Source organism: Desmodus rotundus, chromosome 13 (assembly GCF_022682495.2).
Source record: "Desmodus rotundus isolate HL8 chromosome 13, HLdesRot8A.1, whole genome shotgun sequence".
Classification (NCBI taxonomy): domain Eukaryota; kingdom Metazoa; phylum Chordata; class Mammalia; order Chiroptera; family Phyllostomidae; genus Desmodus; species Desmodus rotundus.
This window is the reverse complement of record NC_071399.1, coordinates 19154684-19226772: the sequence shown is the minus strand read 5'-3', so window position 1 is coordinate 19226772 and position 72089 is coordinate 19154684. Positions and strand designations below refer to the sequence as shown.

Below are 72089 nucleotides of genomic sequence, written 5' to 3'. Positions count from 1 at the left end.
TTTTCCTTTGCGTCTTTCTCTAAATGCCAACTTCCCAATGAGACCTTCCTCAAACATTGTATTTACTCTTGTAATACCTGCTTGGCACCCTCCATTTCCTCTGTGCCATTTCACTCCAGAGCACCTATCAGCTACTTCAAAACATACCCAATTTACGGCCCACCTCCTCCCGCCGAGAGAATGTGCATTCCGGGAGGGCAGGGATTTTGTTTTATTCGTGTGCACCCAGCATCCAAAACCGCGGACTCCTAATGCGCACTTCATAAATGATTTTTAAATTGGACTCAGAAACTATATTAAGGGCATTACTCTTCTTTGCAATATTTTGTAAGGATTTCCAGTCTTCTGAAGAAGTGGATCTCCAAATTAAGGTTACAATGGGTTTTCAGAGAAAACAATCACTAGGTCACCATAGTCTGGAAGTCCTACCTCCCTTCCAGACAAAGTGGAGGGAAACTACATCTACAGCAGCCAGCCACCACGTCTTTCAATCCACTCTAGTGTTTGTACCAGGCCATACTCCCCCTGGCTTGCTCCTTGCCAACCAATGAGCATAATAGTGGATGATAGGTGGGCAATTCCTGCCCAGTGTGAGACTCCTCTGATGGGCAAATTTGGTTCAATGACTCCCCATCCATCTGGGTGAGAACATCACAGTGCAGGGCTTTCTACCCATTCTTTTCCCTCCTGTTTTCCCAGGTGTCCTACCTGAATGGTAATCTGAGGACTCTCGACTCCTCCTGCTCACCCATCCTTAATCCTTCACAGACATTTCCCAGAAGAAAGCTCCTGTGCCTTTAAACGTTTCCACATCTGCTTCTTGGAAGCCGTGAACTAACCCACAAAGGTACCGTAACACTATCCATGGTGGGAGAGCATCACTTCCTTCACATGGCTATTCTCGATGGAAGGCTCATGACATGATTTTAGATGCCAACACTGTTAAAGTCAGGGGCAGAGTTGCTCGGATTAGAGAGTTAGCAACTAATTAGAGCTCAAGCCTTCATTTATCAGAAAGACTAGTTCCTAATGGGGTGTTCTTGCTTTCTGAGTTTAGAACACAAAGTGGTTTTCATTCCCTCTGTCGCGTGTGATATTATTTTTGTTCCCATAGGGCAAGGCCTCCGTTTTGCTTTCTCAGAAATCATAGACAAAAAGATCGTTGGCCTGGGAATCTGCATTCTGGTCCCAACTTGCTGTTTACTCAATAATGCAGTCTAGTCCACTTGACCACAGATGTCATCCAATCAAAATCCTTACTGTTAGGGGTGAGGTATCAAAGGACCTTTCCACTTTCTGATTTTGCAACCTATTGGGCCATAGTAAGTTAATCACCTGATACTATGAAGACCTTGTCATTTTGTACAGCATCCCAAAGCAGTTAAAATAGAAAAATGTCTTAAAACCAATGGTTGCAGTTGTAATTTCTATATTTTATTGTTCTGAAACGTGTGCATGTGTGTGAGGGGGAGGCAAGCATTTCTCAATGAGGATTCCTCTCTAATTCCTAGTGATGCTCATGTATGCAGGCAACCAAAGAAGAAGCCCCTGAATTCAGCCCTCAAATATTATGACCCCACCCCAGCAAAGGCATCGTTCCACTGGCCCATCGTTCCCCTTGAATTGCATTTTTCTCTTGAACACACCAGCAGAACTCAGCATGAGGCCTTCAGAACCATTGTATTCGTGCCTTTGTTTGAACAGGGTTGTCTTTTTTCCTCCTTCCGTCTGCAGTACACTGTCGGAGTGAATCCTGCTGTTAGCTAGACAGGGGTCCCGAGAGAGGACATGCTGGGTTCTGTATGTTTAACTTTTTATCCTTTGTGTCAACCAGTTATGTTTCTAAAACATTTCCAATCCCCTAGCTTCACAGAAAACAAATAACTCTGCACAGCACCCCCACCTTCCTTCATCCCTCATAAATAATCGCCAAGAAGGAGGACAGCCGCGGAGACAGAGCCTGAATGCTGAAGAGACTGGTGCAGCCGACTGCGGCTCCACCTGAGAGAATCATTTTGCAACTGGGCCACAAAGGCTAGAAATGAATTCCGCCCTGTTCCAGGGTGGTAGGAACTGAGCACTGCCTGCCAGGCACGGCAGTGATCTCTCTTCGAGTCAAAATCCTGACTAGGTCGCGGGAAGAGCTCAGGGCTTAAAGCCCTAGTCCAAACTTGCTAAAGGACTTCATGTATGATTTAGACAAGCTAAGATGATTGCCCCTCTAGGCCTCAGAAGCTTGGTCTGTTATGAATCACAGTTGTGTAGTGGTTAAATATGTGGCTTTGCAAGCCCGGGTGTTTAGTTTTGAATCTGAGCTTTGCCTCTTTGTAACCATGTAACCTTGGGCAGCTTAGACTTGCTTAAGCTGTACAACAAATGACACCCACCCCCCTCCCCACAAAAAAAACCTCAGTGTCTTACTACAATAAAGACTTTTTCCTCACTTATGTTGCATTAGGGCTTCGAATCAACTGTAGCCCTGAGGGTCTGTGGCTTCACTGCATGTTTTCCTCTTACTCAGTGAGGGATATAGTCTGGGACTGAGGCTACTCTTGGACTCATAGCTGATTGTAAAAAAAGCAATGGCCAGTCATGCGATGACTCTCAAAGTAAATGATTGAAACGGGCTCTGTGTCTCTTCCACTCACATATCATTGGTCTGAGTGATGATATGTGCAAAGAAGTATATTCCTACCATAGGAAGGATACGCAAGTCAAATAGCAAAGGGCAGGGGTCCACACTCCTCTTCCATGGAAGGGGTTAAATAATCGTTTACAAAATATAATTTGCCTTCTGCATCTCCCTTTCTTCATCTGTAAAATAACACTGACCATAATAGTGTTGACTTGGTGAGGATGTTAGAAGGATTAAATGAATTTTCATGTGAAAAACATCTAAAACAGTATATAAAAATAAGACCTCATTAAATGCTAGTTATTATTATGTCTCTTCAATAGAAATAATATAACTTTTTCCTACCTCACAGAGATATTTGAGGATCCTATTATTGATATATTTGTTATAGATAGTATGTGGGATGGAAAAAATCATATTAAATACCACACAATAGAAATTTTATTACACCAATTGTAAGCAATAATGTAGGCATTTGCTTTCCACTCATCTCCATGGAGATGTTCACTGAGAAGGTTTCAAAGAGGATTATGAACAGTGAAATGTCCTTGGAGATACATTGTCATCATCAATAGCAAAATATACTATTTAGGGAGCCCCTATTATCTAGGAAGCATCATACTCAGCGCAGGAGAGGTGATGATGAGTAAGATCTCGCCCTCCACGGGCTCACAGCCCTGCTGAAGAGATCTTCTTCATTAGTGAGACTAAGTGCACTAGATGAGGGCGGCCTAGATGGCCACGCAGGTCAGAGATACTACAGGAGGTCTGAGAGGAAATGACCCTGAGGGCTAAAGGTAGGGATGGATACTCGTACCAGCCCTTTAAGAAAAGTGGGATTTGGGTAACCAGACCACTCAAGGAAAGGAAAAGGAGAAAAAGAAAACAAAAGGTAGAGACAGTTTTCCCATTTTCAGGAAAATTTGAAATCCTGAAAATGTGCAGAAGAGGTTGACAGTTGAAATAGTGTGAAAAAAGAAAAATGAAGCAAATCAGGGCTCTGGCTTCTGGCCCGGGATGGGTTTCATGCCTCAACCTATGATTTCTTTAGGAATGTTTCATCTGCTGCAGGTTTACTTTATCTCTTTCTCTCAAGACCTCATCTTTCTCCCTATACCTGTCCCTTTATAAGATTACAGAGCATACAAAATACATTTTAATTTAGTTTTTTTAAGTATTTATGATTTATTCACCCTGGCTGGTGTGGCTCAGTGGATTGAGTGCCAGCCTGTAATCCAAAGGGTCGCCAGTTTGATTCCCAGTCACTGCACATGCCTGAGTTGCAAGCCAGGTCCCCAGTAGGGGGCATGCAAGAGGCAACCACACATTGATGTTTTTCTCCCTCTCTTTTTCCCTCCTCTGCCCTCTAAAAATAAATAAATAAAATATTTTTAAAGAATAAAGTCGTAAAAATATTTATCAGCTATTAACATCTATTATGTATTATTCATAAACACATAATAATCCTGCTGGCATGGGCAGTACCACAGGCAAAATGCCTTCAAATGATCACGTGTTTCTTCCCACTTGGTAAATGCCAGTGCTTCTGACCCCAGTTCTTAATACTGCTGATTCTGAAAAATACAGGGACGCATAAGAGTAATTTCCTTGTTAGTTTATTTCAAAGCATCTGATGATTGTGCATCATGCTTACATTTGGAGGATAATGAGCCTAAGCGATCTAGGAAAGACTGGATTGCAGGGAGCCTGCTTGGAAGGCAGGGAGAACTGGTAAGACTCAGGTGTCTCATCAGAGATAAGTGAATACTCCAATCCTATGTGTGTCAGTGGTTCAATCTCTCTAGTGAGAGCAATTTAGCAACAGCCAAGTGATTCTTAACATTACACAGCTGCCCTGTGATCATACCTGGCCCTTTTGTATAAACCCAAGATCAGACGGGAGAAGACCTGAAAGTCATATTTAATCTACTCTTTTATTCCTTATCACCCTCACCAAATTCTCAGCACATGCGGGCAAGTGCACAAACACACATGCGTGTACAAATGCAGCGTTCCATACATTTCTTCACTGCACCAGGGCCTCACAAGGACATTAAGGTCATGACTTCTATTCCCCAGGTCTTGTCACATAGTACCTGACTTCCAGTTGGGATCTCCTGGGGATCTGTAGAGGGCAAAAAGCAAAGAAAAAATTACAGAATTTGAGACAAAAACTTTAGAATCCTGAGCAAAACCCCAATCCCCAACAGGTGTCGTGGCAGCTCCTGTCCTGTGGGAGAGGTTTGGTTGAAATCTGGAGCAGTGGCTGAGGTCAAAGTGGCGGTGGTCACCAACCTCCCCAGTTCTGCTCCTTCTGGGTGCACACCAGGGTTCGGCTTCCACACTAGACTTGCAGTCACGCTGGCCAGCAGCCTAGATTTCGTCAATGAAGCAATGTGAACAGAAGAGACATGTGTGGCTTCCAGGGAGAAGCCCACAAATGCCAGTGCCTCATTCAGCCTATTTCTTCCCTTTGCAATGGTGACTGGTAAAGTTCCAGATGGCACAGCCCTCTGTGATAGTCACGTCTGGATGAGAAAGATATGGAGCAGAGCTCCCAGAAACCTGAAATGGGTTCTAATGAGACCCCAAAACACACATTTATTAAACTTCTAACATTTATGAGTTGTTTGTTAGTTGAATATAACCTAGTCCATCCTGAGAAATGAGAAAGTCAGAATATAGGCCCATCCCATCCAGAAAAGGGAAGGACAGTGAGTTAGGGGAAGCTCTGTGCCTCAGAATTAATTCCTGGGGACACCTGAAGGCTCATTTTCTTGGCAGCAACAAATCATAACCAGGTCACTGGGCCCAGGCCTTCTTCTATGGTCCTGTGCATGTACTGAGCAGGGAAACATGGGACTGGTGGCCCAGCCTAGCGCCACCCTCCCTGTCTCTGGCTAACTGGGGTATGAAACCAGGGCAGAGGTTTAATCCAGAGATATGGACAAATCACAGACTCACCTGCAAGGACCTGGGGAGAGCAGTGAGACAATCAGAGTGTGGCTTATATATTTTCTTCACTGAACTCAGTCACCTGCCTGTTCTTAAGGTTTGTTCTGACTCAGAAGTTTGCCTTCTTCACCTTTGGTTCCTATTTTCTATCTGCCCCTGCGGCTTTGTTGCCCATCTGTTGTCTTTCTTAGGACAATATCTTCCGAAGACTAGAAGGAACCACCTCCCCGCCCCGTGCATTTTTTTGCCTGCCAGCTGAATTCCCATTCCCTGCGTGAGAATGGCGTTCATAGAACAGAGATGACTGATAATCAATGATGGTATTGAAGAATCAAAGGTTTCACCTAGCTCTGTTTACCATCCACTTCTCAAGCTCTTTGTGAAAACTCACTACTCACAGACATCTCTCTCCTTCCTTCTTACTGCCATTTCCCTTCTGCATCATATTACCTCATTTGTATAATATTGGAATTACCTATACAAAAATAACGGCCATTCCCAGCAAATGGAATGAAAGGGTGTTCTCTTCCAGGCCCAAGAAAAGGAGTGAAGGATGGCGCACCAAAGTATCTTTTCTTCAATTGGCCCTTCCAAGAATCCTTTTGGTTTCTCTGTTGTACCATGAATGAGTTCTTCAAAATAACAGTCTCAGTCCAGGAATCACAACCATAATAAGTTTATCTTATTACTCAGTCTTTCTAGACTTCCCAGCTCTGAGAACTTCCATCTTCACTTAAATCACAGACCTCGTGGCTTTGACTGCTAGATCATCTGACCTTTTCCAGTGCCTAGCCCTCAGCCCGTCAGAGTAACTGCCTTTTGATAGCAGGAAGGATCACTTCTGGAGGTTCTCTCAAGCATAACTTCGAAAGTTCACTTTTCTTGTAGTTTCTGCAGTCATTATACAAAACAAAGCTGCTCTTTAGATTTCACTCTCCACGCCAGGAAAGCCAAAGACTTCCCAACTTTGAGGTGTGTCAGTCAGGGGTCACTTAGAAATCCAACTTAACAAGATTGCTTCCCTCACTCTGTGTGCTATTTCATTCTGGTTTGGGCCCTGTTCTGCGGCTGATTGATCGGCAGACACAATTGTTTCAAGATTACTACCAAAGTGCTGGATGTACCCACGTGAGACATGTTTGCTGGAAATCACATGTGGCCAGAATATGGCTTAGGTCTTCATATTTACTCAAGCAAATATGAAAAGTACACATTCATATTTGAAGGTCTTTTCATTTTAATTTGGTATCAAATGTTTTATATGTTCCATATTGCTATTAGTTATTTACCTCTGACTTTTTCTGGTTCTTGTTCTCTAGGTGTACCTTATGTTTTTATTGTTGTTCATGCACAGTTGTTCCCATTTTCCCACCACTACTTCCCCCCTTCCCACCCTCACCTCCTACTGCTAATCCTTCCCCCCTTTGGCTTTGTCCATGGGTCCTTTATACATGTTCCTCATGTGTTGGAGCTTTCCAAAGTTATATTCCTGTTCGAATTCCTTTCTCCCTTGACATACTCTGTGTAAGTTTCCATATACCCCCATTTCTTTGAGGATCACAATATCTGATGACTGAAAATAATGATCTCCTACTAGGTCTTTCTCCTGAGCTATATAGTAGTACCTCCCTTCGTACCTGGATGCCGTATTTTCTTATCTCCCAACTAAACCCCTAGCTCCCCAAGTGCAGTACACTTACCTCTTTTGCATGCTGCCCCACCACTGTGCACACCACCCTGTAACACCTCACCCATCACTGCTGTCGCCACTGCATCTACCTGCTTCTCCCGTTCCTCCTTTGGTGGTAGACATCACTCATGGTCACCAGTATCTAGTTGTTTTGTAGCTCTCTATATATGAAAGGTCACACTTGCCTACCCATTAAGAATACATATGGTTGTGTTACTAGTCTGCTCATCAGTGACTTAGGAGCAGATTAATATGTGTCTCTCACTGCCATGCAAACACTTTTAGGAACTGGTGCATAATTCCCCATGTTTTGTCCCTCTGAGGGAAATGTTGAAATAGTGGCATCATAGTAACTTCACTCAGTCTGAGTGACTATGGGGCACAAATCCCCCAGTCAAACTCACCGAACAAGAAACAGACATTTGCTGTTTTAAGCTTCTGTGATTTGAGGTTTGTCTGTTAGCACATCATGACCTAGCCTTCTCTGATTGGTACACCTGTGCTGGTAAATGGGACCCACTCAGCTAAGTAATCAAGCATCACTAATGCTTTCCTTTCCTTGATTTTCTATACCCAGATGGTCAATAGCCCCGATAGTTCTCCCTTTAAATATCTCTTAAATCAGTTATTTTTCCTTTCCATCCAAGCTGCCACTATTCCTTTTGTAATTACATTTTTACAAACTTCCTAAATGGGTTTCCTGTGTCACCCCGCTTCGCCTATACACAAATATTTTTTTAATCTTCCGGAAAATTTCAAAATAAAAATCTGATTTTTAAAAATTTTTTGTGAATTCCTAGAAAATCTTTACTTAGGGTTCTTTTGAATATAGTCAACTTATTTTAAGGAGTAAGATTTTGGAATATCAGCATTATTTTGTGAACAGGACATGAATTTAGAAATCAAACATCTAAAAGTAGATCTAAAAGACAAGAAACTTCAATTGAGAAGGAAAGTAACTCTTCCCCCTAACACTACTTTGTGAGGTCGAACCATCCAACCCTAGTATCAACTCTGTCAAGAGAGAGGTGGGTGTGGAAGGAGAAGCAAAAAGGAAAGCAGGACCAGCAAACAATGGAACAGAAAGCTACATGACTTCCCAACTCCTTCAGTGTCTACAATTCATGACAATTCTATTTTCCAGTGTAAGTCTAACAACTAATCCCTAGACCCAACTACATGTTCACTCACTCTATTTTTCTCATCACTCTTCCACCCCTGTAGTTAACCACTCACTTGGAAAACAGCAAGCCAATGCTATTATCCCTGATTTTTAGGGGGAGAAAAGAAAAGGGTTTTTAAAAATGAGACAGAGAATGACCATTTAACCAGACCAATTCTGCACTTCTGTAGCCCAGCAAGGTTGCTTCCCAGGGATTCTGGTTAGCAGCTAATTTCTCCTCACACAGGGACTGACTCCTGCGGCTTGTCATTCGTTTGTGGTATGGACCTGTGAGTTTAGAGAAAAGTACTGCGAGCAATAATATCACTAAGCATTATTTTTATTAGTTCTCCTTTTATTTCCATAAGGGTTTATCTATGGAGGCCCATGTTTATATTTGGAAGACAGTAATGTGGAATATGCAAAAAAGCAATGTGAGTGGTGGCTGTACATTCTCTTAGCTGCAAAGCCTCCAGGGTCTCACCTGAAGCTGTATTTAAACTCATATATTTAAACCTAGAAGATAATTTCTAATGTTCAGTGCCCTACGGGACCTACAACTATTATTTCTACCTTAGATATAAATAACCAAGTGACAGGCAAAAGAAGGAAAATTAGTGATGATACAGCCTCTATGAAAACTAAAAATTACTTTCTAGAAAAATATAATCTTCCAAGACTGAATGAAGAAGAAGCAGAAAGCCTGAACAGACTGATAACAGCTGGTGAAGTTGAAGCAGTAATCAAAAAACTCTTGGCACACAAAAGCCCTGGACTGGATGGTTTCACAGAAGAATTTTACAAAACATTTAAGGTAGAGCTAACCCCTATCCTTCTCAGACTATTCCAAAAAATCAAAGAAGAGGGAAGACTCCCAAACTCTTTTTTGAGGCCAGCATCATCCTAATCCCAAAACCAGATAAAGATACAACAAAGAAAGAAAACTACAGGCCAATACCACTGATGACCATAGATGCTAAAATCCTCAACAAAATATTGGCAAACCACATCCAGCAACACATTAAAAAGATCATACACCACGATCAAGTGGGATTTATTCCAGCGATGCAAGGATGGTACAATATTCACAAAACAATAAACATAATACATCCCATAAGCAAAGCAAAGACAAAAATCACATGATTATATCAATAGATAAAGAAAAAGCATTTGATAAGGTACAGCACCCATTTATCATAAAAACACTCAGCAAAGTGGGAATAGAGGGAACATTCCTCAACATAATAAAGGCCATATAAAAGAAACCTACAGCCAACATCATCCTCAACAGGCAAAAACTAAATCTTTCCCACTAAGATCAGGAACAAGACAGGATGTCTGCTCTCATCACTCCTATTCTGCATAGTATTGGAAGTCCTAGCCACAGTGATCAGACAAGAAAAAGAAACAAATGGCATCAAAGTTGGAAAGGAGGAAGTAAAACTGTATTGTTTTCAGATGACATTATAGTGTACATAGAAAACCCTATAGACTCCACCAAAAAACTACTCCACCTATTAAGTGAATTTGGCAAAGCAGCAGTATAAAAGGCAATATTCAAATATCAAAGACATTTATGTACATGAATAAAAAAATATCAAAAACATAAATCAGGAAAAAAAATCCCATTTGCTATAACAACAAGAAAAATAAAGTACCTAGGAATGAACCTAACCAAGGAGGTAAAAGACCTGTACTCAGAATAACTCCACAACATGGAAGAAAGAAATTAAGGAAGACACAAGTAAGTGGAAGCATATACCGTGTTCATGGATTGGCAGAATTAACATCATCAAAATGGCCATACTACCCAAAGCAATTTATACATTCAATGCAATCTCTATTAAAATATCGATGACAAACATCTGTTCTATTTCACAGATATAGAACAAACATTTCAAAAGTTTATATGGAAACACAAATGACCCCCAAACAGCCACAGCAATTTTGAGAAAGAAGAACAAAGTAGGGGAGATCATAATACCTGATATCAAACTATATTACAAGGTCACTGTAATCAAAACAGTCTGATACTGGCATAAGAATAGACACGTAGATCAATGGAATAGAATAGAGAGCCCAGAAATAAACCCATGTCTCTACAGTCAATTAATATTCTACAAAGGAGGCAAAAGCATAAAATGGAGTAAAAATAGCCTCTTCAGCAAATGGTGTTGGGAGATCTAGACAGCTACACTTAAAAAAATGAAACTTGACCACCAATGTACACCATACACAAAAATAAACCCAAGATAGATAAAATACTTAAATATAAGTTGTGATACCATTAAAATAATAGAGGAGAACATAGGCAGGAAAATTTCAGATATTCTATGCAGCAATATTTTCACTGATATGTCCCCTAGAACAAGGGACATAAAAGAAAGAATAAACAAATATGACCTCATCAAAATAAAAATCTTCACAGCAAAAGAAAACATACACAAAATGAAAATGGAACCAACCATATGGAAAAATATACTTGTCAATGATACCTCGGACAAGGGTTTGATCTCCAAAATATATAAAGAACTCACACAACTCCACTCCAAGAAGATAAATAATCCAATTAAAAATGAGCAAAGGACCTGAACAGACACTTCTCCAAGGGAGGACATACAGAAGGCCCAGAGACATATGAAAGGATGATCAGCATCATTAGCCATCAGGGAGACACGAAATAAAACCACAATGAGATACCACTTCACACCAGTCAGAATGGCCATCATAAACAAATCAAGAAATTACAAATGCTGGAGAAGCTGTGCAGAAAAAGGAACCCTAGTACACTGTTGATGGGAATGCAGACTTGTGAAGCCACTATGGAAAACAGTATGGAATTTCCTTAAAAATCTAAAAATGGAACTGCTTTTTGACCAGGCAATTCCACTGCTGAGATTATACCCTAAGAATCCTGAAACACTAATTCAAAAGAACCTACGCACTCCAATGTTCATAGCAGCACAATTTATAATAGCCAAGTACTGGAAGCAACCTAAGTGCCATCAGTAAATGAGTAGATCAAAAAAATGTGATACATTTACACAATGGAATACTATACAGCAGAAAGAAAGAATAAGTTCCTGCCCTTTGCTACAGCATGGATGGATCTGGAGAGCATTATGCTAAGCGAAATAAGCTAGGTGGTGAAAGACAAATACCATATGATCTCACCTATAAGTGAAAACTAATCAACAAAACAAGCAAGCAAAAATATAACCAGAGACACCGAAATAAAGAACAAACTGACAATAACCAGAGAGGAGGGTGGAGGGGGATAATGGGAGAAAGAAGGGGAAGGGATCAAGGTACATGTATAAAGGACCCATGGATAAAGCCAAAGGGGGGTAGGATTGATAGGGGGAGGTGGGGGGGATAGGGCAGGAGAGAGTGGAGGACGGAAAATGGAAACAACTGTACTTGAACAACAATGAAAAAAATAGGCTCATTATAAACAATCTTTTAAATTCAAACCTAAAATTGAAAATGGTTTATTTTTCTGCCTCTTACAAAATTAAAAACTGTACTTTTTATATTAATTGTTATTTATTCAACAAGAGAAAAACCTAAGAATTACTGAGTGTTCACATTATAGTTTCCAAAGGGGAAAAAATAAGGTAATCATAAAACAAGTTAATAGTCAATTATTGTTTTTAAAAAAATTCTCCAAAGATTTAAATACACTCAGATGCTTTAGGATAGCTTTTTCATGCATACATACATCCCATAATCTAATATCTGAATACTTATTTAACTATTAAAAATTTGCAAAACTGGTAGCAATGGGAATTATATCGATAAATTTTTTTCAGAGTGAATATTGTCAAAGGCATAGATTTGAAACATGGGAGTCCTCTCTTCCCATACACAGCTCCTGTCTGAACACACAAGTGCCATATCATGGGCAGCATTGGCTCCAGTCACTCCTTCGGTGTTGTTTTTTTGATCATGATGTTTCAGCCTAAGTTGTCTTCTCATGTATATCTTGGGATGAAACACCAAGAAGAAATAAGTGGGAACTAGCAGAGGACAGAAAATAGAGCTGTTTGGAAAATCTGGGCATGAGGCAGTTAGAAGTAATCAGGAATAGAATGGAGCAGAGGTAAGAGACACCATGGAGAGAAAAGTTACTGACCACCAAGGAGCTTGCGAATCCTACAAGAGATAAAACCCAAGTGCTGAGCGTGCTCCTGCTGCAACCCAAGCAGCCCAGCCGCCCATTTCCCAATTCTCCAGTTAAGCCAACCCTCCTATTTACTGGACTGGGGCCATGTTGGATTTCTCTTGGTTTTACAAGACATGGCAACTTTGTTTCCCTTCAATGTCTTCGTACATGGTGTTCTCTGTGCTTCACATGCTCTTGTCCCCACACTTACCTCATTTCCTCCTATCTGTCAAGTCTCAAATTAAAAGCCACTTCACCTGAGAGGCCCTCCCCAATCTCCAATCTGCACTAGATCCCCTATCAGATCCTCTCGTGGGCCCTGCACATTCAAACTAGTAAAGCAAAAAAGGAAATTATTCTGGAGAGAAAAAGTGAGTAGGCAAAGACTATTTTAGGTGATAATTATAATAATAATCTTAGTTGTGTGTTTATTCTTTTATACTTATCAACAAATTTAACCTCCTTTTTTTCATGAGGTCCCCCTGTAACTGGAGAAGCAGAATGGATGAATGCATGAGAGGCAATTGGCTGTACCTTGACCCAAGTTTAGAGATGCTTGTTGTATTTGTGGTAAGAAGTTATTTTTAGCAACAAATCCTTGCATTTTGGTCCCATCTCAGGCTTTCCTACTTGCTTCTCTATGACCTTTCCCGGCAGGCTCACACCAGAGACAGGTCCTGGTTTGGTTGCAGCTGGATTTTCAATGTTTTAGCAATAATTTTTGCAGACTCTTCCTTCCAAGGTTAAAATCCACTAGGCCCCAAACTCTTGCCTCCATGTTAGTTGGATCACTCAAATTTAGGTATTTCTGTTCCATGGATACTTAAAAATTTAAACTTTGAAATGATGAAAACAAACACTTTACTAAAAAGAAGTAAAAATAGACATGCGCATGCCTTACCACACTAACAAAACACAGATTTGATTCTGCTGTAGTTCCCAATCCCATCTCACTAGCGCACTGGTGAATCTTAGTCTTGGTCACAGTCCCATATGGCATCTATCTAGGCGAACATTTTACAAATACTTACACCTAATTTTCTTTTTTTATTCAACTCCAATACTTCTAGAACGCTATCTAAGAGGTGTCTGCAGACTACCCCTGCATTTAAGTCCACTTTACAATGTTTCAGACTGTCTGATCTGCTGCTGCTCTTGCTGTTACTACTACTCTTTTCACTTTCATCCATCTCTGTCTTTTTGCTGTTGCACACCCATGCATTGTGTGACATTGTTGCAGAGAAGTGTGTCCAGTCTGGAAAACCACCACACTAATTTTTATCTGATGGGCTGTGTGTACTTGGCACCCAGCATTATCCTGTGCTGGGCTCAGTTTTCTGGCACTGCAGTAACTGCAGAGCCATACCAACCTGTGCTTCCTTCAAAGTGCTCATTACAGACTTGAGAAGCAAAGGATTCTCTGCAGTCATATTGGCCAACATGGCTGATGGGCCAGGAGGCAGAGTGGTACTGCTGTCCTGGCTTCACATTGTTGTGGTCTATGGATAGTCTTAGGTTTCAATGATCACTCTGTTCTGGATGATTCTTGGTTTGCTCTACAGTAGGAAGGACTATTCATGGGAAAGGCACATTGGCAGGCTACTGTATTCTCAATGGAAAAAATGTCTCTTTCATGTGTATGGTTTACATACCTTCTGTCAATATGACAAAACTCTGAATTGTGTTCAAATTGCTGCTTTCAGAGAAGAAAAGTCTTTAAAATTATTTTTCTTTTCACTTTTATACTTTTCTGAAACGATATTTACATTTTCAACCATATTAATGTTTTTTGGTATTTATTCCCATCCTATGTATTAAGCAGGGCAAGTGCTATTCTTTTCTTTGGGGGTAAAGAGAAGGATATCAAACTCAGGATATCTAAAATCCTCATGGTCACTCAGTCGGTAGAACTGAGAAAATGCAACTCCTGTTTTCTTATTCTGAGCTCAGTGTCTTTCTGACAACATTGTATTCTGTAGTCAGTGGTGGTGAAAACAAAATGATTTCATTATCAATGCTCTTCTATGTATTTCTTCACGTACCCATGCATTTCTTAAGCTTTGGGGATATGGTTGGATACGTGTGGGTGGGAAATAATTGTCAAGGGCAAATAGTGAAGTATCAATAAAAAGATAAGAGAAGCAAATGGAAGGATAATGGTCCAAAAACTTTAGCAAGGACTTAGAATCAGAGAAGTGGTTTTAAAGCTTCAAAAGGGAAAAGAATAAGATTACGATTTGCTCTCAAATACATAGAGTATACACACTTATTCCAATGGCATTTGCGTTTCACAGGGAAAAACTTCTTGCCATCTCAAGAACTGATGAAGCTTAAATGTACTAATGAGCAAAAGAATAGTGCCCAGCATTCCTGGACTCCAATCCTTACTCTGTCACTAGATACATCTTCCCATTGTAAGGTTTTCTATTTATAACAAAAGAAAGGAAAAGTATTTTTTTTTTCCTCTTCAGGAAATTTAGACATTAACAAAGTGTTTTGAGCAGGGATAGCATGACTTACACATCACCGTTATATCAATGACTTACAACTAATCCCAACAGCCATGAAATCCTAAAATTATTCAACCTGTCATGTGTTCATCTCAAGAGAGCTTAGCATGTGCAAAGCGTATGCTCTTAAAGACCTCTTCCGTTCCAGTGGGTTGTACCGATTTTCTACTTTCCTCTTTCAAGGCAACTTCTTACTCAGAGAAAAAGAATGGCAGTGGGGAAAGGTTTTATTTGTTGTCGTTGGTGTTGTTTAAATGAGAGCTATCATTGAAAAGCTCTGAAAGGTATATATAGATTAGGGGGGAATTAAAACAAATGAAAAACTAACATAAGCCTGTTTGAAACTTCAGTCATCTTCATTAAAATGCTTCTCATGAGCACTCCAGAGGACGACTGATCAAGTATTAGCAAAAATCAACGATAGCCATCATCTTTCCCCTCAGGGAACACTTTAAAAATAATCCTTGCAGCATGTCACAAAAGTCAGTGAACAGGAATTTGAAGATACAAACGACACCATCAGTATTTCTGACTCTTCAGATCGCGGGTGAGGTGCAGGCCAACAGGTGGTCAGAGCCGCACAGGACGAAACCACCCTGGACATGTAGTTTTCGGATGACTTTTGCTTGAGAACTTCTATTGTTCTGATTTCTGTATTATCCATGGGTTAGGTGGTGCTATTGTCAATATGGTGTGTGAGTCTAAACACAGTAAGAACCACTTGGGACTTATTAATGCTGATTTAATGTTGGGCGAGACAGAGCCAAGAGGAGGTGTCAGTTCAGGTTTGTGTCTGTTCCATGACTGGATAAATATATGTTGCTTTCTATTTACAGAAAATGGCACTTGTCCTGCTCTTGTGGTGCTAAAATGGATAAGGATGAATAGTGCAGACAGTTCTGTCAACTGTACTTTAGGCTGTCTAAATGGTTTCTACAAATTCCCACCTACAATGGACAAGGTCAAAAGCACTGAGGAGGTGTCACCTCACTGAGACGGAAATACACCTGGCTTCAAGCCCCACACAACTATCCCTGATGCTAAAATTAGTTCTAAAGATGCCTGAGTACTTTATCTTTCCATCTCACATTTGCTTTTATTAAGCACAGAGGACAGTTCATAAAGGAAGAAAAATTAGTCTAACCAGATTAATTGAGCTCTAGTAGAAGGGAGGGTGAACATTGCCATTCTGTCTACTTCTGAAAGAACAACGAGGCTTTTATTATTGCCCATAACGCCGAGTGCCTTTATTTGTATTTCATTCTTTCCTAGGCTTCAGGTGCACTATCACACCAGGGGAGGGAGTTCAGAAGTGTGTCTCTGCTTCATGTCCTTCAGGAGAAAAGAGACCTATATACCCAAACAAAATGAAACACACACACACACACACACATACACACACACACAAATCGATCACATGAATAGAACCGAGATAACTAATGTTCAGGAAATGATATTAGTGGACCTTGCGTGGCAGCTTTCTCTGTGTTTTCCATAACCTTAGTTTCCATCCTTCAGTAGCCATAAGAAACATCTAAGATCTTTAATATAAATTCCACATTTAAAAAAAAGATTCTAATGGCAATGAAAAGAGACTTGACTTTGGGTGGTGAACACACAATACAATGTACAGATGGTATGCTATAGAATTGTACACAAGAAACCTATATAATTTTATTAACCAATGTCACCCCAATAAATGTATTAAAATATTTTACAATATGCTAGAGGCTTATCCCCAGATATTCTGCTGTAGCAAACAGTGTCAAAAATGGGACATCTTAAAAATCTATTTTTAACAAGCCCACAGATAATACTAATGCGATTGGACCACGGAGCCCACTTTGAGAAACACTGCTTTACATGACATTGATTACAGTAGTGATGGATGTGCTGAAAGTTCTATTTTTATTGTATGAAGGGCAATTAAATAACTTCTCCCTGCTTTCACCTCACTACCTAAATAGAAATAATTTTTATCTTCTCAATGAAAAGTATAATTAGATTTCAAAGGACTTCCGGTTCTACCTCATCCACTTTCTTCTAGATTCTATGCCATTTAGTCCAGCCTAATTTTTATCAAGATCATCTCCTGGAGCTAAAAGATCTAGGAGTGATCAAAATATAATTGCACCTGAAGCTACAATTGTACATTATCACTCTCTGTTTCACTTTGAGTTAATTCAACTTTGCATACAAACAGTAAGTTCATGGCTCTTTGGCAGATTCATTGAGGGTCATTTAGGGACATAAAAAGTAGTCACACGTGTAAGTTTGGAAGACACCTGTGTCTCATAACACTTAACACAAAACTTTGTGGTGGAGCAGCAACAACAGTACAAATATGTGGAAATTCGGGGCAAAAAGAATACTTCCGCCTCAGGAAACATTGCAAAGCATGTAACAGACACAGCATCTGAGCTGAAAACAAGTCCAGAAAGGCAAAGGGCAAATGTACATGTTTATTGAATGTGTACAATGCACCACGTGTTTTATTTATGCGGTATAGAAAGAAAAAGATGGCAGCCCCATTCCCCTGGGAAGAAAAAATAGATTTTTATTTAGCAACACTGTGTAACTGATAGACAATGTAGACACAATGGAAATAGTCCATTTGTGTAGGATCAACACAAACTAAAACTGAGCTGTCAGGAAAAACTATAAAAGACTTTGAAATGGAAAAAAAAAAAAAAAAAGCCCTGGCTGGGAACTCAGTTGATTAGAGCATTGTCCTGTTAAGTCAAGGTTGTGGGTTCAAACCCAGTTTAGGACACATACAAGAATCAACCAATGAATGTATAATTAAATGGAACAAAATATAGATGTTTCTTTCCCTCTCTCATTCTCTCCCTCTCTCTCTAAAATCAATAAATAAAAATTAAATTTAAAAAAAGAAAAGAAAAAATCAAGGAGTCCTATCTAGCTTACCCTTCCAGGTGATCCCCTGCTTTTATTGTCTCTGAGTTCTTGTAACACTCGGTACACTACAGAATATTGGTAGTAATACAAATGATTCACGTCCATAAATGTGTGAATTGTGTCCAGAGGAGATACAGTATATTATCGTCCTGTAAATATCAACCAATTTAGCCACAACACATGTATGTTACCCTTTGAATTTTCTTTGGAACCATTGGTAACATCTTACTAGTCCTTCCATTAAATAATGGGTTAAATAAAATATTTGTCACGTGTTAATATTTATTTATTTGTAGTCATGAGTTTATTTTTAACAAATCTTTAACAAAACCAAAGAAAGAAAATTGATCTGCATAAGAAAGTAAGATTTTTTTTAGTGTCTGCAGGTACATGAAAATAATAATGATAATGATAATAATAATAATAATAAAAGGAGAACAGGGTGGTAGGTTCGAGTCAGTAAGTCATGACAAAAGCATAGAGCTCATGAGGAGGAAGGACCAGCGAACTGAGCCAGTGGCAGGGGTAACCTATGAACTTTTAGAGTGGGAGAGCTAACATTTTCTGTTGGCTATGCTTCCCCCCCACGCTACACACTCATTCCTCCCATGCCTTAACACGTGCTCCTACTCTCACAGCGTGTGCACTGGTCAGTGCACGATCATCGGGAATGGAGCAGGCAGGCACGGAGGTTGGCAATGCAGAGGTTAAAGCCAGAAGAGCCAGACAAGTGAATGTTCTGAATCCCGCCAGATATCTGGAGGGATGAGGGACTACATAATGAATGGGTGATCCAACTAATATTTATTAAATGCTTTAATTAATAAAATTTATTTTTTAGAGAAGTCTTTGGCTCACAGAAAAATTGAGCAGAGAGTACACTGAGTTCCCATATACCCCTTGTGCCCCTCACAACCTCCCCCACCATGGACATCTTGCAGCAGAGAAGTACAATTGTCACAATTGGTGGTCTAAATTGACACATCACTATCACCCAAAGCTTTAGGGTACGTTAGGGTTCCTTCTTGATGTTGACGTTCTATAGGTTTTGAAAATGTAGAATAACATGTACCCACCATTGTAGTATTAGATGTGAAATTTTAAAGGATGAGTTAATACCAACTGAATGACTTAGCCATATCCCAGGGCCTGACACCCAGGTGCCACATCCCACATCTTCTTTCAAGCAGCCAGACAAGGTAAGTTTTATTAAGTCTATTTTGTTCAAGAAGAAATGGATATTCGGGGAGGTAAATTGACCTCTTCAAGGTTGAACTTCTAGTAAGTGATGGAGTTGTATAAATTGATCTGCCTCCAACATCCCCACTCTCACCATTATTTCATGCCACCTTCTAAACCATTTGTACTTGTGGAAATAGCACCAGATGAAATATTTTGTTTGCTTTATTGATGTACTAAGTAAGTGATGCTCCACCCAAAACATTAGCGACATCAAGAGGACCAGAGAGAAAACATACCAAAAACAGCTTCAACTTTAGTCAGCAGAGTCGAGCCTACAGTGACAGTGAGGGCAAGTACACTTGAAACATTTGAAACAATTTTTGGAGCCTCTCCACAAAAACAAATGGGTTTATAATCACAGTGTTCAGGCACTAAGCTCCTTAAATGCAAAGGATCAAGTCCTCACACCTTTCAGGATGAATGATAATTTCCCAGTAAAGAGAGACATATTAGACCTGTCATAGGCAGATTTTGTAATAATCAGGGCTACATCTGCAAAAGAATCAAGGTTCCACATTGTCAGTTTCAGCTTTTCTAGTTAAATTAATTTCTTCCTGATAATACAACCTTCTGGGAGGAAATGAACGAAGGGTTGGGGAAAGGATATATTCAGGTAAAAAAATATCCTACTAAATTTATATGGCTTTGTTTGTTATGAGGTAAGGAAAAAAAAACCTGAGATAAAAATGCAGGAGCACATATCTGAGAATCCAAGCTCCTCGCTGTATTTCCTGTATTCGTTGTTGCAACAACATGGCCCTGTAACGTCACTCTCTTCTCTTCCTAAAGCAGGTTACTCAGTCCCTTCTGCCCCTTCTGCCCCTTCTTCCTTTTCTTCCCAGAGTATCTGCTCCAATGGTCATTGCCACATCCTCCAAGAAATCTTCCCTAATTATCCTAGCTTAACCTTGACCCTCACTTTGTTCCCTCAGCCACTTCCAGCCAGTTGTTCTCTGACTCCATCTTTACCCTTCTTTATTTCTCTGCAAAGTACTTATGCTAACTAAAATTCATCACGTCTTCTTATGTCTGTTTGCTGCCTATCCCCTGCCCACCCAGCCACAAAGATGGCCGTGGACACAAGGACATTTTCCCAATCATTCATTGATGTCTTCCTGGCATCTGTAATAGTTTCTGGGACACAGATTATGCTCCATAAATATTTGTTGAACCAATACGTGAATAAAATATATAAGGCGGTGGCTACAGAGGAAAGGAGCCACATGTAGAGCTTTCTCCAGGCCTTTCCAGTTTCCCTAAATTGGTAATCTCCCTGGACTATAAGACGCCCATCACAGGCCTGCCATCATTGCACCAGTCCCTGGAGCACAAGAAGAAAACAAACACAAGGCCCTCCACCTTGTTCTATCCGGCCCAGCACCTTGTTTCTACCTGGCCGCAGCACCGAGGTCTCACTTAACTCTTAAGGAGTAGTTACATTTATACAGTCCTAAAATTACGATCAGCCCTTTGAAGGTAACCGCGAGGCTGATGTGCCCCTGGTGAGAAAGAGTTTGACACCCCTGCCCTAGAGGGACAGTGCAGTTGCGTGTCTGTGATGTCCTGTTATGCTGATTGAGGCTTGGCAAGACTATTTCTTTAACCGTTGACAAATCCACAAGTTGTTTGTGCATCTCATTGCACAATTTTGCTTAGAAACCTGGCTAATAAAGAAAACAGAATTGTACCCCAAAAGGTAGGAGAAATGGATGGATTTACAAACAAGGGAGTATGTTTTCAGTTACAAATTTTATGAAATATAATTCATAATTAAAAAATTGAAAAGATCATTCAGAATTGGTCTGCCCACAGTCTGCCTTATCTCAGGTATATCTGTGTTTCCAACCCTTCGGAAATGAGAGAACTTTCCCTCCCTCCCCAAACCTGTGTCTAGCCTTCAGTCTGCATGTGGTGTCCGGATTAGTCCTGCGCCAGGCCTGGGCAATGTTTGTTGCACTTTTGAGGGTTATCGTTTCGGCCTCTACAGACTGGGAGGAGGCCTATCTGCAGATACTGGAGAAGCCATCTTGGCTCTTTTCATAGGCCTCTCTTGGCCAAGCCATCCATCATACGATCTTTCCTGATCCATTTCTTTCAGTCTTGTGTCCAAAGCACGCAAGCAGGTAAAGGAGACTGTATCACAGGGCGGAAAGGTTGTGGACTTTACAATTATAGTCTACAGATTAAATCATGACTTTGGAACTTTCTAGATAAAGTAAATTTTGCAAGCTTTAAGAAAGTAATCTCCGGTGTTGAAGTAATGACAATTGTATTCCAAGATTATGAAAATGCAATGATATATAAAATATAACAAACTATACGTAATAGTAACTGAACAAAAACATTTTTAAAACTCCTTTCCTTAGGTGGTTGAAGCTGTATGTGCCCATTTATGAAACCCCATCCACTACCCCCAATATTGGTTTTAAGTAAGTATCTTGGCTTCCTCTTTCCATAGTGTTCTTTCTATTGTAGGTACCATTTTTCCTAAAGTTGGTGGATGCAAATGGAGTTTCCCTGCCCCAGCCCCCAATCTGACTCACACCCAATCCCACTTTACTACCGGAGTATGCCCAAACACTGGATCATGCATGAGTACCTCTGCCTCTCAACTACTTTCCTAATCCCTAAAATTTCCTGTGGCAAATGAATGGTCCAGACACATAAATCACAGATATGTGTTCCTAAACTTCAGAAACTAGAATCTGGAGGCATCTGAACACCTTGTAAGAACTATGGGTTTCACTATAAAATAACATACATCAATTTAAACTCTATAGAAAAAGATTTTAAATAATTATAATAATTATACTCATAGCATTATAGCATACTAGCTAATATATTACTCCCACTGTTTCTAAAATAATGTAATAATATGCCATACATGTGACATAAAACATAATTGGTTTTCAAAATGAGAGCTGCAAAAATCTCCTTTGAATATTGGAGAGAAAAGACGTATTGCTCAATTGCGATACATGCTGTTTCTACTTGGTATTGACTAAAATTAGAGCCACGCAGGCCCATGGGACTCTCACATTCCCATTCTGCTTGATGTCCCACGTTTGCTAGGGCACCTCAGGAGTTAACAATCTTTATTTCATGAGACATCCATAGGAATTTGCAGAATACTTACAAAACTTGAACTATTGACTTTCTCCTCCTTGGACTGAAGGTTTGTAGTGGTCTCAGACTAAGCCTTTTCCTAATTAAATGTTGGTGGAAATTAATTGTTTTAACTTAGATGCTATATAATCATAGGGAAGTGAATGTTCCCATTTTGTCCTCCAGTTTCCTATAGATGAAATGGAGATAATCTTAAAATGTCACCCAATAAGCTTAAACACTCCCATCCATATCACAAGCCTTAATCTCTCATGAGCTCCAAGACAAGCTTTTCAGTCACTTCTAAAACTCTGTTTTAGTAAACCTCAAGTTTTCATTATCCCTTTCCTGCAATGGGCTTCTCTGCAGAGCTTCTCTGGCTTTGCTGATAATACCATTATATCCTAATCACATCTGCAAATTTTGGAGTTCACTTGATGAAGAGAACCATCTCCATCTCTTCATCTTTCTCTTCCTCATTTTATGCATATGGGTACTCAACAGATCCTGATAATTCTATTCTCTGCAACACTTATGGTCTTGATGGTATTTTGTTTGTTTGTTTTTCTTTCAGCCTAGACTAATTCAATAGCTTCCCAATTAGCCTCGCAAATTCTAAGCATTTGCCTCTCTGTGCCTCACATTCCCATCCTTTATCAGGCGAACATATAAATCAGGTTAGTTCATTTTCCTCCTAAAAACTGCATGGCTTCCTCATTGCCTCCCAAATGAAACCTCAAATTCTTATGGATTTTTAACTATCTAGTTGCAAATTATCATTCTAGTCATGCCTCTCTGCATAATGCTGGCTGTCTGACGTCCTAATCAATTTCAAAGTGCACCCTGAACTGTATGTCTTGATGTTTTGGCTCCTGCTGCTCCCTCAATTCTCAAGTCTTTATTGAAATCCTTCTCATCTTTCAAGACCCGATTCAGTTGCCACTATTTCTTTGGATTATCTAACCCCATGTTAGAAAAAATGCTTCTTCTCTTGGATGCCTATAGTTCATTTGTACATTCACTTGGTACTTATTACATTCTCCTCCCCTGCTGTCTTAAGAGGCAACATAAGGGATTTTGGGAGCATGTTAATGACATCAGGAAGACCTGGTTTACAATGGCGACTTTACGCCTTACTGGCTGGGTGACCTTGGGCAACATACTTAGTTTAAATTATCTCACCTCTTTTTATCATCTCAAAAATGTGGATAATAATAGCTACTTCATGTAATTATTGTGAGGACTAGAGAAATCGATATACTTATAAATATCTGCTATAATTTAAATAATAGGAGTCAGAAAGAAATATTTTCTCTAGATGGCTTTCACTAAATAAACTCCTGTGATGTATTCTCTCCAGAGAGATAGAAAACAGCACTTAGAAAATCTGAGATAACAACAACACAATTGTCTGAATTTTGTAGATGAATTGTATAAGTCCCGCAGATTGTTTTATGTTTCATATACCCAGGAGGACACAGGAAATACCCTCAGGATACAGAAGAGGATATGCAGTGTATCTTCTAGCTGAGACTGTTGCAATGATCACACTAGCTGTTGATCTGTCCTGCCCTCTAGGTGGTAAGCTCCTTGAGGATGTGAATCTTCTCATACCCATTCCTGGATAACCTTAGTGCCTCAGTGGAGTGTATTGGGGTTAATAATGTTGAATTGAATTGAATTAAACTTAACTACATTGACGCTAATCAAATCTACGCTAACTAAATGTGTGCGTCAGAAAGAGGTATGCTATTTGATATTCATTTTCCTGCTGCTCTGTTCTACCTCCTTGACCCGCTGTTCTTTGTTTAGATTAGCATGAGAAGTATCTCACAGCCTCCCTTTTCTTCCATTAGCTTCCATCTGTTGCTTCTGCTGTATTACATTCTTCCTGGGAAGAGTTGCTTTCTCTAATTATTTCACTTTGGTTTAATCTCCCCTTTCATGATGGACATGTTATTTGTACAGTCTGTAAAGTGTTTCATTAGCAGAGATGTGTACACTAGGAAGAGGGCGTGTTTATTATTCATATTTGTCATTATTCTGGAGCTGTAATCGCTTTTCTCATTTTGGCTTTTCTGAGCCTCCTCAATTTGTCTTCCTTTCGCTCGTCTTCCTTCAAAAGCAGCCTGACTCCAGTGATAATTGCTTGAATCTGTAACATATTAGTTGGGCCTTCTGATGTCTTTCTGTGTGACTTCATGAGGAAGGGCAAAGATGCACCGAGGCCTCTCAGCCAGTGGACTCTGAGTTGTTTTCCTCTGCTCTCATCACCAGACGACACCAGGCATTTCCCAAAATGAGTCCACAGCATGTTTGCTGACCTATTACCCATCCTCTGAAAGCAATCATTGAACTCATCCATCTGCTCTGGCAGCACACATCCCTCTCTTCCCCCCAGTGAAATTAAGATTGAAGCCAAGGGTAATTGTAATTTTGCTATCAATAACAGCTCTTTCATAACATATTAGAGTCAAAGTATTATTTCTATCAGCTTGAAAGTTGGTGGTTAATAGCACCATTTTTGCCTAAGCCCTTCTCTTGAATCAGTGTCTAAGAACTACTTACAAAGCCTACTAAGCACACACAGTTCTGATCTCAGCTCCCCCAAATTCGGATTCAGTGGGTCTGAAATGGAGCCAGGAATATGCATTGTTAACAAATTCCCCAAATGATCCTAAGGCAGGTAGTCCAAATTCAATATGTTGAGTATATTTAAAAATGTGATACACTTCCACCAGATGTCTAAACAACCGTAAAATTTAGAGGGGAAAAAAGAAGTTCATTCAAATGGTCATTATGGGATAAGAAAGTGGGTAAAATTGTTAAATTGTGAAGACTAGAGTCAGAATAAATTCAAGACGGGTGAATGTCTGAGACGAACCTTTGTGTCTGCATTTTGATACTTCAGCCACAACCACTAATAAACAATGGTTCCAATATGAGTAACAATTGCTGAGTAACCAATTAACCCAAAATTTTGTGCATTAAAATAACAGTTATTATTTCATAATTTGTATGGATCAGGAATTCAAGAAAAATTAGAATGACAAACTATTCTGGTTTGCCTGGGACTCAGGGTATTCCTGAGACATGGGACTTTTAGTGCTTAAACCAAGATAGTTCTGGAAAACCAGACGACTTGATTACCTTGGACTTAGCTGGGTGGTTCTGGCATAAGGTATCTCAGGTGGTTGGATATCAGTATAGTCTACTATCACCTGATAGCTTGACTGGCTGAAGGATCTGCTTCCAAGATGACATACTTACTATGGCTATTGGACAGACGCCTTCATGTCTTGCTGGCTATCAGCAGGAGACTTCAGTTCCTCCCGGCACAGTTCTCTCCATGAGTGGACACCAGCGTATCCACACTATACAGGAGCTAGCTTCATCCAGACTGAACAATACAAAAGAGGAATCAGGGAGGAAGATGCAGTGCTTTTTCTAACCCAGCCTCCAAAGTCACACGTCACTATTTCTGCTTCCTTTTATTTATTTGAAAATAGTTACTCGTTGCAGCCCACAAGGTAGTACAATTAGGCTCCCCCTCTTGAAGGAAAAAATGCCAAAGAATTTGTGGATATATTTTAAAGTACCACAGCTTCCAATGTTTTCTTCAAATTCAAAACCTTCCTAGAAGATGACTTGGTAGCTATTCATGCCCTCTAACTAACATGGAAAGAATTTCAAGTTAGAATAAAATAATCTCTTCCTGACATTTCTTTTGGTAGCTGAACTATAGGTGACCTCTCTGACCTTCAGGAATTATGTTCTTGTTGCTTTGATAAGAAAAAATAAACATTAATGCTATTTTACTCAAAGACAGCTCACATTTCTAAGGTAAATGCCAGTAGGTTTCTTTCATGGCTGTAGGTAAGGTGGAAACGTGGCAAGTTCGTAATTAACCAGATCAGTATGTTCATCAAAAATTTCAGAAAATTGCTGCCAAATTTTTTTTCATTTTATTTTCTATAGAATTACTAGCTAAGCAGAGCATGGAAGCCAGACTTTAACAAATTTTCTATGAGACCATAGGCCAGTGCTTTTCTTGACTATTTTATATACATGTAAAATGAAGAAATTTGTCTAAAAGTTCTTTAGGATATTTTCTCAAGATTGTCTGAATCGCTAGGAAATTTGCTAAATCTTAAGAGAGAATGGACCAGGCGTATTTCCTTGAGTCTTGTTGAATCTGGAAGAGTGGAGCATAGATTGGTGGACCGGTCCATCCCACTGATGAGTTGGCAGGATACTCCAGCCACTCCTTAAGGGTAACTCAGTATCTGAGAGATAATATAATACAATATCTGATGACCAGGATGAGTAAGATGTCATCAGAACACGTGGCTTTACAAACACATCACTTGAAAAAAAAAGCAGACCCCCTCTGAAAACAAAAGGTTCCTGAGGAACGTGACGCTTTCACATGCGCTGGAAACACCCTGGCCCTCTACATCCGGGAGGCTACGGGAAAGCATGCGACGTGCAGTGCCCTGTGTTCACTACCCGTTTTCCATGCCTCGGGTTACAACCTGATACGTCATTGTCATACGCATCAACTCAATTCCTTGATCAAATTCCCCCCACATCATTCAACAGAGTCATCATCTTCACTTATCAGTAAGCACTCACAGCCGTAAAGATTAATTAAATGTCTTCCTCCCTATTTATTTGTCTTCTCCTCTGTGTTTAAAAACTTAATTTAATATAGCCTAATACAGTTAGTTGGGTCTCTTTTTTCCTTTCAGATGTTTTCCTTAGAAATGCAATGACTTGTTTGCTTTAACATTTAACATATATTTAAAAACTTTGCATACATACAGATATCAATAAATACTATCTCATACACAAACACCAAAAAAGAGAGAAGTATCATTCTCTCACAATAAACAAAGAACAAACAGCTTTGAGAGAACTGTTCCTAGGCAGAGTAACATGACTCTACTGTTAATGACCGAAAATGGCATATTCTTTTACCTAATACACACAAAAAAGATGCTCAGAGGATTCTAACATAAGAGCTGCCCAAGCTGTGAAATGTTCCTGGGTTCAAATCCCTCCCCATTGTGTGGCATCCTTGGCAGCACCCAGTGCCTTCATCACAGACCAACTCAAGAAACTGGTATCCGTTATCTTCAGCATATGGCATGCACACAGGTGCCATATGGCATAGGTACAATGCAATGACATTCAACTTCCACCAATTCAAATATGCAAGGTCATATACAAATAATACTTTTAAAAATAAGCAGGTTTCGACCACATGGTTCTAAACACAAGCCAGATACTTCATCTGGTGCAAAATCCAACAAAACAGAAACTTCTTTCAACACCACGGGGAAAAACTAGCTGTGCAGCATGACCATATTCTTCATGGGAAATTTAAAGGATTCTTCTTGAGTAATTTATGACTACATGCAAGTTTTGTCATAAATCATGACTTTGGAGCCTTACTACAAAGGACAAGAATAGGTGGAGAGTAACCTGGCCTCTTAAACAGCATAAAGGGAACCCAGGTACCCCAGAGAGGTCATGGTGTCCATCGTCCCAGATGAAAGACCTGGCCCTCACTAATCAACACAGTCTCCCATGGCTGTGTCTTCTGACACTGAAGCTGATGCAACATCATAGTCAGCTGGCTTCCTGTTTATTGGCTAGAGTATGGGAAAGGAACATATTGAACTACACAGGAGGGTTCCAAAAACACTGCAAAGATCAAGGAGTGATGTTTTCAAAGAGTCTCCAATAAGATATCTTGCCATTGCTTCTCTTGTCTGCACCCCCACCTCTATCCTATTCCCTTCTGCTTGCTTGAAAAGACAATCATTGCCTTAAGTGATTAAGTGCTTCCTTTCTTCTGACTCATAGTTCATAAGACTAGAGCAAGAATTTCAATTAGCTTTCTTCCTCTGTGAAGGGAAAAACAGAAAAGAAAAAAGAAAAAGAAAAGAAAAACCAGGCCTTGGAGAGCAGGGTTGTCAGGAAGCATTTTCAATGCCTACATGCTGCCTTCTTTTTCACTAGGGCAAAACTACAATAAGACAGCAAATAGGCCCAAGATTCAAATGTTCCTTAAATGAGCAGTTGCTATATTAATTCCCTGTTTGACATCTTCCGCCAAACCACATAAATGCGCTACACAGAAAGACTATTTGTAGTTACTCAGAAGGGCTCCAGGAACACTTAGAATTAGAACACAGCCTAGTCTCTAGTTAGAAACCTTAGTTCCAAGTTCCAGGTGGGTGGCTACTTACTAGATGTGAAACATTGGGTACACTGCAAAATTTTCTAAAACCCCGTTTCCTCGCCTATAAAATGGAAAAATATTAATACTTGCATTGCAAGCTGGTTATGAGGATTAAATGAAGTCGTATGTATGAAACTGCTTTATTAACTATAAAACACTATGATGGAAAATAAGGGCCCAGTGACAAAGACTAGGGAATCCAGAGCCGGGCCGCCCGGTGAGACACGTGCCTCCACTACTGCCTAGCTGTGTGATTTAGGAATTCTTGACCTCTTGAAGTCTCTGTTTCCCTTCTGTAATATGCAGATGTCATGATGCTAGGATGATCCACCAAGCATCGAGACTAGGGCCTGGCATACTGCAAGCAAAACTTAACTGGCAGCTACTATTACTATGTAACTGTTATTGACATTTTTGTTGAGTGATAGTAAGAAAAGCAATGTGAATAAAGGAAGAAGAGATACACAATAGAAAGAAAATGATGGCACTACCTGAAATAAAGTTTATCTTAAGAAAGGAAATAAAATAGTGTGTGTTAACCATCCAGTATACTCAAAATTCAAAAGTCAGGCCCAGTTATATAAAAGAACTGCTTTTTAAGAAGGAAAGAAGGAATGTTCCCCAGTTAGAGCACAGCCTAGTTCCTTAACACAGCAAGGCTTCAGCATCTTGTTCTCATGAGTGCATCTCAGTACTGACTTTAAGAATTGTCTTTTGTCACCAGGGGAGGAAGGACCATATGACACTCACGTTGGGTTGATGAATCTATTTAACAGTCAGGTAAAGGTGAGTAATAACACTCAGCAAGAGATGGAAGGACTGATGCTTCATTCAAGAATTAGCACTGACAAAGAAGCAAAACACTATTCAAAAGGGTGAAGACAACAGATATGCAAATGGTCCCATAGTATTTCTTCAGTACACTTCAAACCTATAAATGGGTCACAGTCTTTTGTCTTAGAGAATGAAGAGTCTAACCTTCTCCCATAGTGAAAATAGTGCCAAGGGTATAATTTCCCCAGCAACTCCTCTTCTGTCTTTTGTAACCTTCCATTTAAAAGTAGTCATAACCCCAAAGGAAGAGAACAGCTGGTGGGGGATCAGGACAACAGCAAAAACAACAGTAGTTGCAATATTTTCATTTATCTTGCTCCTACCATGTGCCCGCACCCTGATTAAGTGTTTTCTATGTGCATAATCTCATTTAATCCTCCTAAATATCCTGTGGAAGGAGGATTACAGAAGGAAACTAAGGCTTGTAGAAATAAACAACTTGTCCAAGTTCATACAGATAGAAAATATTAAATCTGGCATGTAAGTCCAGTTCTACCTGACTCCAGAAAAAGCACCTTACATCCCTATCCATATATGTGTGTTTGTGTATCCCTATCCATATGTGTGTGTCCCTATCCATGTGTGTGTGTATCCCTATCCATATGTGTGTGTGTGTACCATATACCTACCTGTTACGTCACTGTTAGGTGAGTACTTATTTCTCACACAAAAGAGACTAATGGGGGGAGTGTTCTGGGCAGGAATCAGTAACATCTGTCTCACGCCCACTGTCCACACCCAAATATATTGAATAGTGAGTACACATGGGAATCTGCTTTTCTTGTTGCTGGTGTTATTTTTAATGGATAACATGAAGATAACAATCATAAATAGGAAAAACAAGCCCCTTTGCTGAAAGAGCTTAAAATCCAAAGATACCAAACAAATATTCGAGGAAGAGAAGTCACGTGCAAAGAAAAGCTAAGGCCCTGCTTGCTGCAGGCAGGAATGATCTGAAATCAATAGGCTGATCCCCAGCAGCACCAGAGGAAGACACATGGGTCCCTTCCTAGTGGCCAAGGCACAAAGTATGTGGAGAGGCTGCCGCTATTGTTTCCCCTGCAATCGACCAGAATGCAGGGAGAGCATGTCATTAATAATCATTAGCTCGAGGCTTACAGGTGCTACAGCAGATGTTGCCTGGCAGGAAAATTGGCAGCATCTGAGATCACGAACCAGGAGGTAATTTTCCTCATGGGATGATTCTCAGAAGATGGCCAGCCTAATTCAAACCGTGTTCACTCTCCCAGCCTTCACAGGGGATGGGATCTTCACCTCATCTGACTCCCGCAGGAGTCGGATTCCCTACCTACGTGCTGTGTGCTCCCAATACAGCACGACTTACCCCCATCAACACCTCTGCCCCACTGTATTGTGTTTGTCTGTTTGTTTACATGCATTCCTCTAACTGGATCGTCAGTTCTTTAAGGAAAGGAGGTATGTTTTATTTATCTTTGTATCTCTAGCACTCAGCACATGGGAGTTCCTCAGTTATTATTGAAAAAATGAGTGAATAAATGGATGAACCAATAGATGGATGGACAGATGCATGAGTGGGTGGAAAGGGTAGGCTATAAGAATAATTTTTCAGTCAACTTTTACCCTCAGACCCAACACCCTCAAAAGTGACCTTGGGAGTCATCTATTTACACCAGAATACCACTTTACCTTTGGAAAACATTTTGTTATTTTACAATGTGTCTGCATATGTACAACTCAGCATAATCTTCAAAACAGTCTTTTATGATATATAGAGAAAAACATGATTGACCCATTTTAAAAGTGAGGAAAACAGCCCTCAAAGGATAAGTGACTTTTCTAGTGTCAGACAGTAAGTATGTAGTGTGGACAATAACATGCCTTTTGGAAAAACACCTCTTGACATGCTCCTGGGCCCTGACAGAGACGGACTACTTAACCATGAAACACCAAGGGAAATGAACACCCAACACTGCCCATCTGTGGATCTCTGACACACTAAGTAACGAAGTCAAGCTGGCCCACAGGCCAAAGAAACTGAGCGCTAGGAAGAACAGAAAGCACAGAGAAGCCATAGGTTAGCTGGTCATCCCTCACTGATGCCCCATCACATCTCTCTCAGCTCTCATGACGGCCATGTGGGAAGTCCTGTAAGATGACCGAAGAAGGAAGAAAAACCCCAAGACTGGTTTATACAGGGCTAGGCTTGGTAGGAAGGTGAAGGTCAGCGATGGAGGACGTGGATGAAAGCTGCATTACAGTCTCACTAGAGGGCAGCCTTGAAAGACAGCGAAGAGGAAATATCCTCCCAGGGGTGGCTTGGCCAGTGTTTTGATCATCTACCTCACATGGGAAAAAAAAAAACAGGACAGAGGTTAATAGATATGTGAACTCACTAGCAATGGCAAATGTCTTAGAGGTTGGTCAGGACCTAAAAGTAGAAGAATAGTGAGACAAGCCCTGGCTGGGTGGCTCAGTTGGTTGGAGCATCATCCTGTAAACCAAAAGATTGCAGGTTCAATCCCTGGTCAGGGCACATGTCTAGACTATGGGTTCAATCCCTTGTTAAAGCACATACAACCAATCTCTCTCTCTCTCTCCCTCTCCCCTCCCCATCCCTCCCTCTCTCTCTAAAAGCAATAAACATATTTTCAGGTGAGGATTAAAAAAAAGGAGTAATGAGATAAGACAAGACAAGGAACTCTGGGATAGAAGCATGTAGATGGAATATAGGCATAAGTGTAAACTGTAATAATATTTGCATTACCCTTTAACACCCATCAGAAAGCACGCACCACAGAAGAGACAGTAAATTATGCATTAGATAAATTGAATCAGTCAGTTGATGCTAGCCAGCCTGTGTCAACTGCCATCCCAAGTGCCAAAAGAAAAGAAAAACCACAGACACGTGAACAAAGTGGCAGGGATAGAGCTATGCATGGGACCAACAGCAGAGACTCCCACTGTTGACCAAGTCACTGTCACCTCTGAATGTCTAACCTGAAAGCAATGGAGACTAAAGTTGGGATCCCTTGAGGAGACCAACTGGCCACACCGTGGCAAATCGGCTACAAGGGGCCTCCTTAAGTCCATGATACATTCTCACTGAAACAGATACTTATTCTGATAAGCATTTGCCTTTCCTGACGGCAGAGTGTCAGCTGGCACCGCCATCCAGGGGCGATGGAGTACCTGACTCACAGTCATAGAGTTGCACACAATGCAGCATTGAACTAAAGGACCCATTTGTCTATGACGGGGGTGCTGGGGCGTGCCCATGGCCATGGGATCCCCTGGCTGTGTCGTACATGGAACCATCCGCGAGCAGCTGGCTAGGCATAGCTCTGTAATGATTGTCCCCCCCACACAATTGCCTCTCTCCCTGGTTACAAGCCTGGTATACAATGATAGCAAGGAAAGCTTTGAGTGAGATATGAGAGAAAAGTTTAAAAAGAGTCATCTTTTTAATAACTAAAAGTTTTGGGGAAATTATGGACTCTGACCAAAACGAATTAAGAGATCTGTTCCCAGGACTAGAGTTAGGAGTTGGAAGATTTGGCATAGCATGGTAGGGGACAGTAACTGAAAAATAAAGTCATTTCATGTTTGTACTCTTCTTCATTGAAAGTGCTTAATAAACTGGTTACATGCGTTGCTTTCTATCCACGATCAGCAAGGCCCACTCTGGGCGGGCACAGATGTCGCACCCATACCGTACAATTTGGGGTTCACAGACTGACTTCTTCAAAGGCTTCCTTTTCTCTAATGGATGCTAAATTATTCACATCCCTAAGTGCTTTCTGAGCATGGACTGCAATTATTAAGAGTCCTTTCTGCAACACCCATTCTCTCTCCCTCCATAAAAGAACCTTCTTCCCTATTGTCTTCCTCATTTGCAATTCATTCTCCTAATCATAGCAGCTTTGTCTGGACTACAGAATACCCTGAACACTTTCTATACAATTCTCTCTCACTTCAATCATGGGAGAAAGAAGCGGCAGCTGACTCACTTCAAGATTCACTCTTAAAAAAAAAAGTCATTGTTTCCTGATTGGAAAACACTTTAAATAAAGTATCCTAAATATATTTAACTGCTCTTTCATTTTAATTTAATACTGGGAGGTACAGGACAAAAAGAACTAATTGAGCTTTAACAATATGCCTTTGAAAGGTTGGAATTTTTTAAGTGGCTTTTTATTGCTGAAGGGTTAGAAAATCTCACTAAATGAAGACTCATTTTTTTGTTATTGTTTTTCGCCTCATACAGAATACCACCACATGTGTATATGTATATGTATGCATAAATGTATATAATATATACCTCCCAAATGAACAGTTTTTGCATTGTATTTTATAAACATTGACGTGTATTTGTAATGTACATACACACACCTCACAGGAAAAATTACACATATAATTCCTCGAAATTTTGAGTAATATGTATATTTATATTATTCAAAATAAACAATCTTTGAGCAATCTTTGATCAAAGGAGCCTAGAAGGATCAGCACGTACATACTCTGACTTCCCTTCTGTTACTATGATTCACGTGCTCCTGCTTCTACCTAGAGCTGGCCCCTCCACGTTTGCACAAGATCTCATTGCCCTGCTCCTACAACCTGTCTCTCTCTTACACCATTCATTTTCTTCTCTACTGTGTTTTTCCCATCAGCCTCAATGCTGCCTGGCTCTAGCCACACAAGAAGCCATAAAAGTAGTCACAGTCTGGTATGACTTGAAAGGGAGCACCAGGACTCACGCCTTACACAAGGCCTGTCCACAGTTATCCAGCCATGTAATATGAAAAATAGAGACATTATTGAAGAAGATACAAGACAAGAAACATTGCATGTAGGACAATGATGCTTCAGTCTCCTTCAAAGTAGGCACCTTGAGACCTCACACAGTTCTCCCAGTCACCATCAGCTGCCCTGTCGTATTTTCCTGAATCACAGAGACAGTCTGAAATCTCTTTCCTTTCAAAGGTGATTTTAGTTTGGGGAAAATCCAGAAGTCACAGGGCACCAAATCTGGGCTGTAAGGGGGCTGAGTCACCTGGGTGATTTAACGTTTTGCCAAAAAGCTCTGCATGAGACATGATGCATGAACATGTGTCTTGTTGTGATGAAGCTGCCAATCACTAGTTGCCCATAGCTGCAGCTTTCTGAATTATCCAAATAGTTTCCATGGAGGAATGGTCAAGTTTAACACAAAATTTGAGGCAGATTTGTTGCTCTCCTTGCTCAGTCATTTTGAATGCAATGGCCCCACAGTACCCATGCTGACTCAATGGCATATACTGCCCCCATTTACTAGTACAGTGAAGTTCTCATTGTTTTGTGCACACACATTCCGGTCCACTCTCCTTGGCTGCCTGGTTACATCATTGTCACGCAAACCATTCTTGCTTTATTAACAATGGCTTGAACTTTTCCAGATAGACTTCATATACTGTGCCTTCTTCCAATTATGCTTTTTAAACACACCTTCATTTGTTTTTTCATTTTACCCTTAGAAACACAGAAGCATGAGTAGGCATATTCACTGAAGCCAAACGAACTCCCTGGCTTTGCTGGATAAATGAAAAAAGAACCTTTCCAGAGAGACTCTCCAACCCAGACTGAAATACAAACAGGACTTGGGGAAGGAGAGTGTTGTACTTTCCAAGTTGCTGCTTCTTACAGCACTGAGGAGAGAGTATCAAAAGAGCCTGGTTGGTTAAAACCAGCTAGGGATGTATTTCTTCCTGACACCTAGTATTATTCAAATGACAGCAGATATGACTGAAAGCATTTATCACACTCCCTGGCTCATTTTAATTTCCCACAAAGGGAAGCTCTGCTCAGCACTGGGTGGGGGGGAGGGAAGGGGGGGGATAATAAGGCAGCGGCCAGGCTGCCAGAGTCGAGCATTGATTTTAGGTGCCAAAAATAGAACCTGCTATAGTGTCCAGTCAGGTGCCCCATGTCTAGAAGTGGATTATCAGCTGCACTGCACGAGAAGGGGAGATGTTTCCAGGCAATCAAATTGGCTTATACATGGGGCGTTAATTCTCCAGAAATATGCCATGTTAACCAATCAAAATGGCTTCATCTTTAAATAAAGCTGGCAGTCTCCAAGGCAGCATTCACAGTTCCAAATAGCAATAATGACCCCTGCTTGCAGGGCATGTTCCAGGAATTAGCACCTAGCCCGGGTTAATGGTACGAAGCACAGCTTCTCCTAACTGGTCATTAATCCCAAGTAAATACCCAGCAACTCAATTTCTGTGGCTTCAGGATAAACCTGAAATCAAATGGCCTAGTCAGACCAAGCAGATTTAAGGCCGGAAAAGCTAATGACCACAACAGCCTCCCCTTCTGGGTACAGTGGAGGAGAAGCTAGTCTAAAAAGCATTTTTTTCTTTCATGATGGTGAAAATGCTGATTTCTAAGTAAGAGCTCACCTCCCTGACTAAATGGAGAAACATCATGAACCCACAGTCAGTGAGGAATGAGCTGGGAGCTGTTTTTCCAGTTAATGATGATGGATTTTAAACGGATCCATTCACATCTGACCTCCCTTCACTCCCCCTCCCCGATGAGAAGGCTAGTTCTGCTTAGGCTGCTGACTAAGCTGTCAGACAGGTTAACCAGGGATGGGAGGCCTGGCTGGGCTCTGCCCTGTGATAATGAGGCCAGCACAGCCTCCCGACTGAAGCTCAAACAGATATGCTTGATGGTTACAAAATGCGGGTCCTTTAGCTCTGTAATTCTCGGCAATCAACATGCCCGATAATTGTCACACTGTATCCTGTGACGTTGAGGGTTTCAGAGAGGTGCATCATGGACTTTGGAGGGGTGTGGAGACAGACTGGGGAGGACTGTTCAGTGATCTGACTCTGGATTTATGCTTCAGTGAATCCATGCTTTTTCCTGTTTTAAAGATTGAAAGTCACTGTAGAATTTCATTAATAAAAATAGTTCTGCTATTAAACTACAGTTCAAAATATCTGATTGAAGAGGAAATGGCTTTCCCACACTGCCTAGTTCGGGCAGCCCTCCAAGCATGTGGAGTTCAGTCATGCTCCTTTCCCTCCTTCCCCCAACTTTTATTACTTCTTCCACTCTTGGAAATTTACAGCGCTGCCTTATTTTGCCAAACACCGTTTTCTCCAAAAAGCTGTATCCTCCTCAAGGGCAGGATAATAACCAACATTTCTTATCCTTTTTAGTGCCTGGCACAATATTTATACAGACTAAACACTTTCTTGGGAAAATGATCAATGGCAATTGCACAGAAGGCTTCAAAGAAATGTTAGATCTAGCTAACCGTAGCTTAAACAATGTGATTTTTGGTTTTTGTTGGTTTGGGCATTTGTTTTTGGTTATTTGTTTTTATTTGTTCTTAATATTATCAAGAAGTATTCAGATGATAAATTGCTGACATTTGTTAAATGAGCTCAGAATTCATCTTTACCTAATGATCTCAAAGTAGCTATCACTGCTCCAGACTTCACATCTAGGCTTATAATGGAGTGTAGGCAGATAAAAGTGAGACATTGTGCTAAAAACTGATCTTCTAAAAAAAATTATTTTTTTCCAGAAGCTTCCTAGAATAACTACTTGGTGATTTCTGTGAAGAACTGTGAGTAATCTGAGAATGTACCCTACTTGCAAACTAACACATTAGCCCTTCACAAGTTTATGGATGTTGGCAGAAAACATGAGACTCCGGTTCAGAGATAAAGGACTTTACTACCCAGAACAAAACAAGCAGCACGAGCATCAGCATATTTGTGTCAGACCCTCCTGCTCCCAAGTCCTACAAGGGTGACGTAAATGGGCCCAGAGAGATGCTGACCCAAGGAGTGGGTTGGATTATAAGGGAGGAACTCTGAGCTCAGGAAACCCTGGTCTTGTATAATGGGCAGTAGGCACGCCTGCTATTTGCTCCAGGCAACAACTGTCTATCTTCCTGGCTGGTCACTATCCATTCTTGAAAAAATAATCCAGAATAGGGCAGTTGGTACCTCTCTTCCTAAGACATGCAGAGCCATGAGAAACCCATGAAGAATTCTCTCTCAACAAAATCTCGTGAACCAAGATTTGGACCCATAACTGTACCTGTCTGTATTTCAATTTGATGATAGAATAATTATCTTTTGATAAGAGGAGGGCAATGACATAAATCCAAAGAGATAAATACTATCTTAGCTCACTAGATGACTCTACAGTAAATAATATTTGCAGAGTTATAATAGAGTAAATTCTGGCTTATTTGTTTTCAACTTTTGTCATTAACTCATAACAAACTCATGGAAGACTTCATTGTGACTACTGAAAATACAATAAATGTCATCAACCAAGATACTTCTAGAATGAAGTATTAAGATTACACACACACACACACACACACACCCCATCACTTCAAACAAATGGAGAAAGTTGAATAAAATATAACAGTTTAGAATTTTGGAAACATAACCAGACTTGGCACCAAGAAAGGAAAATCTCCAGGTTCTAGAAACCAAAGGAGCTGAAAGTCACAACAGTGAGTATGAATTGAAACCAAAACACCTCACAGTATTGTGGAAACTAAAATGTGCCTTAAAATCTAGGGAGTGGGCTAGTATCTATCGCCTGCAAAGAGGAGAGTCTTGGCCATAGGGACCCAGAGCTGAGCTGCTCGCATAAAGCTAAGAGTCAGAGAGACTTAGTCTATCTGTGAAACAGAAACTAGGAGAACCCCGCTGGATACTGAAGGAGGCAACATGGAAGACTTCCATCCATTCAGGACCGTGTTCACAGAAAGAGTCTGAATTCAGACAAATGCCATTTGTAGGAGTGGGATCTGAATTCATAGACTCAAAGGATATGTATATTCCAAGCCAAGGCAAAGAATTCGCACTAAAGACTGATCCAGACTGTATCAGAGACAAGAACACAACCGTATTGTAAGGATGTTTTTATGGTCAAGATTTCTAGCTACACTTCTATGGAAAATGGTCATCACTGAATCTGGGTTCATAACCGAGTGTTATAAATAGATGAGGAGAGGAAGTACAATTAGAAACCATTAGGAAGCGCAAGTAGATAGAAGTAAGGGCAGCTGAAAAATTAAAAACAGTAAGTCAATATGAAAGAAGCTTTGAAAGCATTAAGTTTAAAATGATTAAAGAGACAAAGAAGAAATAAAAACCGAAGACAAATACGAGACAGTATGAAAAATTGGCAGAGTTGTAAGAATCAAAGAGAATTTCATGAATAAACAATGCAGTCAGTAAAATTAGAATATTGTGGAGGGGTTTTACAGTACAAAAATAAAACTAGTGAGTGAAAAAAATTCGAGAAAATTATCCATAATTCAGCACATAGAAGATATGGAACGTGGTAAAGATAATTAAAAGACGTGTGGGCAAGAGGGGAAAAAAAGATGCAAAACACATCAAATAAGCTTTCCTAATAGAAAAGAGAGAGAGAGAATCATTATTGAAAGGGCTAATGAAAAGGAATTTTCTAGAATTTCAGAAAGACACATTAAGAGAAGCACACCAAATCCTCTGCAGAATAAATAAAAATAAATCTATACTTAGCCATATTATAGTTACACCGTAGAACATCAAACACCAAGAAAAGAATGTAAAAACAGCTTCCTTTGTTTTAGTATAGGCTTAGCTACAAAATTTTTTTAAATGCAATGGCTTCAAAAAGATTTGAATTCATTTTCTTTTCTCATGTAGTAGTCTAAACTTTAGAGCACCTTTGTCCAAATGAAGTAAAATGCACGCCTCATATATAATTTTAAGTAGTCTAATAACCACATTTCAACAAGTAGAAAAAAATTATGTTAACTTTAATATTTTACTTTAGTTAAGGCAATATATTTAAATATTTCAATTTCAACATGCCATTAACATAAAATTATTAGGTGATTTAAATTTTTTACTAAATCTTTATATTTACAGCATATTCAACTTAGACTGTATTTTTATGGGAAATACTTGATCTGTATTTAGATTTTACAAAAGTTACTGCCAAAAAAGTAGATTCACATGCTCAAATTGTTCCAAACATTTTTAAAATTTTTCAAGTCCTAAATCAAATATCAACGTTTACCTTTATTAGTTAAGATTAAATAATATTTAAAATTTATTTCCTTAGATGTGCTTGCCACATTTCAAGTATCTGTGGTCACCTGTGGTTAGTGGATACCACCTGGATGACGCAGCTCTGCTAGTAAGTGTTCCAGAACTGGTTGCAAATGCAGTCCAGGACAGCTTCTGGAATCCTTCACATCACTGCAAATGGGGCAGAGGAAGTGGTTAGGGATCCGTCTATGGTTCTTAAGACCCCCACCCCCACCACTGGGATTGGCGTACTCCATTCCTTTGGTCAGTCCTTAGAGGAGTGTCTGACACATAGCAGGTGCTCAAATATTCATCAAAAAATAATTTTATATGGACATCTTGTTACCCATCAGTAAATTATAATCAGATTTAATAATTCTATCTTTTTCTCTGTAAAAATAAGACACCTACTATCTCCTATCTAGAAGTGGTAGGCAATTTCCTTCTCTATACAGACCTGTAATGTGTCCCTTGGATAAGCAGATGAAGTACAAATTCCTTACCATCTCTTTGAATACAATACACACTGTATCTACTTTCTGTAACAGGAATGAGCTTGCACTCAGATCTGTTGGTATATTTTAAGAGGATGTTTATTTAAAGGGATAGGGAATGCCCTCCTTTAGTAAGAGAATTCCAAAAAGTAGTTACATATGTAGACTTTTTATATTAAGTGCTGTCAGTAGCACAATCATAATATAGTGTGATCAACATAATTATTTGATCCCTATAGGAATCAAAATTCCATACAAACAATGCCACCTAGCTCTGTTGGGTATTACAGATTTGATTTTTAGACAGACTGCATAGCCAATTGTACCAACTCAAACCCACACATGAATCTGGCTATACACATTTAGTAGCAGTTTTATCTAGCTAAACACAGAATATAAAACAAAAGGAAAATTTCCACAATACTCTTTTTCTAATTCTTGTTCAAGTACAGTTGTCTCCATTTTCCCATCACCACTTCCCCCTGCTCCCCAGTACTTTCCACTTTCCTCCTCACTGGCCACAAAACCTCCTTCTCAGTAAATGCAGTAAATCTCATCTGTACTACATAACACTATGTATGCATATTTTTAAAACTTGTCTTTCTCTCGTGGTTCACAATTTCTGCCTTCCTCTGTAGTTCATGAGGTTCAGGAATGCAGGTAGCACACTGTAAGTGCCCTGATGCGCACATAAAGCACACGTAGTAATGCCTATATATCTGCACCTGGGAAAGTGATCAGGATCAAGAGGCCACGTAGATTTAAGTGTATTTTAGACGTTGAAAGTGTTCTAAAAATATGGCTTACGCTATTATTAATATAACTTGGAGGATAGATTAGATGCACTGCAATTTCCCTTATGAAATAAACTGTATTTGCTGGAAAAGTGCTGAATGTGCACGGCAGCCTGACCCCAAGCCCTCCGAGGCCAGAATTGATCTGAGCAAACCAGCGGGGAGAAATCGCTGGTTACCATGGAGAAGGCAGGATGAGGAATAGAGGAGGAGTGGATTTTGTGATTTTCTTCTTGTGATCCTTCCTCGTGACCCTCTCTGCCATCAGCCTCCGTATCTTCAACAGTGAAATGATTGCAAGTGAGATGACGGGGAATGGGGCTGTCAAATCCAAAGTGATGCAATATCTTGTCCAGCTCTGAAGGCCAACGGGACCCCTACAGGACCCTTTGGTTACTTTCATGTTGGTTTTAATGGCGGTCATAATTATAGTAGGATCTGCCCAGAAACTAGCTCAGTGTTATTCATGTAAAAGACTCATATTTTATTAAATATGGAATTGTTATCAACTGGAAATATGGAGACATTCCTGAGCAAAATGGTTTCACTGATGCAGTCATTTTTCAATTTTCTTAGTGGTGAAACTCTTTACAAATAATATCTCTGCTGATCCCTGTTATATAGAAAGTTACAAATAATGAACAACTCCCTCAGAGGAATTAAATCTTGATTGTGTGATGGGTATCAATTTATTGGTTGTGTAGTAGAATGTAAATACTGACGTTTCAACTAAAGCATCACTATAAGAGATATCAGATTTCAGTATGAATATGGCATAATTGCCATGGACAAAATTTATAAGAAATGATTGAGACCAGGTTCCTTAAATCTTGGACCCTTCAAAGGGATCAAGGATATAAGCAAGGTCAGAAAGTAGAGAATGAAAAAGGATTTGACATGTTCTTTAGGGAGAGATGTTGAACTGCTGCGTCCTCTCCTACAAGAGGGAGGGCAGCTGCTGGTGAGAAAGGTGCTAACATTTAACTCAAGTAGTAAGATGGAGCTTTGAAAGAGCTTTCTGTGTGTCCCATGAGATCTTCATAAAGGTGAAGTAACTACCCTAAGGCAACAGAAGAAATGTGGCCTCATTGAGACCCCTCTTATGCCTTCATGGTCTTTCAAGAAAAAGGGTTACAAAAGTACATCCTTGAACCAAATATGGACTATTTATGAGACTTAAATTTGGGTCATAGCTCTTTGGAATCCTGTCTCAAAAGTCTCCATGGGAACACACAAAAATCATTGACCGGGGAAAACCATCAGAGAATCAGGTGCTGAAGGGTATGTGGCAGCTTGAGCAATAAAATACACCACCTGTTTCAGGAGTTGCCAATGACTAGAAGCTCTGAAGAATCCCCTAAAGTACTAAGAGAGAGTATCTCTAACCATTGACCAAGGCCAGAGAGCTTGAAGTAGCCTAGCTAACTAAAGCCTGCCTCATCGTCTCAACCCTCAGTCCCCTAGCCCCCTAGCCAGGAGCCCCAAGTAGCATAAGTCTCTAGTGTGTGAAGGAGGTGAGTTAAAGATAAAAGAAACCATCCTAAATGTAGGTTGCAATCAACTACCCACCCAAGGAAAGGAGAGGAGGATTTTGAGTAGATGACTGAAGAAAATTTATTAATATCTTGCATTCCAGTTACCAAGAAAAAGCAATGTTCATGCTTTTTAATTCATAATCATTTAATCATCCATTACTTAAGAATGAACAGAAAAATTATGGAATATACCAGATTTGCATCTAGGGACAAAGAAAAATAATTCACCCATGGAAAAAAATGTTAATGGGTCAGGGTTGGTAAAAAATAGAATTGCATTTTTATTACATCCCGAGAGCTTCACATTCACCATATCTGTTACATTTGCAAAAGCCCTTGAATATCTCTTTGAAGCCCCTAGAAGATTAGAATCCAGAATATCAGTTTCAATTGAGGCCATTCAATAGTCATCATTTATTCAATAACCATTTTTAGAGTGCCTACATTGAGCTGAGTATTGTACTAGAAGCTTTCATCTACATTATGTCCTTTTCCCTGGTGGCAATACACACTTTCTCATGATATAAGAGACCAAGGCCCTTTCACATACTCAGTCACTAATCCCCTCAAATACACTGTGATGTAGTCAGGGCAGGGCTGTTATCTCCATCTTTCTCCAAGGAAGATAAAGCTGGAAGAGTTAGACAACTAACCAAAGATCACAGTGCTAGTGAGTTATGGAGCTGCTCCTCCTCATCAAGGCACCTGACCTGTCTCCTGGGCTCTGTCCAATACACGCACACCCAACTTTTCATCTGCCACTTCACATGCTTTTTGCAAATAGTCTGTGTAATATATATTTATAATGACTACCTTGATAAATCTCCCTTCATAAATGTCACATCCCATTCTCTTTCTCTTTTTGGGGGGGGAGGGGGGCTCTTAGATTAGCATTAGTGCAGAAGCTTTTGCTCTCACCTGCAAAGTAATTGTGATAAAAAGAAAAGTATGAAGACTATATATATATTTCTCTTTGTTTGGCTATGTAAGTATTTCCTTTGGGTGTTTTTCTAACCCATAGCTAAATATTCATTATTTTAAAGAACTCCTTTAAAAAGAGTTAGGCATCTAACACAATGCAAATTCTTAGGAAGTGATCATTTCAATTCTAGGATGTGTCAGTCACTTTTGAGCTAGTAAACCCTTCATGCCTGCATTTCCCAGGATGTTATCTGAATTAGGTGAGGTATCAATCTCCTTGGACTGCCATAACAGAATATCATAGACTGGATGGCTTAAACAATAGAAATTCATTTTCTCACACTTCTGAAGGCTAGAAGTCCAAGATCAAGGTGTCATTGTCAGAGGAGGATTTTGGTAAGGCCTCTTTCCCTGGCATGCAGATGTCCAGCTGCTACCTGTGTCCTCTCGTGGCTTTTCTTCTGTACACCTGCAGATGGGGGGGAAGACAGAGAGAGACAGAGAGGGAGAGTGACCAGTCCTATCAGATTTAGGCCCCATGCATGTTACCTCATTTAACCTTTATTACCTTTTCATAAGCCCTATCTCCAAATACAGTCATTTTAGAAATTAGGGCTTCAATACTATATGTATACAGCAGGAAAACAATTCAGTTCTTAACAGGTAGCAACTGACCCATAGGGCCATCTCCAGAATATAGTAAATCCAAGCAAATGTTCCAAACACCCAAGCTGATTTGCAGAAAAGAAGCTGATCATGGAGTTCTATTTTCAGGTATGACAAAGAAGCCCCAAGTCATGCAGATAATCTCACTAGAATTCTGTATTACATCAGTTCCCTTCTACCATTTTTACTAAAGTAAAACAGGCAGAAAGAGTCCTCTCCTCTGAAATCTCCTTGACCCAAGTAGCCTTCATTGGAAGACTCTGTGATCAAGAGAAAGTAGGTAATCCCTGCACGCAGCCATCATCTTCACGTCGCAGCCTACCATTCATAGCTGCATACATGTGACTAATCACTTACTGTCTCTCAGCCTCAGTTTTTACCTTCTAATAGGAACATCAAGGCTATTTATTTGACAGAGCTGCTGTGCAGATTGAGAGAGTGTGAGTTTCTCTCATCATCTTTCCCGCCTCACCCAGAAATGGTCCTAGAAACAATCCTTCTAGGATCAGTTCTGTACTAATGCTTGATGGACTGCATCACGGCAACTCTGAAATAATCCTCTCCAGATTAATTTCCACTAAGACGATGATGATTCTAAACACAGGAAAAAGAGGGAGGAGCAATTCATTATGTGTATCACTCACCCCGGTAGAGGTGTGTTTTGCAGAATACAGACTGAAAGACAGGAGCCCATCTCCAATTATAATTACTTTATAATGAAAAAAAGAAAAAACTAAGTATCCTCCTATCTTGTTTAGCATTGTGCCCAGTGCCTACCACAGACTGAAAATATGTTTAAAAAAATTTTTTTAAGGAAGAAAGGAAAGAGGAAGGGGGAAAAGAGGGGTGGGAGGGAGAGAGGGAGGAAGCCAGAGATATTTTTATTTTAGACACTTAATATCTAAGGTGAAATCAAACAAGGCACAAAACTGTCAACCCTGAGTCCCTCATCTAGCTTGCCGTAGATGACAAGGTACTTTTACCAAAGAAATTACTAATGTTTTTAAGAAAGTTTTTTTCTTTTTTCCATTACATTGGAGCCATATTACAAAGGAAAGTAAGACTTCAGTTTCTGGTCTGACCTGTAAAGAGCTTGGAAGTCAAACTCCCATTCTCACAACACAGAAAGTTGTAAACAAACACCTCTTCCTCAAGTCATCAGAAAATTGAGGTCTCAAGGCAAACTGCTACCCCGCAACATGGGCAACAGGCAGACACTGAGAATCACAGCTTACCAGATCAGAAGCCACAGAAGACATTTCTATTGGTAGGAGCACTTTAAAGTATAACTGGTAAATGACTGGAGGCTCAGTATGGACTACAGATGGTCATCGACTTACAATTTCTCAACTTTATGAGGGTATAACATCTACACACATACATTAGAAACCGCACTTCTAAGTGTGATCTTCTGCCGAGCTAGTGGTTGGTCGTGCGACACTCTCTCACGACGCTGGGCAGCGGTAGTGAGCTGCAGCTCTCACTCACCCAGCCCAGCAGTCTTGAGGATAAACAACCGATTCTCTCCTGGGTCGCAGGCGTTTTGTGGAGACAGTGTTTTGTGTTTTCACGTCCCATCACATCTACCGAATGCCCCGCAGTGTCTCCCGCTTGCGGTGAGAAGAGGAAGGCAATTACTCTTCAGGTGAAACTCAAGCTGATTACCCAACTGCAGGCTCCTGTAAATGTTCTGAGCACGTTTAAGGTAGGCTCCGCTAAGCGGCGATGTTTGGTAGGTCAAGTGTATTAAGTCCATTTTCAATTTACGACACTTTCAAATTACAATGGGTGTATCCTACGTCAGGAAGTGCTTGTAGTTTGAGAGTTAGAAACTCCAGGGGTGGGGGGAACTCCGTCAGAGGAGGGCCCCAACGCTTTTGTGAGTTTTACCTCCTAGTTAGCTCTACTATGTATTCAGTGAGTATAGAGTATGTGTAAGTGAAATAAATGACAGGAATATTATAAGTGACAGGAGGAATATCTTAAGAAAGGAGAGAAAGTGGAATTATATAAAGTGCTTACTTAAAACCAAAGCAAAAAAAAAAAGAGAGAGTGAAAGGGGATAAAAAGATCAAGGGCAACAAACAGATTACAGATACAAATATGGTAGATAGTAAACCAACTATATCAATAGTCACTTTAAATACAAATGGATTAAGTGTATCAATTAAAAGACAGAGACTGCCAGAGCACATAAACACACACACGCACAACCCAGCTATGTTGTCTATAAGAAACCCGCTTTAATTATAAAGACACAAATAGATTAAAAGTAAAGGGATGATGAAAGATAAGCCACTCTAACACTACTCAAAAGAAAGCTGGAATAAGTATATTAATTTCACACAAAGCAGAGTAATGTGAGAAAGGCCTTTACCAGTTCCTATTAAACTACTTAGATGGCAGAATATTTAGAACTGTAATCATAAAAAGAAACCTGGTGCATTTTATATTAAAATTGTTCTCTTGACTCCACCTTGTCCTAATGATATTTTCTCCTGCTCACATACAAGTAGTACTTTTTAGACTCAAAGTGCCAAGACAAAGGTCCTGGATAATCTGTACTGATTCCCCAGTACCTATGTCAGAGTCCAAATTTCAAACCTATGAGAATTATGACTTCCAGACATTTTCCACAACATTTTGCTCCTTCTCCTACCTGGTAGTAGCTAATCCAGAATCAACAAGGAGTGTAGAGCATGCTGCCACCAGGTGGTAGCTCACACACTGCCTGGGATCCCCCTCCCTAGCATCTGAAGTCTGCTCAGAATATTTAACCTCATAGAGCCACCGGGCACCTCAGTCAGCCACACCCAACTGACAGACAGCACAGGTCAATAGGAACACTGGGAGCGAAGTCAGATCAAGAACAAATCCAGAGTTTGTGAGGCCTGAATCTTACACAACTTCGAAGGCCCCCTTTAAGAGAAAGTATACAAAATTTAGAATACAAAATTGGGGTACACACGTAAATGAGAAATAAGAAACATAAATGGTAGATACAAAATAGACAGGGGGAGGTTAAGAATAGTATAGAAAATGGAGAAGCCAAAGAACTTATATGTATGACCCATGGACATGAACTAAGGAGGGGAATGCTGGGGGGAGGGAAGGTGTAGGGCAGAGGGGCATAAAGGGGAGAAAAAATGGGACAACTGTAATCACACAATCAATAATACATATTTGTAAAAATCACTTTTAAAAAATTCATAATAAATTACAAATTTTCTTAAGCTGGCAGATGCCACAAACATCACAGAAACCCAGAAAATAACATAATATTTTCATTAATTAACCTTGTGACACACACCTGTACAATTTCCACACAATTTTAACTGCTTACTCTTTGATCACCTCTCCATCTCATAATAACATTATCAAAATAAGTTTCTACTAAGGAAATAGAAAAAATACTTTGATTATTCATATAGCATTGGTTGCTCAAAATTTCCTTTCCTTATCAATAGTCTAGAAAAGTTTTAGTGTTGCAACTCAATATTAGTGATGTCATGCATATTTTTAGAATTGCCAGGGATGAAAACATTGTTTGCAAGCTTCTTTTATATTGCATTTATTGTAAGATGTCAGGGCACTTTTAGTTTCCTTAGATAGTGAATAGTTTAAATCCTCTTTTAAGTGTCAACTCATTAATTAGTCGGACTGCCCAAAGGCGGCTCTGCTGGTGGTAGTTCTCCTAGAAGCCACCTGTGCACCAGGATGGCTGACGGTGACTCAACTGTGCATGGAAGGGTCAGATAGTCACATAAATGTAGCTCATTAAACCCAAACTAGATATGTCCTCCACTCAACTTCCCTGAGGAAAATCCCTAAAACGCCCAACAGTGATTGGGAAAGTGGGTCATTGGGAAAGTTGGAATGGAAAAAGTCCAACTGTAGTTTAAAATATCTTGCTTTTGCCATTTTTAAAATATATTTTATTATGCTATTACAACTGTCCCATTTCCCCTCCTTTATTCCCCTCTGCCTTGTATACCCCACCCCACCTGCATTCCCCTTAGTTCATGTCCATGGGTCATACGTATATGTTCTTTGGCTTCTGCATTTCCTATACTATTCTTAACCTCTCCATATCTATTTACTACCTACCATTTATGCTACTTATTCCCTGTACCTTTTCCCCCATTATCCCCCTTTCCCTCCCCCACTGATAATCCTCCATGTGATCTCCATTTCTGTGATTCTCTTCCTGTTCTAGTTGTTTGCTTAGTTTGTTTTTGTTTTTATGTTTAGTTGTTCATAGTTGTCAGTTTGTTGTCATTTTACTGTTCATATTTTTTATCTTATTTTTCATAGATACGTCCCTTTAACATTTCATGTAATAAGGGCCTGGTGACGATAAACTCCTTTAACTTGACCTTATCTGGGAAACACTTTATCTGCCCTTCCATTCTAAATGAAAGCTTTGCTGGACAGAGTCATCTTGGATGTAGGTCCTTGCCTTTCATGACTTGGAATACTTCTTTCCAGTCCCTTCTTGCCTGCAAGGTTTCTTTTGAGAAATCAGCTGATAGTCTTATGGGAACTCCTTTGTAGGTAACTGCCTCCATTTCTCGTGCTGCTTTTAAGATTCTCTCCTTATCTTTCATCTTGAGTAATGTAATGATGATGTGCCTTGATGTGTCTTCCTTGGGTCCAACGTCTTTGGGACTCTGTGAGCTTTCTGAACTTTCTGGAAGTTTATTTCCTTTGCCAGATTAGGGAAGTTCTTCATTAATTTTTCAAATAAGTTTTCAATTTCTTGCTCTTCCTCTTCTCCTTCTGGCACCCCTATTATTCAGATGTTGAAATATTTAAAGCTGTCCCAGGAGTTCCTAAGCCTCTCCTCATTTTTTTGAATTCCTGTTTCTTCATTCTGTTCTGGTCAAATATTTCTTTCTTTCTTCTGGTCCAACCCGTTGATTTGAGTCCCAGTTTCCTTTCCATCACTGTTAGTTCCCTATACATTTTCCTTCATTTCACTTTTCATAGCCTTCATTTTTCCCTCTATTTTGCAACCATACTCAACCAATTCTGTGAGTATGCTGATTACCAATGTTTTGAACTATGCACCTGATAGGTTGGCAATCTCTTCCTTGCTTAGTTGTGTTTTTTCTGGAGATTTGATCTGTTCTTTCATTTGGGCCTTTTGTTTGTTTGTTTGTTTTTTGTCTCAGCCCCCCTGTTGCATAGTAAGGGGCAGAGCCTTAGGTATTCACCAGGGCAGGGCAACCCATGTCCCTGCATTGTGGCACTGTATGTGGGGGAGGGGTCTGAGAGGGAACAATGCCATTTGGTCAGCTCTCTGTCAGCTTTCAATCACTTCCCCCACTACCCACAAGCAAATTGGGCCCTTCTGGTGCTGAATCTCAGGTGGATGGGTTTGTGTACGTTCTAGGACCCCATGGGTCTCTCCAATGAGCTCTCCTGTGAGGCTGGGTGTTTCTCCCACCATCTCAACCCCCACAGGTGTTTTCAGTCAGAGGTTTGGAGGCCTTATTTTCCCACACTGGACCCCTGGGTTGTGTGATCTGTCTCACTCCCCAGTTGTTTCTCTCGGTTTATCTGCACACCAACATAGACCACCCGGTCCACCAGCCACAGCCTCACTCAGTCTGCCAGCCACTGCCTAGTCATGAGTCCTCTCTGCCTGGCTGCCGGTCTCTGCCCCTCCTACCAGTCTGGACCAACGCTTCTTTAACTCCTTAGTTGCCGGACTTCCATACGGTTCAATTTTCTGTCGGTTCTGGGTTGTTGTTTTTTTTTTCAATTTGTTGTTGTCCTTCTTTTGGTTGTGCAAGGAGGCACAGTGTATCTACCTATGCCTCCATCTTGGCTGGAAGTTGAATTCCTGCTCTTGCCAATTTTATAGAGCGTCGAGCCAGCCTTGTGAACACATTGCTGGGGCCTTGGATAGGCTTTATTAGCTTCATGATGTGTCCTCTTCTAGATCAGAATTCAGCCTAATGCCATTTTCATGGAAACAGAATGATGTGGGTGTGTGCTTCCGTGTGGCCAAGAGAATGAAGGTGGGTTCAGGGATATCTTTACTCTTGATCTGCTGGCAAAGGAATAACTTTATATCCTTTAAAATAGCCAGGTCTAATGTTTTTTCTCCGTAATCATAATCCTTCTCAAACTCCTCCCTGTGGAGTCCTTTAAATCCTTCCTTATTCTGTTTCACCTTTAATGAAATGAGTTTTGTTTTAAAATGCAGACTGTTGATTTCTAACTGAGGGGAGAAGAAAGTGAAAACAATGGAAATAAAAGGTCAAAAAATCCCTCAGGTGAGTCACAAAGCTATTAATTTTTTTTTAACTTCATGTTTAAGAGTTGGCTGGAAAGTGATGACAATTCGGAATGGAAAGTCACAATTCCGTGGCATGACTAGGCCTCCACACCCTGCCTGTCAATGATTTACAGAATTAGATAGCAACTGGGAAAGGGAGATACTAGCAAACCCTGCATTGGAAAAAGGCGATGTTGCACTAGTGGCGGGAAATGACAAACAGGACCAGTGGGGTGAAAGGATTTGCAGGGACAGTAACAGATCATGGCTCCCCAAGTGGAGTCCCTGAGCACATTCTGGATGAACTGCAGAAGAGAAGGGGGAAGAAATAGGCCAAGTTGGATGGAACCCTCCATGCTGTCAATCAATGGCAGAAACTCCTGGCACAAGAACAGATAGACTGTGCCCTAAATTCCACGTGAGAATGAGACTTTAGTGGGGAACAGGAGGCAGCAAAGCAAGAAAGCAATCTCTTTTCAAGAGTGACATTAACATCCTGGCACAAGAACAAACACCCTTGTTACTAAAAGCAAACAAAAGCCCCCACTAAAATCAACCCCCCCAAAAAGTCCACCCTTTCAATATTACATTCCTCTAAGATATGATAAATAAACTCCCCTTCCCCAGCCTCTGTTTTAATAAATGCTTAATAGCCTTAAGTAGGTCTGAACTTACATTCAGCAGAAGCTCCCCATAGGTAATCTATAATTTAGAAAATATATTTTAATAGTTAGAAAGGCAAGATTTAAAAATGGTGACAATAAATGTTTTTTTTAAATTTTCTTCTCTACAAGCTTTGTTGGAAGCACGGAGATTCACATTCTAAATAGAAAATTGTTTCATGGGATAATTTTCAGGGTTCTAACTTGAGAGATGAAATTACTTAGGAGCATGATTTCAGCATAGTTAAAACCTGCTTGGGAAGGCAGTTCAGGTTTTCCAGTCACCAAATGCCATGCTGTCCCAGATTCAGAGCCAAATGAGCACCTAAGTGTCACTAGGCAGTTTGAATGCTGATTGAGTAGGGATTCTATTTTAATTTTTTAAAACTGATATTTTTTAAAAGCCCCAGGGCATGCAAAGAGTAAAATATACCAATCATTAAAATATTTAAATTCACCAGTAGCAGGGATTAATAAAATATCCAAATGGAACAGTTTACAAAGAGTGGTCTCAACCTTTCTAGTGTAAAATAGCACACTCAACCCATCCAGCTCATTTTTTCTCAAGCACTTTCAATCCTCTCCCTCCAAAAGTTCCCTGCATTTCAACAAAGACATACTGAGCCTCTATTCCAGACAAGGCACTCTATGGCTATAAAGATGATCACTTCTAGTTCTCACTCTCAGTGTACTTATAATTAATGATCAAGACATTATATTCTGACTCCTGTCATTTATTTGTCCCTAACGTCTATAGGGTAAAATCATAACCCAGGGCAATTGGCCAAATACAGGCTTCACCCAGATTTTTGCTTAGCCCACCAGATCTTTCAAAAATATTTGAATTATTTGCCAATGACATTAAAACCAAACACTGATACACGTATGTACGTGCGTGCACACACACACACTAGACTGGGCCAGACTCTATCCTGCAATATGCCCAGCACTGAGTAATGACTCTCTACCTACTAGATGAGGAGCTCACCATAGTCTTCATAGTTCCCATTTTTGAACACTCAATAAGCTTTCTTTTTAAGGTATCAGGCTGGCTCATGCCCATATTTGAGTGTGCAACCTGTGCTATAATGTTGCAAACAAAATGCAGTGGGAATATACAGAATGGACAGGCAGTTGGTGAGCAGAAGGAAACAGGGGCCATATGGGAAGAGGCAGCATGTGAGTCAGATGTTGACAAAGCCCCTGGTGGAAGTGGAGGAAAAGGACATTCTAAAGGAACGGACCACTTAGGTCACACAGCGAGGTAGGGAAGGGCAAAGGATATTGTCTGGTAGTCTGGTATGGTTGCATGACCCACATATATGATGGGAGATTCAAATAAAACTGGGAGGGAAGACATCACCCAGAGAATGGGATGCCTCAGCTACAGTTTGATAACTTAAATTTTAGAGTAGAAAATCTATACGCAGGACTGTTCTTTCTGGTAACTTTCCTATTAAACTGTAATAACCTATAAGTGTCCCTTGAGTTACTGTGACAACTATCCCCAAACAGCAGAATCCTTGTTCTTAATTGTATTCTCTGTCCCTTCTGCAGTGTGAACTCATCAATAACATCACATTCAACCAACAGTTCAGAACACCAAGAAGCCCTTTCCTCCAGGGTACAGACGGAATATGGATGTAGTGGGGAGGGTATTGAACTTCCTGTCAGAAGACTACGGCTCTCTTATCAAAGCTCCGCCACTTACTGTGTGCTCTTGAGCAAGTAGTCGACCTTTTGTGACATTTCCTATAAAATGTTGATGAAAGTAACCTTCTTCATAAGGCCCTTGTTAAAATTAAATAACACAAATAGTGTAGTCTTTGAAAGTACTTTGCAAACGCTGAAATGTAATGCAAATAAAAATTATTATATTATTAGTATAAACATTGGGTTGGTCAGATTCCAGTCCTTTCTTAGAGGAGTTCTTTGCCTTTTGTTCTCCCCGAGAAGACTGTTAATTTCTTATAATTTCAGTCCACACCTTGGCCCCTTTTATTTTATTAATGTGGCCTTTGAAGAGTCATACTGAGTTGGTTCTGTTTATGACATCCCAGGGTGTGGACCTAACTGCTGGTTTTGGCTGGTTTCCAGTAACCTAGGCCCATTGTCCTTTCCCCCAATGACCTACATATCTACTCAAATTCATTTTTTATAAGCTTCTAGCACAACAAAATGCAAAGCTCTCCTCTTCTTGATTCAGCCTTTGTCCACGTAATTCTTAGTTTTGCTAATAATGCTCAAATCTCTTTAACTTATTCTCAGGTACCCAAGATTAAGTGCTGGATAAAAATTATTGCAATAATTGATAGATAAAAACACAAGGGAGATACCTCAGGCCAGTTTCGGGGAGAGGGCCAATAGCAGAGAGGTAAGGTGCTGCATTTGCCTGGAGGGAAGTTGCTGATACCACAAACTTTATGCCAAGTAGATAATGTTGGCCACAGAGAGCTTGAGATTTAGAGCTCAGGAAGGCTTCTGGGAGATAATGATACACAGCTGGAGCCCCAGGTGGCACTCTACCATGTTAAGGGTAAACTACATCTAAATATTTCTTCCCCCAACCAGTGAAAAACAGTGAGAGCTGCCTAGGTAGCAGGCCTGAAGAGAAGAGGGCACGTGAAAGGCAAAAGAAAACAAAGCCATCCCTAGTAGCTGCCACTGGCGCTTGGGAAGCAAAGGAAGATCTTGTGTATCATGCCCATGGTCTGGCAAGGGGAAAGCAGAGACTCCCGAACCCTGAACTTGCACCTTGGCAGTTCATTCGAAAGGTGCCTATCAGGAAAAACACAAAGACTCTCTAGTCCCACAAACAATTTCTCAAGAATAATAAGCAGCAAGCAGTCATATATTATTACCCTTCTAAGAACACAAGACCACAGAAGCATGAACAAAACCACAGACAGAAGAAACAGTTCTGTCTATTTGAACCATCAGTCTAGTAGAGGAGAATATGCGTGTTCGTAACTAAAACTTAAAACAGGGTGACTTTCAGTGGGAGAGCAGTATAGAATGTCCCTTGGGATGGGAGAATATTGTCTTCCATGCAGTGAGGCTCTGCATCGTAACCACAGCCCTACATCAGCATTGCTCCGGAACAGAGGATGCTACGGAGTCAAGCGGCAATGGAGGGGAAAAAAAGGGGGGAAAAAAGGGGGGAAAAAAGGGGGGATGGAGCCAGGTGGAGCCCAGAGGAAAGCTTATACCTGCCACTCGCTAGTGCTGGTGATGTTTCCAAACCTCAGTCTCTTCATCTGTAAAAGGGACAATGACTATTTCAAAGGGAATTTTAAAAATTAAATGAGTTGGCTTGTATAAAATTAGTAATTTCAGCTGCTTTTATCAGAATTTTTAGGCAAGAGTAAAATGACAGGTCTTACTGCTATGATACAGGGTGTTGTTTTAGAAAGTGGGTGGAAACAAATCTTCCTGCTCCAACCATGAAATCCCACCCAACTCCTGGAATCTAAAAAAGGAAAACTCAACTACCAAGTTACGCACAAAACCACCAAAGAATACATTTAAGCTCATAAATTCAAATTTCAGAAACTACGCACAAACCAATTTCCTGCTGGGTATCTCCACACTCAAAGAAAATGCCTGTAGTGAGGACAATGAGAAGCAATCCCAGAAAGACGGAAGTCTCTTTGTGATTTTAATTGGTCAGGAAACATCTGAACACAGAGAAGAGGAAACTAAACTGATTAGCCCAAAGGCCTCTGTTCAGATGGAGGCCAAGCCTTCCTCCCAACTGCAGGGACCAGTCAGGTGAGTGCAGAGCCCCCGAGATCACAGGCTCCCTCCATCTGTGATCACCGTCACTCTGCAGGAGGAGAAAGGTGAGCAGCCATCAGGATAACTCAGCCTGAGCCATTTCTAGCTGCTGCCTTTATAAATATGCTTCAATTGTCCAGAATGATTGCTTCCGATAAAGGGCAAACATACAGTTCTGACAGGGATGTCCTTACGAGTTTGTGCTGCTTGTAAACCTGTCAGAATAGATGCCTCCTTGTATTTCCATCTGTAAACCAAGCTAACAAGTCAGGTTATGTTTCAGGAAATCATTCCATGTGTTCCATTCAAAGCCAAGTTTAAAAGCTTGAGGAGGCCCCCGGGACCTGTGGTTTTAATTAACCAAGCTTCACGCTTTCCTCCAATAGAGTAAGAATTCAGCGTCTTCCACCACTCTCTGGAATCCAAACTTGCTACTCTTTTTATATGTCCTACTTCTTTAATTTTTTAAATGTTTGTTCAGTTACAGTTTACATTCCATCTTAATTTGTATTAGTTTCAGGTGCACAACATACTGGTTAGATAATCATGTACCTTATAAAGTGTTCCCCCGATATTTCCAGTACCAAACCGGCACCATACATAGTTATTACAACATTATTGACTATACTTCCTGTGCTGTACTTTACATCCCCACGACTATTTTGTAACTGCCCGTCTGTACTTCCCAATCCCGTCACCGATTTCACCCGGTTCCCCAAACCCCTCCCCTCTGGCAACCAATCTGCTCTCTGTGTCTATGTGAATCTCTTTCTAGTTTGTTTGTGTGTTTATATTGTTCTTTAAATTCCACATATACATGAAATCATATGGCATTTCTATTTCTCTGACTGACTTATCTTGATAAAACCTACTACTCTATCTGGTAGAGCTAGAATTATGAGCCGTCCCCTAATATTCCCTCTTCTGAAGCACGGACAACTAACTGGCTGCTTCCCCTAACAACACCAGGTTTCAAAGATCTCTAAGCTCTGACTGCATCTCCTCCTGCACAGCCACAGTCCTTTCAGGCCCTCATCACGTCTCACCTGGGCTAAATACAAAAGTCTCCTCACTGGAGTCCCACTTTTCAGTGTTACCCTTTTAGGAACACCTTCACCCAGAGACTGATCACTAGAAAACAGAGATTTGGCCGAGTCATTGTCTTATTTAAAGCCATTCATTGGATTCCATTGTCTTCAAGAAGAAATTCAAGCTCTTTACTATTTTACACAAGACCTTTCACGGCATCATTTTGTCTTTGTATCCCCTCTGCCCACACAGACCTTACCTGTGTCCTTATGGGGAACTGTTCCAAGTGTGGGAAATGTGGCCCAGGCCCCACTCAGAAAAGCCGGTGGGGAGTGAGATTGGCGGGCAGGACCCACGCCCACTGATAGGTTCTCCCATGGGAAATCAGGCCTGCATTGTACCTTGACTGCTATGAGGCTTGCTCTCGCTAAAGCTTCCTCACCCTGAATTGAGGCAGCAAATGTTTACTGAGTATCTTTATCTTCCTAAAATCTGAGCTAGACCTTCCAGCTATGGAGCATAACTGGTTTGACCACTTCTGCCTTTACATTTGCAAATATCCTTCTTTGATGTATTCAGCGACATCCTCTCCTTTGTCTGCAAAAGATAACCTCCCAAAACAAACCCATGCATAGTAAATGAGGACCATCCTTGATGTAATGTGCCTAGAATAACAATAAAGGCCTGTCAAGGCAAGGGTGGGGCACTCTTCTCTTGAGAGAGTGGCCGCACCGTCCGTCCCTTTTCCTTCACAGGACTCGGCGGTCCCTGTGTATTGGCTCTATACATGCCATGTAGGCTGCATGCAACAGAAATGCATCCCCAGTCTCTCACTGACCTTGGCAAAGCTACTTGCTTTTCTGCACACACAAATGTAAGAACTTTTCATGCAAACCTCATCTCGCCAATGTATACACACCCGAATTTAGCAGGTCTCTTTGAACCTATCCTGACAGTGTAGTTGAAATCTCTCATTCTCTGAAAATTTTAAGATGTTTTTGATGCCTTATATAAAACTTTAGCTGCATTGGGGCTTATCCCTTTGCATTGGTAACCATATAAACCATTCATGGTACTCCCATTTGGAAACACCTTGTTCTGAGTTCTTCACCCCAATAGCACTAGTTTAAACTCTGGGATACTGAAGATGAGAGGCAAGAGCTGAACGTGGCACGTCTCAAGACACTAATACTCAGCAGGAGGAAAATAAACCAGTTGGAACAAAGCTGTAAAGTGCCCATTAGAATGAAGGTATCCATCCCTACATTCATAGCAATGATGAGAAACTCACTCCCCACCATAAGCTCTGAGAGCAGCTTGGTTTCTGCCCTTCCAGTACTCAACACAGCAGACCAAAGCCAAGTTGTAAGAGTGGTATATATTTAAACTTAAAATGAACAGGTAGCACTATTAGGTATTTTCAAGGCCATACGACTCATATTCTGGTAGACATGGGGGTGGGGTATCCTTAGCATTCATAAAGTGCTGAGAACAGAGCTGCTTAACCAAGAGATTGGCCCACTGAACGGTGAACTCTTTATTTCATCTCCTCTGGTATAAAAGCTTCCTCTCGTGTGTGCTCCCAAAAAAGACAGAGATCGTCTTTCATTTTTGCTTATACAAGCTCCTTGAAATGGGAGAAAAGGGGTTTTTTGTTACCTAGAGGGCTTGACTGAATGAGGTAATATATTTCCTCTTTCCTCTGGGAGAGAGAAAAAGAGTTAGAAGATTATGTCTACAGAATCCTGAGTGCTTTCTGAAAGAATAACATAAAGAAATGTGGAACTAAAGGAGACTTCCAGGTTCTTCGGAGTTCAGTGATGGTGATGAGGAAAGCAGGTGAGTCAGGGCACTTCCCATCGCTGGGGTTGGTCCAAGTCTGGAAATGGGATCCATGGCCCACCTGAGACAAGGGCACCTCAGTCAGCACTCCAGGAAATGACTGAAAGATATTCACTAATTGCCACTGCAATAAAAAAGAGAGAGTAAAGTTGACCTTGAAAACATCTTTGATGTCAGTATTTCTGAATCTCCTCTTTAAAATAAATTGCTATCTTTCTAATGTTAAGCCTTGTGGTTCTAAAGCTGGCTCTAGTTAAAAGGGGAGCCCCACCTCTGGTGTATTAGTACATGAGGCATTTTCATAATCTTGTGTTTGAAAACCTCGGAATCACCAGGCATCACAGCCAATCTTACTGAGGCAAGAAATTAACACTTAGCAAAGTGTAAACTGAAATATGCTCATCTCCTGATTGATAGGTAGATGAGAAAGAGAGAGTAGATAGATAGATATGTTAAAATCTGGGGGGGATGGATTTGTCATGCATTCATCATTATATTTTCAGCCTTTTTTGTTTTCTTGATGGGCTTTCCCTGATACTCAGTTATTCCTGCTCAAAAAGGGGCAAATAAATTGAGATATGTGCTGTTGTATGATTGATTATATAAGATTATTCAGTGGCATGGTTGATTTAAGCTCAGACTTTAAGTAATTACAAAGCTCAGGTAATCACATCTTAAAATACCTGTGAGAAAGGAGTTACTAACCTGGTTCTAGGGTGAGATCTGAAGAGCAATGATTATTTATCTGCATGCTTGTAAGATTTTTATTATTTATGTCCTAATATTATATATAGTTGTAATTATAATTTTCCTGTTATATTTAGCAACATTATTTCATGTTTTCCAAGGTGATCCTAAACATTATTTCAGTAGATTAAAGTTCGTATTATCAACACCTCTAAATAATATTTATGATATTAACTTATCATGTATATTCAACACCTTAAAAATTTATTTTGTATCTAAGGTAATGGGCTCCTCATCTTTCAGAAATCTCCATTATAGGACATGGCTATCTTTGCTTTATTATAGCTTTGAAAAATCTTAGCTACAGATGTGGGCAGAAGGAATGAAGAGTGGAGGAAGTGGAAGTTCAGGAGTTCAGTTTAACACATTAAGTGCCTCCTTCCTCAAACTTTGCTTCCTTATTCAGGCCTCTTTCCTTCCAACTCCACATGTTCTCCAGGACCTCAGTTACTGTCTGTACACCGATAAATGCCAAATGTACATCTCTAGCCCAATTCCCTTGTTTTTATATACATGCTTCTCCCCACTTGGATAACCAATAGGTACCTCAATCTCAACACACGTAAAACTAAATCCATCTCTCCTTTGTTTTCCAAACTTCCTATTCTCTGTAGCTCAGTGAATGATATATTAGTCCATCTAGTTGTCCAAAGCAGAAAATTAGGAGTCATCTTTGACTCATTCTTCTCCCTAATCCCACACTCAACCAATCACAAGACTTGTCAATTCTTCCTCCTTGAAATATCTCATATTTATCCTCTATATTTATGCTGCCATTAAGTTCATACCACCATCATCTCTTGCACGGTCTGCTAATTGGTTTTGCTACCTTCATCCTCACCACATCCATCAGCCTTTATAGTACAACCTTGGACAACCTCCTTAAAAAGCAAATCTAAGTTGCCCATTATGCTTCAAACTCTCCTATTACTTCTATTGCTCTCTGGATAAAATCCTTCACCGCACAGCCCCTGCTTTGGCTCCCGGCCTCAAGCAGCACCCCTCTTCACCTTTAACTCCATGCCTTAAACACACTGTGCCCCCTAGAGTTCACCAAAAGGCCATACTTCACCTTCTTAAGGTCTGTGGGCAGCTGCTGCCTTTACCTTTGAAATATTCACTTGCCACACTTTTGCATACCTGGATAATTCAAAGTCATCCCTCAGGTGTCAGCTCAAGCAGAACTTCTTTTTAAAAAGGCATTCCTGGGGACCACCCATTGTCCCTGGCTCCTTCACCTCCAAAGCTGGACTGCCTGGCTCTGCTATGTGGCCCGCTCCATCATATCCTTATTTTACTCCCTAATAACTTATGGAATTTCATCATGGGCTGGACATGGTGCTAAATGCCTATGTGAGTTTTAATAGAGATTCTAACCTAAGGGCTTGTGGATGAAAATTTAACACATAGGCATTTTATTTGACCTCACAGGGCTTAATGTTTTATTAATTAAAGATGAATAGTATGTAAAATCAAGATATTTTAAATGAAATATCTAAATTTATAGCCGCCTTTAAATAATTAGTAGATCTGGCAAAACTGGATTCACATTTCTGAACACGGCAACAGTAAACCATACTTGAATTGTAGTGGTGCCCTGTGTGATGGCTGTTATTAGTCTGGGAGGGCTGCCATAACGAAGTATCACAGACTGGGGGGCTTAAGTAACAGAATTTTTTTTCTCACAATCTTGGGACTAAAAATCCAAGATCAAGATATTGCCAGCTGTGGTTTCTTCTGAGACCGCTCCCCTTGGCCTGCAGACAGCCACTTCCTTGTCGTGTCTTCACATGGCCTTTTCTCTGTACACATGCTTGTCTGGTATCTCCCGTGTGTCCAAATTTCCTCCTCCATCAGATTGGATTAAGGCCCACCCTAAAAGCCTCACAAATTTAAATGCTTTATCTCCAAATACAGTCATATGCTGAGGTCCTAGGAGTTACAACTTCAACATATGAACTCAGGGGGAACACAATTCCCGCCCTAACAATGGCCTTCTAATCAGCTGTACATAGTCCCTACCATACTCTCTTGTCAATAAGACAAGCTCTCTTGTCAGTAAGACAGCCAGCCCACTTCACTTGTCTGAGGTTGTATTCCTGGCCCCCATAGTCATTTCAGTTCATAAGTCTGTGCTATCCTCTCACTCTTTGGTAAACTTTGTACCGAATTAATCCTCTCCCCATGTTGTGAAATACTGACTCCAGGTTCCAAGTTCTTAGCTGATATGTTACACTACTTTTCACAATACTAACGCGTTTATCTTTTCCTTCCATAAATAAGAGTGTCTTAAAAACAGGGACGTGTTTTTATTCACCACAAGGCAGCTTCACGGTAAAGAGAGCCGGTTCTGGAGACAGGGTGTTCAAGTTTGAATCATGAGTCTCCTCCATCCTAGTTACTTTGGACAACTTCCTTCATTTTCCTACATTGCATCTGAAAGAAATGGATGTAATAGTGCTGATATTCTCAGAGCACTAAATGAGTTAATACAGGTACAGTACTCAAAACATTGCCTGACACATAGTAGTTGCTCAATAGGTGCTGGCAGTATTATTAGTACAAGGGTTTTTTATAGTATTTGTATCCATTTACTCAATAAATAATTATTGAGTCCATATTATACACCAGGCACTTTAATGAGCATGAAAATCATGCCACCCTCAGCATGCCTGATCTCATCTGAAAAATCATTTTTTTAATTAAAGAGATTAAGAGAGAGAATATTAAACATGAACTCTGAACTCAGACAGACTATAATTACATGTTTGAGTTCAAACAGCCATTTGAATATCCAATGAAGCTCCCACCAGTTATTTTCCACATACCCAGTGGCCTTTAAAACACATTCCATTATTCAGTCAACATAACCCTGGTGTTTAAAAACAAAATTAGTAGGAAGGAATTTCACAAGAAGTTTCCTAAATTTTTCTCCTCCCATGGATGCACCAAATATAAAGCTGTAATTTCCTCTGTGGGAAATCCAGAAACTAATTGAGTGACTGGGGAAAATGTAGGAAAGACAGAAAAACACTGTTGCCGTAACCCCATCCCCTGCACAGTGACACACAAGTAGAAGGAAACCCCCAACCCCCAGCTTCTCCCCGAGAAGTAAACACTTTGAGCCACACACTTAGTGTCCCAACCTTTAGGGCCTCGGCTGAAGAGTGGGTTCCTAAATCACTTAGCTTTGACAGCCAGAAGGGCTTGCATTCATGAGTCCCACAGGACTGTGGCAAACAAAAATCAGTTTTTAAATGGGTGCAGGAGCAGGCCCTGTAGCTACACACCTGGGCTTAGCACAGAGAGAGCAAACAAAAAGGCGCCCATCTCCCAGGTTCTCCCTGGAACAGGTCTGACTGCGTAGTTTTTCAACTGTTTCCAATCACCTTCGAATCTAGGTTCAGACGGCAGTCCTCCCTGGAGCCCAAAAGGGTCTGTGGGCACTGCCCCCACATTCTCCCTCTCGATCACTCCAACAGTAAAACCAATTGCCAACACGTCCCTGGAAAGAACTTGCCCATAAATCTATTGCCCAAATGTGCTGCCATGAGAGGGGTGGTCCATCAAATCACCTACTTCGAATAGCCAGCAGGGCTCAGCATCTGTGAGTCCCAAAAGGTCACATTCAACAAACGAATAAAAAGCAGTTTTCAAATAGGTGTGTGAGAACTTCCTGCAGCTATCATCCGCAGGCTCGGCGCTGACGAGGCAGGCAGCAACACCCATCTCCCAGGTTCGCCTTAGAAGGGATTTGACTGCACGTTTTCTCATCTGCTGCCTGAGCTTCTCTTTCCTAATAAGCCTGCGTGGGGAAATTGACTGGGATCCTCCTGGGACCTTGATAGAGCTGTGGTCACATCCGCCACTGTCTCTCGTGGGCTTACTCCAACAGTAAAACCAAGCTTCGAGTTTCTTCCTGCAAGATACTTGTCAACACATCTAGCACCCCAACTGCTGTGGCTGTCACCCAAAGGACTGGCTCCCAAATTACCTACCTCTGGAAGCTGCCGGGGCTTGACAATCATGAGTCTCCCAGGACCACACAAAACAAAGAAACGGTTCAATTTGGGTGTATAAGCACTACCAGTGACTATTCAATCTGGCTCAGCACAGAGTGAGGAGAAAAAAAAAAACCACCCAGCTCTCAGTGTATGCTTGATAAGGGCTAGACTAAAAAATCTAGTACTCTGACTTTTCCAGCTTCAGTCTGAAAGCCGGGTTTCCAATTAGCTTGTGCCAGGGAGGTGAAGAGTCATATAATTAGTAGTAGTCCTTTGGGAGCCTGAAGAGAGATACATGAGTATCTCCCATGCCTTTGGGACAGTGAAGGATCTTGGCATGCCTCCAACTACTGGGAGCCACTAAGAACAAAGATGGAAACTTGGACAATCACAAAGGTTTGAGAGACTACCCAGAGCTTGGGTCAGGCTGATTAAGAAGGTTCATCTCCTTTACAAGACAAGTCCTTCAATACTGAGGGAGGGGACTCTTTTATCCAATGTGCAGAAACCAACACAGAGAGCTAAGAAAAAGAAACATGTTCCAAACAAAATAACAAGATAAAGCTCTGAAACCATTCTTAATGAAGCAAAGATATGTGGCTTACCCAATAAAGAGTTCAAAACAACAGTCACAAAGATGCTCACCAAAGTTAAAAGAGTAATGCATGAATGAACTGAGAATTTCCATGAAGAGATAAAAAGTATTTTAAAATACCAAACAGAAATCATGCAGTTAAAGAATACAAAAAGTGAACTAAAAAATAAAATCTATAGAGGGTTCAAAAGCAGACCACATCAAGTAGAAGAAAAGATTAGCAAACAACGAGACGGAAAAGTGGAATTTATCCAATCAGAGAGGGGGAAAAGGGAGGAAGGAAAGAAGGAAAAGGGAAGGGAAGGGAAGGGAAGGGAAGGAAAGAGTAGCTTAAGGGATATATAGGTTCCCCAAGAGGCCCAATATATGTATTATAGGGATCCCAGAAGGCAAAAAACAGAAAGAGCAAAAAGCATATTTAAAGAAACAATGGCAGAAAGTGTCCTTAACCTGGGAAAAGAAACAGATATCCAGATCCAAGAAGCTCCAAAAGAACCAACAGGTATAAATTCAAGGAAACCTACACTGAGACATATTATAATTAAATTGTCAAAATTTGAAAACAATAAGAGAATATTAAAAGCAGCAAGAAAAAAAACAACTTGTTAAATACAGGGGAACTGTCATAAGACTAGCAACAGAATTTTCAGCAGAAACTTGCAGTGGAGAAGGGAGTGGGATGATGAAGAAAAATACCTGCCAGCTAAGAATACTCTAGCCAGAAAAGCTGTCCTTCAGAATTAAAAGAGACATAAAAAGTTTCCCAGACAAACAAAAATTGGAGTGCATTATCACTAGCCTGGTCTTATAAGAAAGGATAAAGGGAGTTATTCAAGCTGAAATTAAAGGATGCTAATTACTAACATAAAAACATATGAAAATATAAAATTTAGTGGCAAAGGTAAATATATAGTTAAATACAGAATTTTCTAATACTGTAATGGTAGTTGGTAAATCACTTATAACTCTAGTATAAAGGTTAAAAGACAAAAGTCTTAAAAATAACTATCACTACAGTAATTTGTTAATAGATACACAATATAAAAGATGTATTTTGTGACATCAAAAACATAAAACATGAGGTAATGTAAAAATGTAAAGCTTTTACATGTGTTCAGAGTTGTCAGCTTCAAATAGACTATTGTAACTAAACATGTTTTATGTAAGCCTCATTGTAACTACAAAGAAAAACACAGTAAGTATGCAAAAGAGGAGGAAGCAATCAAAGCATACTAGCACAGAAAATCATCAAAAGACAAAGGAAGGGAGCAAAGGAGAAGGAACTACAAAACAGCCAGAAAATAGTAAACAAAATGACAATAGTAAATCTATACCTATCAATAATCACTTTAAATGTAAATAGACTCATTTCTTAAGTTAAAAGGTGAGCTATTATCTAGATTAACAAAGAAAATAAGAGAAAACCCAAATAAAATCAGAAGTGAAAGAGAGGACATTACAATAACACAAATACTAAGGATAAGAAACTTAGTATAAACAATGATATGTCAAAAATTGAACAGCCCAGAAGACACAGATAAATTCCTAGATATATACAACTTGCTATAACTGAATCACGAAGAAATAGATAATCTTAACAGACAAATTACTCCTAAAGAGACTAAATGCATAATCAATTACCTCCCAACAAAGGAAAATCCAGGAGCAGATGGCTTCACTGGTGTCTTCTACCAAACATTTAAAGAACTAATATAAGTCCTTTTCAAACTTTTCTAAAAAATAGAAGAGGGAAAACTTCCAAATTCATTTATTTGGCTAATATTGCCCTAGTACCAAAGCCAGACAAAGATACTACAAAAAAGAGAATATTATAGATAAATATCCCTGAAAAACAGATACAAAAATCCTTAACAAAATATTGACAAGCCATCCCTATCTGGGTGGATCAGATGGTTGGAGCATTGTCCCACACACCAAAAGGGTGCAGATTCAATCCCTGGTTGGGGCTTATGTGAAATGCAACAGGTCAATGTTTCTGTCTCACATTGGTGTCTCTCTCTCTCTCTCCCTGCTTTCTCTCTCTCTAAAATCAATGAACATATCCTCAGGTAAGGAATATATATACCAAATATATATATATATATATATGTATATATATATATATATATACACACACACACACACACACACCACATTCAATAATACATCAATTCATACACCATGATCAAATGGGATTTATTCCAAGGCTGCAAGGATGATTCATATCCACAAATCAATGTGATACACCACATTAACAAAAGGAGGGATAAAAACTATATGATCATCTAAACATCTAAGCATTTGACAAAATTCAACATCTATTCATGATTTCAAAAAATTAGATACAGATAGAATGTATCTCAACATAATAAAGAGCAATATTACAAACCCACAGCTAACATCACACTCAATGGTGAAAAGCTAAAAAGCTTTTCTCTAAGATTGGGAACAAGACAAGGATGCTCACTCTCACCTATTCAACAAGGATGCTCACTCCTATTCAACACAGGACTGGAATTCACAGCTAGAGCAATGAGGCAATAAATAAATAAATAACAGGGAGGGGTGAGGAGAAAAGCAGACAACTGTAATTGAACAATAAAATAATTAAATAAGTAAATAAATAAATAACAGATATCCAAATCAGAAAGAAAGATGTAAAATTGGTTTTTTTTGAAAATGATATGATCTTACATGTAGGAAATTTAAAGACTCCACCAAAAAAAAAAAAAAAAACCTGCTAAAGCCAATAAATAAGTTCAGTAAATTGCAGGACACAAAATCAATATACAAAAATCAGTTGCATTTCCATACACTAAAAACAAACTATTAGAAAGAGAAATTTTTTAAAATCCTATTTACAGTAGCATCAAAAAGAATAAAATACTTTGAAATGAATTTAATAAAAGAGGAGGGAAATCTGCACCCTAAAAACTATAAAACATTGATGAAAGAAATTGAAGAAGACACACATAAATTAGAAGATATTCCATGTTCATTGTCTGAAAGAATTAATATTGTTGAAATGTACATACTATCCAAAATGATCTATAGGTTCAATATTCTATCAAATTTTCAAGGCATTTTTCACTGAAATAGAAAAGAAACAATTCTAATATTTGTATGGAAGCACAGAAGACACCAACTAACAAATACAAACGAGAAAAAAAGAACAAAGCTGGAGGCATTACAGTTACTGATTTCAAACTGTATTATAAAGCTATAGTAATCAATAGTATTGTATTGCCATAGAAACTGACACAGAGATCAATGGAATAGGATAGAGAGCCAAGAAGTAAGCCCATGCATACAAGGCCAATTAATTTTTAACAAAGGAGCCAAGAACATACAACTGGGAGACGATAGCCTTTGCAATAAATGGTGTTGGGAAAACTGGACATATACGTGTAAAAGAATGAAACTGGGCCCCTATCTTACATCATACACAAAAATCAATTTAAAATGGGTTGAAGATTTGAATGTAAGACCTAAAACCATAAAGCTCCAAGAAGAAAGCATAGGCAGTAAACCACTTGACTTCAGTCTCGGCAATGATTTTTGGATTTGACACCAGAAGCAAAGCAACCAGAGCAAAATGAAACAAGTGGGGCTACATAAAACTAAAAAAGCTTCTGCACAGCTAAGGAAATCATCAACAAAGTGAAATGAGAACTTATGGAATGGGAGGAAATATTTACAAGCCCTATGTCCAATAAGGAATTAATATCCAAAATATAACAAGGAACTCACAAACCTCAGTAACAAAAAAAGACACACACAAAGTAAATAACCCAGTTACAAAATGTACACAGAATCTGAATAGCTACTTTCCCAAAGAAGACAAACAAATGTCCAAAAGATAGATGAAAAGGTTATCAACAACATTAATCATCAGGAAAATGAAAATCAAAGCCACAAAGAGACCTTAGACACGTTGGGGTGTCTGTTCTCAAAAAGAGAAGAGATCACATGTACTGGTGAGAATACGGAGGAAAAGGAAAATGTGTACACTGTTGGTAGGAACGTAAAATGGTACAACTATTATGGAAAAGAGTATGGAGATTTCTCAAAGACTTAAAAATAGAACTACTCTGGGAATGTAACCAAAGCATCATGATCTCAAAGAGATATATGTTCATTGCACAATTATTTACAGTAGCCAAGCCATGGAAACCTACGTGTCCATCAAAGGATGACTAGATGAAGAAAAGGTGTTATACACGGGAATTGTATTCAGTCTTTAAAAAGAAGGGAATCCTACCATTTGAGATAACATAGAGGAACCCGCAGGGCATTGTGCTAAGTGAAAAGAGCCAAACAGGAAAGACAAATCCTGCATGGTACCACTAATACGTGTGATCTATTTTTAAAAAGTCATTCCAGCTCATAGTAATACAGAGTCGAATGGTGGATGCCAGGGACTGAGGGGCAGGAGAATAGAGAAAGGTTGTTAAAAGGGTACAAACTTCCAAGTATAAGATGAATAACGTCTGAACATCTAATATATAACATGGGGACTATAGTTGATAATGCTTATTGTATCATTTAAATTTGCTAATACAGTAGAACTTAAGTGTTATCTCCAAAATACACGCACAGGTAACTGTGTGAGGTGATGGATGTTTTAATTAGCCCCATGGTGGGAATCCTTTCCCAAGGTATACCCAGTCATCGTGTGTACACTTTAAATATATTACAGTTTTATGGGCCAATGATACTTCAGTAAATCTTGAAAAGGAGAAAGAAGAAGGCAAATTTTCTCTCCAAATAAACTACACAGTAGAAAATTCTATTACTTTATGATTGATTTCTTCATAAATGTCCCTTGAGTTGTTAAATCAACAGCATTTTGATGTCAATTTTCTCCTCTTTAGTCTACTTCTAAGCAGGGATTATCAACTCTCTCCCACATAAATTATTCGCCTGTGGCCCATGCAGTTACTTTTGACTGCGACATTAGGAGAGGCAAACCAAAGGCTGTGTTCAAAACAAAAGTTGTTTCCCACCATTAGCTTTGCTTTATCTCTAATCCTAGTTTAAAATCTTGATTTTTTTCCTACCAAACTAGTAGTGTCTACTTTGGACTAAAGTTCCAAACCCTGAGCTGACAATCAGATTTAATCTGGGCCAGGTGCTCAGTCGATTAGAACATGCTGATGTTGAAAGACAGACCAACGCCTGTAAAACCAGAGTTTCATCCAGAGACATCCCTTTGCATGATCAGATGGCATACCTCCCCCAGCCGGCGCTCTCACAAATGCTCACCCCTACTCTGAGGAAGGAGACCGGGTCAGAGTGAAGCACACTCCCATGAAAAACTGAAAGCACTGATCGTGTCCTTAGTCAGCAATAATTATAACAGTTGTCACTTACTGTAAGCTCTCTCTGTGCTGGACGGTGTGCTAAATGCTTTTCACGTATCATTTCATATTATCTTCACAACCCTATGAGCTATTACTCCAAGTTAACTTTAAGAAAACCAAGATGTAATTCACCCAAGGCCAAACTGGCAAAGCTGAGTTGACCCCACATTTGACTTGAGACTCCAAAGCCCTGTGATTCACCCACAACACAACTTTTACAGTGTTAGTACCACAGTATAGCAGGAAGCAAGGAGATCTAGGACCTTGTTCTTTGTCAGACTTTCTTGTGACACTGGAAAAGCCTTGTCCATTCAGTCCTCGGTGCTGCAGATGGATTTCACTGCAGAAACCCGTGAGGATCCCACTGTTCTTGGCATTCGTGCTGATCACTTTCAGTTTCCATGTCTCTGATCTCAACTTCTCTAGCTCCACATTTAGGTCCTACTATTCTCTTAGGCTTCCTCTGTTTAAAGAACCATTTGGACATGTTTCTCTTTCAATCTGATACTGACCCTTTATCCCTACTTCCACCCAGTCCTGGTTTCCTTTGCATCTCCATCTTATCCTGAAAAAAGATGAGACAAGTCAATTTCTCTAAGTATCAGTTAACTCATCTACTGAATAAGAAAGGGTTTGGGGCTAGATTACCTCTGCTGCACTTTTGGGCTCTCACATGTTATCATTAATAAAATGATCACCACCATTCTTCCTGGGGATGCACCACGCAATTCCTCCCGAACTCCCACACCCCACTTGATGACAGCCTCCCCGCCTGTGAAGTACACAGTAAAAATGAAGTTCAAAAAAGAGAAGGACTTACATTTTAACCCACCAGGATCATCTTTTCTTTTCTCACCCAAATTTTAAAAACAAACCCTACTGTTATATTTTAAGAGGAGGACTTCTGCCCCAAATAAATGCTCTCCAGGAACATAAAAAAAGAATTTAAAAATAATGAGGAGTAGGAAATCAATTTGGAGCAATTCTGTTTTTATATGATTCCACTTAATCAATTTTTTTTGGCTCATTATTACACATTCAATTCAAAGTTTTCGCGGCCAAAATGGGGGAAATGCTAGGAGACATTAATTTCCCCTTGTTCTGCTAATGGAACAATTTTCCACTTGTCATTCTGAATGTCTCAAGAGTGGTAACATTTTCCAGCCACAATCAAGTTGCAGTAGAATTGATTTGGGTCTGGGGAGAGAGCACAGTGCACAACATCCGCTCTCCAGAGTTCCACCTTACACGTTATTCTAACCTTGCCGTGCGCTCTGGAGTGGCCTATCTACAAAAGATAACTGGGAAATCTAAAACCCCTGTGAACTTCCTCCCAGCTTCCTGGAGATGGTACCTACCCCTACTCCTCCAGAACATCTTTGAACTCGAGTAGCGGAAAAGCAGTGACTTGAAAGACTCTGGCTCTATTGTTTTCCAGCTCTGTGAACTTGACCGGTGATACAATGTCTCTGAACTTACATGTGTGTCTTTAGAATGAGAGTAATGGCAATAACTGTCTCACAGGGCTAATGTGGGAATTAAATGATATCATGGTTATGAACATTCTTTGCAGGCAGTAAGGCACAGTGGTCAAGAGCCCAGACTCCTAACTGCTAAATTGGACTCCCAACTCACCCTTTATGAACTACGTATATAACCTTAGGCAATTTGCTCTAACTCTTTAACCCACAGATTCCTTATCTATTTAAAGAATAGGAAATAATAATTGCATCTATCACATAGGTAGTTGGGAAGCCTAAAGGACATAATACCTTCAGTGGCTAGTGTACAGTGAAAAGTCAGTAATGTAGCTATTACGAATGCCAGCACAGAATTGAGAAATGAGCATTTAGGACTTGATGGGTCAGTAGGATTTCTGCAGGTGTTTGCACATCCTTAGTATGTATATTAAGAAGCAAAGGCGAGAGAAAAAGAGAGAGGAAAGAGAAAAATAAATATTTCCCTGCATAGGGCAAAGAGGGAAAAATCCAAGCGTAAGTTGCTTTTAATTAATGTGCTTGGCCAAGGACAAAGGATATAAAACGCTTCCTATATCTAATAAGGCTCAAGGTAGCCAACTGACGCCATTTCCTACTCACTAGCCTCAACTCTCTCTCTCTCAGCTCAGTGGACTTTACTCGTATTTTATTCTTGAAAACAATCAACTGAGGAAATTCAGATGGAGTCTCGCTGTGAGTTTTAAAGAGTGCATCAGGGTCATAAAAAACAGAGTGATTCTATCTATATGGAAATGCAGAATTCAAATATATCCATTCTAATAATCAAATTATAAGGGAAATGGTCCTCTAATAGGGAGCTAATGAAAGTTGATTCCTAAACCTGCCTGGAGCTGTACACAATAAAGAACAGATTTATAATGTGAAGCTTTTTTGTTTTTACTTCTCCCCGCTCCCCCCCCACCACCATTTTTATGATCTATGCCAATAACTAGATGGCCCACGCTTGGATTAGAAGAAAATAGAATTAGCAGTCAGAGTACTCATTTGACCAAACCTCCCATGCCATCTTTCCATCCATTGTTCATTCTGTCTCTCTCTAAAAATATCATCTGAGGGTTTGCCTAAAGATGCTAAATTGAGTGGAATTTTCCCTTCTGTACATTGCAGAAATGCTCCCTGTGGAGCTATTGATTAGCCATTGAAACTGCGCTTTGGATAATGAGGAGACTATTAACAGAACACAGGAAAAGCAAATTTGGTCTAGACAGGTTTTATGTAATACATGGGAAGGGAGAGGCACATTTTTTTAACCTCTTAATTTTCTAGACGCTTTCCCTGAAAATGTGCCATTTTCGACCTAAACTAGCTTAAGGAGTTCCATGGTGGTTACTGCAGGAAAAGCAGGCTTGAGAGAAGGACAGAGATGAGAATACATCTCTGTCTCCAGGGTTATAACAAATTGTTTCCCAGATGAGAAAATAGAATAACCAGCCACACACCTCTGGCTGTGACCAAACACAGACTTTTCTCACTGGTTTATTGTCACACTGGTAGACAGTCACAACAGCCCGAAAGGCAGAGCATGGCTGGGACAGACAAATATGGGCAATAACCCAGCCCTTCCACCCAGCACATTTTCCTAAATGACTAGGGTAGACCTCCTTCACAAGGCCATGTGGGTAAAGCTGCTTCAGCCAGCAAAAAAGACATTACCATTCTTGCTGGTCACCATGCTGCTACCCCTCTTCATAACCAAGGAAGACTATAACATAGGAAGAAATGCCGAAGGACCATTGCCAGACGGTACATTACAGCACAGGGTATAAGAGTAACGCTTTCACCCTAACTCTAAACAATAACACCCCAGAAGGCAGGAATGAGATAACGGCACGGCATGAGAACGTGAAGGCACTGTTTGGAACCAAACAGAACACAAGCACAATTCCCCAGGTTATTTCAGAGAGAAACACTGCCGAATAAATATTTTGGACTGGCATAGAGTTTTTAATTTTGGTTTTGTTTTCAATTTTGAAATCAGTCAGGACCCACATTCTCCAAATTCCTTGGAGACGCAACCGTTTCTTTTGCTGTCTACCTGGCCAGATCCACGCATTTCTGTTTCCTGCCTTTTCTAAGAATTTGAGACCCTGAGCAATGGGCACATAGTACAGGATGCAAATCACGTATTGTTGACTTGTACACTTGAAACCTATATGGGTTTGTTAACCAGTGTCACCCCAAGAAACTCAATTTAAGAAAAAAAAGAATTCGAGACCCTGAGTTTGAGAGACAGACTAGACTGGGTACTTTTCAGAGCACGTTTTAGAAAAGCTGTACCTTCCACTGAAAGCCACTGATG

General features: G+C 40.0%; 1 long non-coding RNA gene across 1 annotated transcript; it reads right to left on the bottom strand.

The window, feature by feature from the left end:
- Positions 1-39597: 39597 nt before the first annotated feature.
- Positions 39598-56063, bottom strand: LOC128779828 (uncharacterized). Its single transcript, XR_008425900.1, has 3 exons — positions 55979-56063; positions 43641-43768; positions 39598-39726 (listed from the first exon to the last, which is right to left on the bottom strand). It is a non-coding gene; the product is annotated as an uncharacterized lncRNA (long non-coding RNA).
- Between the last annotated feature and the right edge of the window lie 16026 nt (positions 56064-72089).